The 60,948-nt window shown below is 47.1% G+C and overlaps 2 protein-coding genes and 1 long non-coding RNA gene across 3 annotated transcripts in view; all 3 read right to left on the reverse strand.

Annotated features, from left to right (window-relative positions):
* Positions 1-1,326, reverse strand: part of LOC129145559 (uncharacterized) — a 7,818-nt gene extending 6,492 nt beyond the window's left edge. The window contains exon 1 of the long non-coding RNA XR_008551303.1: positions 1,192-1,326. This is a non-coding gene — a long non-coding RNA (uncharacterized LOC129145559). The remainder of the gene's footprint in view (positions 1-1,191) is intronic.
* A 2,135-nt stretch (positions 1,327-3,461) lies between these two features.
* Positions 3,462-31,862, reverse strand: LOC119242318 (kinesin-like protein KIF19). Its single transcript, XM_054693918.1, has 16 exons — positions 31,827-31,862; positions 30,861-30,941; positions 25,710-25,820; positions 24,097-24,184; positions 22,220-22,356; positions 21,901-22,026; positions 19,514-19,708; positions 17,329-17,481; positions 16,695-16,817; positions 14,375-14,525; positions 12,950-13,127; positions 11,431-11,605; positions 9,687-9,957; positions 8,484-8,605; positions 3,677-3,801; positions 3,462-3,468 (listed from the first exon to the last, which is right to left on the reverse strand). The coding sequence occupies exons 1-16, from the start codon at positions 31,860-31,862 to the stop codon at positions 3,462-3,464; spliced, it is 2,079 nt and encodes a 692-aa protein (XP_054549893.1).
* A 1,719-nt stretch (positions 31,863-33,581) lies between these two features.
* Positions 33,582-60,095, reverse strand: EIF3B (eukaryotic translation initiation factor 3 subunit B). Its single transcript, XM_037506705.2, has 19 exons — positions 59,663-60,095; positions 55,424-55,616; positions 52,315-52,434; positions 51,932-51,989; positions 51,614-51,742; positions 50,927-51,084; positions 48,083-48,214; positions 47,923-47,989; positions 46,953-46,999; positions 45,654-45,864; positions 44,001-44,073; positions 42,800-42,922; positions 40,461-40,539; positions 39,518-39,656; positions 37,142-37,267; positions 36,335-36,412; positions 35,830-35,938; positions 35,450-35,568; positions 33,582-35,000 (listed from the first exon to the last, which is right to left on the reverse strand). Exons 1-18 carry the CDS (start codon positions 60,078-60,080, stop codon positions 35,465-35,467), a joined length of 2,364 nt encoding a protein of 787 aa, XP_037362602.1. The 5' UTR covers positions 60,081-60,095; the 3' UTR covers positions 33,582-35,000; positions 35,450-35,464.
* Between the last annotated feature and the right edge of the window lie 853 nt (positions 60,096-60,948).

Raw genomic sequence — 60,948 nt, forward strand, 5'->3', positions numbered from 1 at the left:
ATTTTTAAGTTGAAACTGGGGTGTAGGCCAGAGGTACAGTGGGTTAGAGGGTTCACCAGAGACATAGTGGGGAGCAGAATGGGCAGATGTCCTGAAATATACTGCTAAGTGCAGCAGTGGGTGAGACAGGAGCGGTCTGCTCCACCAGATGTGGTTTAGTTCCCTAGCCAGGGATTGAACTCAGGTCATAGTGGTGATAGCGCTGAGACTTAACCCCTAGGCCACCAGGAAGGCCCTGTCCTACCTTTATTTCTACTGAACAAGTCACTGGACTCAGCAACCTTCCACTATGTGTCCCCAGGGCAAGAATGCTGGACAGCAGAGGCAGATCCACCAGACACCCAGCCACTAGACAACCCACCCAGGGAGTGGCCTTCTCACCCTCACTCCAGTTTATTTAACCAAGTGTTCACGGGAAATAAATAAACCTGTGTAAGACCCGCCCCACCCACAAAGCAAACATAATCTCACAGAGTTGTAATCAGTTTAACACTGTTGTGTGCTCTGATTTTTGCTTGATCCTATTTCACTGAGACTTTTCCACAGATCAGCATTGTCCAATATCCCAAGAAAGTCATTCAAAATGAAAAATACTATTCATGTTGGGTCATGAAGCATTTTGTGTGTTAGTAAAAAAATGGAAGGCAACCTCAATGACCACTTAGCAGGAATAGAAAACCACAAAGTAGGCATGAGTGGAATTGTATGCGGCAGGTCATTGCCCTACAGATAATGATAGAGGGCCCGTGTGTACCAGGCCCCGTGCCAAACTCAACAGAAAAAACACCTGGTGGTGGCTGGTTCTTAACAACTCACCACTCCCATGATTATCATTCAATTACCGTGTTTTACAAGCAGATAACGTACTTTTTCAAGTTAAGATACAAGTACTTTAAAGACACATGAAAATGTATGAATAATGTTATTTTTCATATATTAATGATATTAATAATGTTATTTTTTTAGAAAAAAATAGATAACCACATACAATACGTCTGCATGTGGCTTCAGATTGGAAATGGCAACAGTGAAGGTGCAGTGTGGGGGCCCTGGTCTTCTCATGTCCTTTGCATCTAGGGACCCCAAGTTCTCATCATTACTTCACCGAGGCTGGTCCTCGGCACAACACGCTGCCCTTCTGGCTGGGCCCCTGAGATGGGGTGAGGCACACCCTGGCCAGTGTCTACCCACCTGTTGCACATTCCAGGGGAGGGAGGGTGACTGCTTCTTCCTGGCCTTCCTCTCCAGAGAGCGGTCCCGGCTGGGGCTACTGTGGGGCCACTTCCTGTCTGCTGGGATGGAATCTGGGGTGGCACAAGACTTGGGGTCCCTGGAGTCCTCCTCTGGAAGGTGGAAAGAGGAGCGGCGGCTGCTGCCCTCACGGTCCTGGGCCTTGGAGCGCCGGGTGGCCGCAATGAGAGAGATGCTCTTGGTGCTCACGGCCATCTCTTTGAGGGCCTGGGCACTCAGCACCGGGCTGCTGGCCTCCGTCGCCATCTTTGGGGCAGCCAGCTCCAGGCTGACTGGGGAGTACAGCTTGGTAACCAAATTCTTCACACTCAGGGAGCTCGACTTCTGTAGAAAACCAGCAACAGGATGTCACTGAGCCATACCCATGGTCCCAGGGTGGGTCCCCAAAGCAGACCTGGATATGGCTCAAGGCAAATAGCTTATTTGGGGAAAGAATAATGGGAACAAGAGCCAAGGAAGAGCATGTGAAGAAGTCAGTCCTTGGCCTGGGGCTAAATTGCACCCTGACATTGGGCCCTCAATCCAATGACAAGTGTCCTCATAACAGGAGAACAGAGACACACAGGGAGAGACCAGGTGACAACAGAGGCAGAGATGGAGCAAGGCAGCTACAAGGCAAGAAATGAAAGCCAAGGGGCCACCGGGAGCTGGGAGAGATGAAGGATTCTCCCCTGGCCTTCAAAAAGAGGGTAACCCTGCCTGCACCTTGATCTAGGACATCTAGCCTTGCTGGGAAAGAATACATGCCTGTGCTTTCAGCCACCTGGTGGTGCTTTGCCACTGTGGCCCAAGAAAATTAGCACCGGAAACTGAAACAATTAACTCCATGCTGGGCTCAGTAAGCTACCATTGTGATGGCTACTTAAGGGGAGTCCTCCTTCCCAAAGCTTCTCTCCCCCCACCCTTGGCCCAGAGCAGTTCTGATGGAGGCCCTAACAACCCCAGTGGAGAAGAGGAGGCCTCTCCCAAGAGCCCAGGGCCCCGGTCAGCACCACACACGCTAACCTCATGAACTGGAGATGTCAGCAGGATTCGGACAGATGACGGAGGTAGAAGAGAATCTTGCTTTCCCAGTTTTTTTGATGGTGTGACTTTCGATGACTTGTAACCATCACTGTGGATGAAACACAGAGCATCAGCAGAGTCACCTGCCGCAGTCCGTATGTCCTTAGCGTCGTCAGCCAAATGAAATCCAGAGGCTGAACCCCCACAGCCAGGCCAGGGCCTCTGCATGCTGCTGTGGTTTGGGGCCACCATGGCCTCATTCACTCATTGTCATTCATCCAGCAACGCATGCAGGCCCCCGCGATAGCCAGTCCTGTACCGAGACAAGGGTGGCCTTAGATCATTGCAGAAGTGGCCCTGCTCCACTCTCCCGATAATCTAAAGTGGGAGGATGCAGGGAACAGTGATACAGATGCAACAAGCACGCAGTTATGCGGTCTGCATGGTATAGGCCACGAAGAAACGGAGAGAGACTTCCTCAGACAGGACAGTCAGAACAGCCTTCTTGGAGAGGGGGCCAGGCCGAAAGAAAAATATGTCTGCTCTCTGTCCCCAGGTCTGGCACTGACCTTCAAAAACCATTGGAATTTCTGAGTGATGGGGTGTCTTTGTTATGCTAATGAGGTGGCTCCTGGTGACCCTTGAATAGCTCACAGGAAAGACCAACCAAGCAGAACTTTGTTAGGAGGGAGTGGGGATGGGGCTGAAGTTGAGGTCTTTCTTGTGGCCAAGGACCTCATCAATTGTACCTGAGTAATAAATCCTGAAGAAAAAAAAAAAAAAAAACCAGATATATGGGCCCTATGGCCCTGATTCTACCAGGAGAGGGCGTGGAAGCTTTGAATCCTTGTCCTACCAGACCTTCCCCAATGCACATCCTCTGTAGTAAAGGGAGACTGAAATAGAGCATTGTCAGTGAGTTCTGAGTCATTCTAGTAGATTACCAAACCTGAGAGGATCATGGGAATCCCCCAAAGTCACAACCGACTAGACAGACTTCACAAATGAACCAGGGACTTCATTTGCAGCTGGCATGGGATGTGGGGGCAGTCTTGTGGCAAATGGAGCCTTAACTGGAGGCATCTGAAGCCAGCTCTGGGTGGTTACTGCCAGAACTGAATAGCAGTACACTCAGTTGGTATTAGATCAGCGGGGGTGGAAATAGAACATTCAGGAACATCTATGCCAACACCCAAAAAATGAGGTCAAGTGCTAGAGGAAAAGCGCTGCAGTCAGAGGGAGAGCATAGACAAAGGAAGGGAGATAAAGTGCCTTTCACAAGAGGAAGCAGCCCCTGGTTCGACCAGGGTCAGATGGCAGTTATACCAGCAGACCCTGTCCAATGACACTGTCCACTGACCCCTCAGCCTCATCACCCCTCTGGGAAACAAGGGCTCAGTGGGATGTGGAAGCCATTTACCTGTCAGTCTCCAGGAGAATGGGTGGCAGCTCAAACTGGGCACCCCATGGGAGGTCCTTCCTGTCATCAGGCTGGTCTCGGTTGGTCTCCTCAGGAGGAGGAGAGATGTTCAGAACAGAGCCATCCTGGAACCAGATAGAGAGCCGAGTGAGGCGCCACAGACACCTGCAGTTGTGTCTTCAAGCCAAGGGCTGTGAGGGACCATGGAAGGTCCCTGTCCTCTGGCAGCCACATGGGAAGAAAAACACCCAGTGGGGAGGTCACAGGTCAGCTTGTTAGCTCTTCTGGCCATGCCTCCCTATCACAGAGACAGAAGGGAGGCACATGTGCGAGGGCACATGTGCAAAAGAAGATGCTCGTTAGATTACCCTGAAAAGGCTTCCTGTCCTCGGAAAGTTAGAGGATCTTTGTCATAGGCTCTAGAGAGACCACGGCTTAGTAGATGCCCAAAGAGTTGAAAGTATTAATCATAATAGTCAAGAGGTGGAAGCACCCCAAGTGTTCACTAGTGGCAAATGGAATGATAAAATAAGAAGTCAAGTCACACACCACACACAGATGACCTTAAGGACATATGCTGAGTGATCTAAGCCAGACACAAAAGGACAAATGCTGTGTGATTCCACTTATGTGAGGTCCCAGGAGGTCCTAGATGGTGGGGCCCAGAGGCTGGGGCAGGAGAATGAGGGGTTAGTGTTTAGTGGGGACAGAGTTTTCAGGTGAGAAGATGGACAAGTTCTGGAGATGGATGTTGATGGCTGTACATCAGTGTCAAAGTAATTAATCCCGCTCTCCAATATACTTTGAAATGGTTAAATGGTAAATTTTTTTTATTATTATTATTTTTAATACAAGCACTGGATACAGTCAGAAGCATGGGAGGGTGAGAGAATTCACCAGAGCCAGAGCAGAGAGCAGAACAGGCAGACTGATGAAGTACACTGCTGAGGGAAGCAGCGGGCGCGGCAGGAGAGGTCTGTGCACCATGTGGGACCCTCACCCGGTGGCTGGGGATTAAACCAGCGCTGCAGAGGCTGCAGGCAGCTTAGCAACCAGGCGCTCAACCACTGCACCACCGGGGAGGCCCTAAATGGTAAGTTATATGTCATGTATACTTTACAACAGTAAAAAAGAATGGGGAGGGGGGAGTCCTGCAGGGACACCTCCCAGTGCCGTGAGTGGTCACAACGAGGCCAGGCCAGGCCTTCTGGACCCATGGTCGGTGGAACAAGTTGTCATCCTTCAAGCCAATAGTCTCTAAATACTGATTTAAAACAGCTCAGCTCTTTGGAGGATCAGAGGAAAGAGGTAACCGGTGGGGTCACCCATCCCCCACAGACCCAAGCATTTCTCCTTGGACCCAAACCCGCACACCAGAGTTTCCTGGGTGGGCACCAACTCTGCCAGAGCTTTCCTGTGTGAGCAGGTCCAGTGATGAGGGACTTCACTCAGGCACTCAGGCTTGTATCTTAGGGCCTGTTGCCCATTTCAGGTGCTGATCTAGGTACAGTCGCAGAGAGGGGTTGTGGTAAATACAGGTTCTTCTCCCCCTCTCAATGTTAGGTGGGTCATCCTGCCTCAAATCTGAAGCAGGTCACCCAGCTGGCTGGACTATGACCCAGAAGCTGCTGGAGGTAAAGTAGGTGAAGGCCTTAGGTGGCTGGTAAAAGAATAATGACCTTTTTTTGAATACATCAACATGTCTGGATATCAACATTTCTCCAAGCCCTATGAAGTAGGTACTGAGTCATCCCAAAGCTCCAGGAGAAACAGAATCCTGATATTAGTGGGAAAAGCTCCTGGTGTCAGAATTGCACAAGGGTAATGAAAGTGTTGCCATTGGGGAAGTTGTGACTTTTCTATAATTCTAAGGTTATTTCAAAATAACAGTTTTTAATGACATGCACCTCAAAGACATCTTTACAGACACATCACCCAAAGCAGTGATAGTGAAGGCAAAGATCAACAGCTGGGACTACATCAAACTAAAGAGCTTCTGTACAGCAAAAGAGACAATAACCAAAACAAAGAGAAACCCCACCAACTGGGAGAACATTTTTGCACACAACACTAATGATAAAGGACTGATCACAAAAATCTACAAAGAGCTGATGAGACTCAACAAAAACAAAGAAAATAATCCAGTCAAAAAATGGGCAGAAGAGCTAAAAAACTTCTCCAAAGAGGAAATACAAATGGCCAACAGGCATATGAAAAAAGGTTCAATATCACTTGCAATCAGGGAAATGCAAATCAAAACTACCATGAGATACCATCTTACACCAGTGAGAATGGCACATATTAAAAAAACTAGCAACAACAAATGTTGGCAAGGATGTGGAGAAAAAGGAACTCTCCTGCACTGTTGGCGGGAATGCAAACTGGTCCAACCACTATGGAGAGCTGTGTGGAAATTCCTCAACCTACTAAAGATAGAGCTTCCATATGATCCAGCAATTCCACTCCTAGGTATTTACCCAAAGGACACAGAAACATCAATTCCAAAGAGCACCTTCACCCCTATGTTTATAGCAGCACAATTTACAATAGCTAAGCTTTGGAAACAACCCAAATGCCCAAAAATAGATGACTGGATCAAAATGTGGTACATATACACAACGGAATATTACTCAGCCTTCAAAAAAGACAAACACATGCAATTTGCAGCAACATGGATGGAGCTGGAAGGGATCATGCTCAGCGAAATAAGCCAGAAAGAAAAAGAAAATTACCGGATGGTCTCACTCATAGCAGGAATCTAGAAAACTTAAATAAGGGACCAGGAAAAAGAATAACTATAAGAAAGAAAAAAATCAAAATCAACAAACAACCATGAACCAGAGACACACTATGGGGTGGGGGGAAAGAAGGAATTTAGGTCAAAATAAGGGGGTTGCAATTGTATGGGGAATATAAAAATAAAATTTAAAAAACAAATAAATCAATAAAAAAAAAATAACAGTTTTTTAAAATATAGTGACTATTACATGGTTTGAAGCAGCAACAGGCTGGAAACCACCTAACTGTTCACAAACAGGGGACCAGGGCTTCCTGGTGAGATGATGAACTGTAGGCCACATTTCCTTTCCACCCCTTTGGAGCACTAATAAACCTCTTCTGCTCAGTGGAAGGGCTGACTCAGCAGGTCTGGGGTGTTCCAACCCTGCATACACCAAAAAAAGCTGTGGCCCTTGACCAGTCCCCGGGGGTGACTTCTGAACCCTTAAGATATCTTTCCTGATAAGAGTCTCTGTTTATGCTGATAGCGTGACTTATTGTGAGAGTCTTGGGCATGTGGTATCAGCTTGACTCCTAGAGATTGGGTGAGTGAGGCTGCCCCATAGACACTCCAAGCCCGTGTGACCCAAGCCCCCTCCCTAAAAACACCTCTGGATACCAAGCATGGTGAGCTTCCTGGTCAGCAATGCTCTGAGTTTGCTGTCACACCTTTGCCAGAATAAAATACCACTTGTGCAACTGCACTGAGCAGGGACAGCTGTAAGCTCACTCCTGGTGTCTTCTGGACACCACTCTTGTGGTGCCTTTCACTTTTGCTAGCTTTAATCTGCATGTTTTCTTTCTCTTTTTCTTTTTTTAAAGATTTATTTATTTATACAAGAACCAGGGTATAGGCCAGAGGTGCAGGAGGAGAGGATTCACCAGAGACAGAGCTGGGAACAGAACAGGCAGACCGACAAAACACACTGCTGAGGGGAGCAGAGGGCGAGACAGGAGAGAGGTCTGCTGTGCCACATGGGATTCTCACTGGCCGGCCGGGATCGAACCTGCACTGCAGAGGCTGCGGACAGCTTCACAGTGCGGTGCACAACCGCCTGTGCCACCAGGGAGGCCCAAATCTGCATATTTTCATGGTAGTAAACCATCACCGCAGAGTGACAGTTTTTCTTTGAGTCCTAGTGAGATGAACCTAAGGCTGGTCTTGGGGAGGCTGACACGTAACACAGAAAAGAGATGGGTATAAAACACTGTGTGAGAATGGGAGGAGTCACATAGCCACAATGTTCAGCAAGCCCGATTCCAGATGTGTGAATGGTCACTGAACCAGCAGGCCCAAAAAGCCAGTCCCTGCCAGGAGCAGCAGAAACCAAGAACTATCTCCACACAGAAGGCACCACCTCAAGGTACAATGTCCTCCACTACTAGGGACTAGGGAACAGCTTTAGAGGCAGTTAGATCCCTGGTCCTCCTCTCTTGTGCCCACTTCTGGGCAACTACTCCTCCCCTACTCTTGCTGAAGCCTGGAAGTTTCTCCTTTTTTACCCTGTGAAGGTAAAGCAGAGGACTGTGGACCAGGAACCAGGCAGAGCCAAGCGCACAAGTAGGACTGTGGTCTAACTAACAAATGCAGGCCCCTCGCCCCATCTTCTCCCCTAGGGAGTCCCTCGAATTCACACGAGACACCACTCTATGCAGGAGGCCCAAGGCTGCTCTTGCAAGCTGACAATCCCAGGGGAAAGGTCCATGTGCCTAAAAGAAGATACCTCTCCAGGGTCATGGAAGCCACAAGGCCCACCTCACACTTCCCAGGTTTCATTCTCATGGGCCTTCCCATCCACACAGGCCCACCCCAGGAACACTTCCTCCCCAGACCTCAGGGCCCAGGCAGGACTCGCCTCTCCTGAACCCGGCCCAGTCCAACAGCCCCATCCACACTACAGGTGTCTATCCCTTGACAACTCTGCTCATGGAGGTGTCTGAGTTTCCTTTCTGTTTTAGGACCAGTCCCCTCACCAGGTCTAGCAATCAGGAGGTCTGTTGATCACTGCCGAGCCTCAGGGCAACTCACCCGCAGGGAACTGGACATGACCGAGTGCAGCAGCAGCAGGCGGTTCAGTGTGCCCTCTCCCAGCTCCCGGGAGTACAGGCAGTACCGCTTGTCCAGGGCCTCTGGCAGTGGGATGCCAGCATCTGAGGACCAGGGAAAGCAGAGGTCAGGGAAACATCTGTTCCTTGTTAAAAAGACAGGAGGTGGATTTTGCAGGTACTGATACATACAGCAAGCTGACAGGAGAGGGTTCTTTCTAGAGAGTGGGCTGGGATTCCGTATGTCTTCTTTATGTTTTTCTCTATTGTAAAATGTTTCTACTGTGTTCATACATTGTCTTTTAATCATAAAATAGGGAAACTAACAATTCTAAAGTTCAAATAAAATTTAAGTTAAAAATTAAAGAGCCACTCCTAAGTGTATGCCCAAAAGAATGGAAAACAGGTGTACAAACAAAAACTGGCACACCAAGTTCACAGCAGTACTATCCTCAGCACTACAATGAAAGAGACAAGTGCCCATCGGCAGATGGACACACACACACAGAATGTGCTAGGTCAAGGACAGTAGCCAGTCTTAAGCAGGAACAGAGGTCTGCTGCATGCCGCAACAGGGCCAAAGAACCCAGACATGAAAGGTTACGGCTGCTAATTGCATTTACACAAAGTGTCCAGAGCAGGCCAGTCCATGGAAATAGAAAACAGAGACGCAGGGGCGTCTCATGGACTAGTGGACATGGGAGCTGAATAGAGGTGACGGCTGCACCACGCTGAACTGGGCTAAGCACTACTGAGTTGTATGTGCTACAAAGGTGGATTTTACATAAATTTTACATAAATTTCACATCAAAAAAAAATGTTCAAGTAAGAAATTTTAAAACAGCCAGAACCCTAAAGAAGAAGCCAGGAGGGTTGGTTGTAGAATCAGGCTACCAATATCCAAACACTCACCAACAGAGATGGCGAAGTAAAGCATGCTGCAGGGCACTCCTGTTTGTGTAAAAGTGTGTTTACATGAATATACATTGCACAGCTCCACTGGGGGGAATGCACAGGCCACAAAGACAGTGGACCGAGACAGGGTTGGCGTGGAAGGGAGACTGAGTTTCCTAGGACCCTATTTGGATAACAATGGGGTTTTTTAACCTGGGCGTGGTCTACTCTTTCCAGAAAATGACAATAATAAAAATCAGCTCCCCTGAGCTGGGTGCTGGGGCTGCCTCACCCTGGATCAGCTGCTGCTGGTCTTGGATGATCTGCTCACAGAGCAACCTGTGCTGGTGATAGCGCTGAATCACGAAGTCCTTCTGGCACAGCAGGTTCTTCCTGCGCAGGTTGTGGGCCTGAAGCTCCGTGCTCTCCACCTCCAGTTCATGGGCCCTGCACAGCAGCCGGAGCACCTCCCTCTGGTCCTCATTAATGGCCTGCTTGGGGAGCAGTTTCTCCATCTGCGACGCCTTCCTCTTGGCGTTGGCCAGGCGCTGCTCCAGCCCAGCCTGGAGAAAGACCAGGAGTTCAGGGCATGGGCCAGGGCCCAGTGGTCATGATGCTCGTTCTAATGGGCTCAGGGTTACAAGCCACACTCTGGAAAGCCCACCAGGGGTCGACTGAGGACTGTGGCTGCCCCCTCACATTAATCATGTCTTTTATCTGTCATGTTCTGATGTTTTGACGTTTGGGGCCTGCTGGCCCAGAAAGATTCTGCTCTTCACCTCCTCTCTGAAGTCCTCCTGATTCCCCAGCTGGGCCAACAGCTCCCTCTGCTGGCTCCCCAACATCCCATCTCTGGCTGTTACCCAGCCTCTATACTGGGCTAGAGAACTGCGTTTGTGCCTCTCCCTAGAAGATGGTGAGCTTCAGCCACAGAAAGCACCTGGCTCATCTTTATGTTCCTACAGTCTAGCATTGAGCTGGACACTTAAAACATTGATTTATTTTTTATTAAGTAATTGATTAATTACTTGTTTAATTAATGGAGTCATAATGTATGGGCTACTTTGCATCTCAGCATCTACATTTGTCCCCCCAAGGTCATGCTCGTTGCCAATATACATTATCAGTTCAAGACAAAGGCATTTATTTCTCTTACTTTTAAAGAGTGGAGGACTTTTAAAGTGAGATGGAGTAATCTGCAAATTGCTACAGGCAGATGTAGTAATATTAAGAGGCTCTTGGTTTGGCTGGAGAGCTTTTAAGTGAAATAAATGCCTTCTGCTTTCAGCAACATGACTTCACTAGTCGTTTTCTCTAGAGGCCTGAAAATATACCCGCAGACATTTGACTAATGGGTAGAATAGAGACCAACGTCACTGGCATTTTCCCCAAATCCTTCATCAAGCGCCAGTTCTGAAATTTTCCTGAAGTGAGGCTATTAGATGACTAGCTATGATAGAAAGAGTTCATATAAATACCTAGCTCTTCTCAGAAAGCAAAAAGGAGAGAAGACGTCATTCTCTAGGGAGGAACCTCAGATCCTGGCTTCCTCTGACCATGTCCCTGGACCTCCTGTGACGTGACCAGCCCATACTCAGGGGAAGGCTTGCGAGATATCAACGGAGAGAAAGCACTTCATAAAGTGTAAAGTGCTTGTCTGTGCCAAGGGACTTGTTAGAAGCTTGGCTACCCCAAGTGGCAGGGAGACCATCTGTGCCCCACTTCATGGCCACGGGCCTCTCTGTCCCCAGGGACCTCCTGCCCTGTGTGGCTCCCACACACACACACCCCGAGTGGCTATAACCTCTATACCAAGGGACACGAACTTTGGTGTCAGACCCGGGTCAGATCCCAGCTCTGCTGCTCCTGCTCTCTAAAATTTGGACCATTTATCTCATCCCTCTCCATTTTTTCCATCCACGAAAAGTCATGACTGGCCTGTCCATGGGAGGGTTGTAAGGACCCTGAGAGTCCTGACAGATGCTAGGGCCTCGTTGTGACTGCCTCAGCAGTGGGCATGTGGTTTTCTCTCCCACCTTGAGGGCCAGGGTCTTCCGCTGCTCAGCCAGAAGCATGTTGACCTCCTCTCTGGCCAGCACCACCTCGTGTGGCTCTGTGGACTCGCCCTCCTCCCCATCCACGTCAGCCTCTGCCGTCTCCTCATCCTTCTCGGGCATCCTGTGTACCTGGTGGGTCTTCTCCCGCTCCCAGCTGTAGCCACAATAGAGGGGTCAGGGGTCATACAAGCCTCTTACAGGGCTGCAGTCCTGGCACCTCTTGTCCTGGAGACTCAGCGGGTTCTGGCTGACCTATTGGCTTGCCTGGGCATGGAATATGGGGCAGACAACGGACTAGGGTGGGGGATTATGGGTGTTTTGGTGGTGCTATTGTGTGGTCACAACTTACACCTGAAGAGGTGTGATCCTATACCCCTAAATCATAGACAGTTTGTAAACCAACATTACCTCAATAAAAAGTAATGCAATTTTAAAAAAACGGGGCAGAATTGGGTCAGATGTGTGAGCTCTTCTATATTTATGAAAAAGAGCATGAGCAAAAGCTGAAAGGAAAGAAAGAAGCAATAAACATTTTGTGGTAGGATCGCTGAGGGATTAGGTGCAGGACTTTGCAACTAGCCCACCCCCCTCCAAGCACAGGACCTCCTAAGATCTTCCAGTGACCTTGGGCACCCTCCTATGTAAACGTGCCCACCCCAACTACTCTCCTGGACTGTGAAACCTGGATGGTAACAGTGCACACTCCAGGGACTCTGAGAGGATGAACCAAGACATCCCGGTTTCAGATTGGGCCAAAACCAGTCTGGGAGGTGAATGGTGGTAAGAGCACCTCCTCTTACTGGGAATTCCTCCAATGTAAGTATCGTGCTTTTTGTATAACTTTAAGAAATAAACAAAAAGGCAGAAAGAAAAAAAGGTAGAAGAAGAACGTGGCTAGGGTTGGAGAAAAACAAACTGGAATTATAGCACTAAGTTTAAGCTACCCATAGGAGGGAGTCCACCTGTCCTAATTTGTCCAGGGCCGTCCCAGGCAGCACTGTTGTCCCTGTGTGACTGCCAATGGCACCTCCTCTCACTTTCAAGTGCATTAGGTCCAAATGAGAACTTGCATGAGCAATGCCCACGTATATGGGCAGTCTACTCACAGCAGGCGCAGAGAGAGAGAATGCCCAGGGAATGCACAACCTTGAGCAAGCCTATGGCCCCTCTGAGCCTCAGTATCACCTTCTCTCAAGTAGCATTGATTCAGGCCTGGCTAAGGATACCCCCCTCTGAGAGAAAGCTCATTGGAGCCTGTAAGCCTTCTCCTCCCAGCCCAGTTTAGCTATAAGGGCAGGAGAACAAGAGAAAGATCAGATCACGAGTCCTGCTTATGAAGAGAGGGTGCCCCCTGGGAACCTGCAGGCAGTAGAGATAGCAAAGAAAAAAGAAAAAAGAGCTCTCATCAGTGGCCCTCTCTTATCCTTGCTGGCTTCTCTGCCCTGTTGGATGGAGAGTGCCGGGGCCTTTGGTGATGCCCAGAGGCAGAGACACTCACTCTGCAATGGTCAGCAGGTGGCGGGATGTGTCAATGTGCAGCTCAATGTTAGTGTTCTCCAGCTCCACCAGGCTGCGCCGCATCTCCAGCTGCTCCTTGAAGGCTCCAATGAGCTGTGCCCGGATCTTGTTCATCTGCAGGTGGCTATCCTCCTCTGCGTTGTGTGGGGGAATAGTAACTAGGAGCACAAAGAGAGCCAGCTGCATCAGGAGCAGTGCCACCTAAGCCATGGCTGAACTTCATATTGCCCATCAAAGAGAGTCTGGCCCAAGGGGGCATCTAATGAACATGTGTGGATGGATGGATGGATGGATGGATGGATGGATGGATGGATGGATGAAGGATGGATGGATGGATGATAGATGGATGGATGATGGATGAATGGTAGGTGATGGCTTGAGGCATGAATACATAGTAGGCGGATAGGTAGGTGGGTCAAGGTATGGATGAATGAATGTATGGGAAGGTGGGTATAAATTAGTGGTTAATTTTATGTAAAGTTACAATGTGGTCTAATCCCAAAAGGAGCCTGAATAAAACTGATAGGGGCCTCCCTGGTGGCGCAAGGGGTTAAGTCGCAGCCTGTGAAGATGTCTGCAGCCTTTGCAGTATGAGTTCAATCCCCAGCTGGCCAGGGAGCAACCCACATGGTGCAGCAGACCTCTCCTGTCTCGCCCACTGTTCCCCTCAGCAGTGTACTTCAGTCAGTCTGCCTGTTCTGTTCCCCACTCTGTCTCTGGTAAATCCTCTTAACCCCCACACCTCTGGCCTGAACCCCAGCTCTTGTATGCATAAATAAATAAATCTTTAAAAAAAAAAAACTGAGTCGGGGGAAGGGAGGAGTGGAGAGAAATTGCCTGATGGGTATAGGGCTTGACTTGGGAGTGATGAAATGTTTTGGTGCTGGGTAGAGGTGGCTACACATCACAATATGCAAGATGCCACTGAATTATTTGCTTCAAGGTGGTAAGTTTTATGCTATGTGAGTTTTACCTCAATCAAAAGTTTTTAAAGCACTAGATGCAAATGTTAGCAGAAAATGCAAAGTCTGCACTCTTTGTATCATTTTGTAGATCTAAAATTATTCTAAAATAAAGTTGGTTTTTTTTTTAATATATCTGGTTTGGGAGGAAGGAAAAACAAACCAAAAAAGTAGGATAGTAAGAAGAAAAGTAAAAAAGAAAGAAATTTAAAGAAAGTAGAGGACATAGTTCACACATACACACACACTGTACAGTGAGGAAATGAAAGCTGAGCTCAGGTGCTTACCCCACAGTAAGAAAGGGGCAGGGTCACCAAACTCCTGGAGGGCCCAGGAGTGAGGACAGGGCAGGTCTGGGGCTGGTCACGACGGAGAGCCTCCAAGCCCTGGTGGGGAGAGGGGGCAGCAAAGTGGAAAGAGGCCCCGGCCTGCCTCAGCTCTACCTTGTGTATTCTGGACACCGGGACTACTTTTCTTCTCCTTTTCCTGCTTCTCAATCTTGGATTTGAGGTGCTCGATCTCCCTGCGCAGGTCCGAGATGACGTCCGTGTACTGCGCGATGTGGTAGGACACGCTCAGCAGGTTGCGCTTGACCTGGTGGGGTAGGACCACAGGGGCCAAGGTCAGAGCTGGTCAGGGCACCCCAGGAAGTGGCAACGCACTTACCCCAAAACTACAAACACATTTCTGTCATAAAAATTCAAATCAGGGCCTCCCCGGTGCGCAGTGGTTGAGCGCTGGGCTGCGAAGCTGCCCGCAGTCTCTGCAGCGCCAGTTCAATCCCCGGCTGCTCCCCGGCTGCTTCCCGGCCACCGGAGGAGGGTCCCACATGGCGCGCAGACCTCGCCTGCCACCCGCTGCTCCCCTCAGCAGTGTACTTCGGTCCTTCTGCCTGCTCTGCTCCCCGCTCTGGCTCTGGTGAATTCTCTCACCCTCCCGCGCTTCTGACTGTACCCAGTGCTTGTATAAATAATAAATAAATAAATCTTAAAAAAAAAAAATTCAAATCAGTACAATTCAGTCTTAAAAGCAGGTCCTGTCCTGTCACATAAAACATGACTAAGGACACTGTGCTGAGCAAAGTAAGTCAGTTGGAAAGGGATTCCACCACATCCTTGCAGGGAGCAGAAGCCTATAACCGGGGCTGGAGAGGGCGATGAGAAGTCAGAGTTGAATGGGTCCAGAGTTTCAGGTTAGGAAGATGAGAAATTCCTGGAGGTGGAGGAAGGTAATGTTTGCACAGCAAAGTGAATGTTCTTAATGCCAGTGACCTGCATACTTAACAGAGCTGAGATGGTAACTTTCATCTTATGTACATCTCACCATAATAAAAAAAAATTCAAACAATCCATCAAGATTTAAAAATAAACCAACAGGCAACCATCCTGGTGTGTGCTTCCAGATCTTTCTCTGTACAGTTCTATATGTCTATATGTAGTATCTAGACAGATAGGGGCAGCACTTTGGGTGCAGGTTTTGAATTTATATAAATGATGTTGAATGTAAACTGTTATTCTCTAACTAGCTTTTCTCATCCACTGCATCTTAGAGGGCTGTTGTCTGCTGGACAGGGGAACCTGTTCAAACAGCTGCAAGGCAGCCCATGAGAGGGACAGCCGTCTGCTTGTCCCATCCTCTTTGATGGGCTCTTTGGAGCCTCCCACTGATACAACTTCCTTGGGTGTGTGGGCCCACACCCAAATCTGGTGGATTTGGAGGGTAAAATGGCTGGCTGCAGGGCACAAGCAGAGGTGACTTCAATTGCTCTTCATCTATACATCACATGTTCTTCATCATTCAGGGCTCCACCTGGACTAACCCGTGCCCCCTTAGGAAAGTCCCCTCTCAATTCAGCCTGCTCTGTCACTCTTTCTTGTAGCACCCTGTGGCTCTGAGAGCACTTTTTATGATTTCTTTTTTGTTTGCTTTTGTTTTTTAAATATTTATTTATTTATTCATATAAGAGCTGGGGTGCAGGCCAGAGGTGCAGGGGGGTGCGCCATGTGGGTTGCTCCCTGGCCGGCCGGGGATTGAACTCGTGCTGCAGACGCTTCGGATTGCTTCATAATGTGGTGCTTAACCCCTTGCACCACCAGGGAGGCCCACTTTTTATGATTTGAAAGGATATCTATGTGAGCGTAATATCTGCCTCTCTCCACCCATCGCTAAGGTCAGGGTCATTGAGAATAAAATCTCTCTGGTTTGCTCTTATCACAACATCTAGTTCACCTTGGCATTGGGGTGATCTCATCACATGCTTGTCGAAAAATGATGAGTATAATAAAAATAACACCCATCACAGGCTGACCTCCAGCCCTGCATGTACTAAGTGACCTCCATGCATTATCTCACTGAAGTCTCATGCATCCTTAAGAGATGGTTGCTTCAAACTGAGAACAGCCAAGTAGACAGAAGAGCACAGTGGTTTAAGGTATGGAATATGGAGCCAGGCTCTCTGGGCCCCAGTTGGTTCTGTTCTAGTTGTGGAAGATTTGAGAAGTTGCTTTGTATCTTTATGCTTCAGGACCTCAGGCTATCAAATTGAATAACAAAACCTCCCTATTGTCCCTATTGCCCTTAGAAGAGAAGAGAAGGGAGAAGCCCTGTGAAGACTGTGACAAAGAGAGATCCAGGCGGCCACGAGCCAAGGAATGGCAGGAGCCACCAGAGCTGGAAGACAGGAAGGCTCTTGCCCAAGTGCCCCAGCAGAGAGGGCTGTGTGAGAGTCCAAGGAGCAGGTGGAGGCAGAGAGCAAGGGCTTACCCTTGTCTTGATGTTCTTGGCCCTGTAGGCATATAGCAGAGTGGTCCGCGACTCCTCGAAGTACGTGCTGGCTGGGCTGATGTGGGCGATCATCACTGTCCGGCTGTTCCCTCCCAGAGCGTCCTGCTCAGTGGAAGACACAAGCTAGGGGTCATGGAAATGGGGCCCCTACCTGTCCAGTGGCTCTGACCCACCTGTCCCAGGCCCTTCTGAGTTTCCTGCTCCAAACCCCAATTGATGCTGAGACCAAGGTGCCAGTGATCAGATCCCTTCCAGGCCCACCAGATTAGACAATGGGGCTGAATTTACAGTGACATTTATTTATTGCTTTGCCTCTTATTTACTTATATCCTTGTTATGGAATAGAGGTAACCACATTCAGCTCATTATAAAGAGTAATTTATGTACAGTAAAACCATCTGTGATTGGACAGCATCAGTAAGGTGGTAAGCCCCCTGACCCTTAGAGTATGCAAGCACAAGTTAGAACAGAGGGGTGGAGGGGGGAGTCAGGCAGTGATTAGAGATGGTTTCTATGGTGTCCCCTGCCTTTAGGGGTTCCCGAAAGGGCCCTTAGCCATGAAAGATGCTGGCAGCTGCTGCAACCTACTTCCCCCAAGATCTGCAGCTCTTACCTTCAGCAGGCGAGTGAGTTTGCTGTCCCGGAAGTTCACATACTGCGCACGGCTGCCACCCTTCTCACTGAGAGCATTGATACAGTTGCCCAGCGCCAGCAGGGAGCGGTTGATGTGAGCACCCTCCTTCATCCTTTTGCCTCGGTTCTGGGTCTGAGCAGAGAGAGGTTAAGCTACTGGGAGATGATCCTTTTCCACCCACCATCTCCCCAACTCCAGAACCCAGGGGAGGGAACTGAGGGCTGGAGGGATGCAATAACCCCACACACATACGGCTAGGGCTTAGGAACTGAGGCTCTGCAAGCTCTGTTAGATTCTTGGAACCTCTGGACTCATGTCAGTGACATAGGACATAGTGCTACAGTGGAGCACTACACAGCCATGAAAAGGAATGAGGTAGCACTATCTATGGATGTTGAAAAGATGCTTATGATTACATGAGATAGACATAGGCTAGAGGAATGTCTGTTTGGACAACCTCTAAATAAATAAATTACATTTTTAGTAATAGGAAAGTGTGTGTTTTATCCAGAAAGTCCCTCCACATTGAAACTCTCTCACTTTCAGTCTCAACTCAGCACCCCTCCTCAGGGAGCAGGCCCCAATCTCACTCTCCAAAAGGCAGACTGCAGCGCCCCCTACCCCACCGCCTATTGCTCTTCTCACATTACCCTATTAAATTCCTTCCAATCATTTCACTCTCTTGGCAATTATCTTGCTCCTATATACATTCAATGTTTTTCCACCTGTTCCCCTCCCCCCAGAACATAACTCGATGTGGGACCCGTCACTCTGGTTGACAAAGGGCCCAGGACACTGGCAGGCACCTGACCCATATCAGGCTCAGTGGCTGTGTGCAGGTTGGATACACAGATGGACAAGGAGCTTGGGAGGACATGCTCCACACTGCCAGGGGGAAGGTGACTTTTAAGTGTAACCATCTTCCTGTGCTTCCACAGTCCCCTCTATTTCTGCAGTGCAGCTCTATTACATTTGAAACCAGAAACTAACATTTTCTCTTTAAAAGTGTGGGTTTTGGAGGCCTCCCTGGTGACACAGGCAGTTGAGTGCTGCGCTGTGAAGCTCTCTGCAACCTCTGCAGTGCAGGTTTGATCTTGGCCGGCCAGCAAGGGTCCCACATGGCGCGGCAGACCTCTCCTATCTCGCCCGCTGCTCCCCTCAGCAATGTATTTCATCAGTCTGCCTGTTCTGTTCCCTGCTCTGTCTCTGGTGAGTCCTCTCACCCCCTGCATCTCTGGCCTGTACCCCAGTTCTAGTATAAATAAATAAATCTTAAAAAAAAAAGTGTGGGTTTTGAAGGCAACAGGGAGCTTGGTTCAAGAATATTTTACTTATCTTGGACTTGTCTCCCAGCCTAAATCACCACTTCCAGTATCTTCCAAACTCACAGGGTTGTGGGGACCCCTGCCTGGTGTCCCCTCCAGAGCTGAGTCCTGGGGGAGGCCGGACTCCACCTACCTGTTGAGCCCACCCCAGTCCAGCTACCACAGGCCAGAATTCCAGGTCTTGCTCAGGGCCCCAGAGCTATTCCTTCCATCATACTCGCTTCATCACTATGAAGCGACCTGCCCAACTCTGTTGGTGTGTGTCAGCCATGACTTTTATTTTCTGAGTTCTGATACTTTGACATCTGCAGCCCTAATGACCTTGGAGAGACTATCTCTCCCAGTGTTAGTCAAGTCCTAAAAATAGCAAACAACTCACTTGTGAGCACACCTTTCAAATGGAAACCAGCCAGCTCAGAACCCACATCTCCATCTACTCGTTTCTCGGACTCTCACACACAGGGCCCCTGTCCCCTTGCCCTCAAGTCCCAGGGCTAAGTACCAGACCAGCTATCCTAAGCCTACTCTCCCATAGAAAACCAAAATAAAGACTTAGCCCCATATATCCCCACACGCCGCCTCCTACCAACCCTGGGGCTTTGTGTCTGCAATGCCCAGAAGAGCAGTTACCCAAGAGGCCGTCCAGGCTCAGTGGGCTTTGCCACTCAATGTCTATTGAGAATGATTCACTCAACACACATTGGGCCTGGCGCTGTTTTGGGTGCTGAAGACATTTGAGCAAGGGCGCACAGGGTCCTGCTCACAGACCAGAGGGCGGACGGGCTCAGGTGAGTAATTGTGATGCCCATGAGAGGGACAGGGAGGGTGCAAGGAGGAACCTGGGATGCCCGCTCTGAGCCTGCCAGGTCCACCATGAAGAGCCTCCCGACATGCACTTCCTCCGCCAAATCTGTGCCTCGGCTTCGCTGGCGCACGGTGACCTGCAGCACAGCATGCGAGCGTGATGATGTCTTGTTGGTGGCCGTCGGCTCCTGTGTGCGCTGCCGATTGCCTTTGGTAAGGAGCTGCATGATCTGCAGACAGATGTGAAAGCACAAACACAATGAAGGGCCCCCAAGTGGCCTTCTGCTCCCCTGCAGAATGACCTAGGCATGAAAGAATGAAGCTTGACCACTACCTCACACCATACACAAAAATCAACTCAAAATGGATTAGAATTAGACATAAGACCTGAAACCATAAATACATAGAAGGAAATATAGGCGAAACACTACGGGATTTGCACACCAAAGACATCTTTACAGACACATCACCAAAGCAGTGATAGTGAGAGAAAGATAACAGCTGGGACTACTCAAATAAGAGCTTCTGCACAGCAAAAGAGACAATACAAAACAAAGAGAAACCCCACCAACTGGGAGAACATTTTTGCACCCAACACTAATGATAAAGGACTGATCACAAAAATCTGCAAAGAGCTGATGAGACTCAGCAACAACAAAGAAAATAATCCAGTCAAAAAATGGGCAGAAGAGCTAAAAAGAAACTTCTCTGAAGAGGAAATGCAAATGGCCAACAGACATATGAAAAAATGTTCAACATCACTTGTAATCAGGGAAATGCAAATCAAAACTACCATGAGATACATCTCACCAGTGAGAATGGCACATATTAAAAAAACTAGCAACAACAAATGTTGGCGAGGATGTGGAGAAAAAGGAACTCTTGTGCACTGTTGGTGGGAGTGCAAACTGGTCCAACCACTATGGAGAGCTGTGTGGAGATTTCTGGACCTACTAAACATAGAGCTTCCATATGATCCAGCAATTCCACTCCTAGGTATTTACCCAAAGGACACAGAAACATCAATTCCAAAGAGCACCTGCACTCCTATGTTTATAGCAAGCACTGTTTACAATAGCTAGCTTTGGAAAAACCCATGCCCAAAAATAGATGACTGGATCAAGAAGATGTGGTACATATATACCATGGAATATTACTCAGCATTCAAAAAAGATAAACACATGCAATTTGCAGCAACATGGATGGCGCTGGAAGGGATCATGCTCAGCGAAATAAGCCAAAAAGAAAAAGAAAAATACCGGATGGTCTCACTCATAGCAGGAATAAAAACTTAATAAGGGACCAGGAAATGATATAAGAAAGTGAAAATCAAAATCAACAAAAAACTATGAACCAGAGACACTTTTTGGGGGGTGGGGGGCGGGAGGGGAGGATTGGGTCAGAATGGGGCGTTTGCAATTGTATTGGGGAATATAAAAATAAATTTAATATTTAAAAAAAAAAAAAAAAAAAAAATAAACTCCTTTGGGCAACTGTTCACTGGTTCCTATGGTTGGGGTGCAGCAGGCAGAGCCGCATCCAGTAGAAGTGATTTCTGGTTTGTGACATAAAGTGATGAATTGAGTCAACTAATCCAGCAGGAGGGGCAGGAGGCTGGCACTTGTACCACACTGCCCCTTCCCTACTGTGGCAGGCATTACCACTGAATTGCTCGTCTCTTCCCCACAGAGGTGGGAGCAGCCTCAGAAATGCTTTTCGATACAGAAGTCCAGGCAGTCATGTGGTTTGGCTAGGGTTGGCTGGTGGTCTGAAGCCCGTGCTCCTTCAAACAACTGTGGAACCAGGCCAACAAGCCTCTCCTGAGCATCTGCTGGGTGCTGGGCTCATATTAGGAGAAAATGGGGCTGGAGTATACAGTCATCATGGCCCTGGGGGCCAAAGAATCTGTGCTGATTCCGAGACAATAAGGAGCCATTGAAGGTTTCTGAGAGGTGAGAGGCTCACCCCCAGGGCAATGTGGAGGCTGGATTGGTGTAGAAAGAGACTCAGGTAGACTGAAAGATAGAGAGCTGTAAAAATGTTTACAACTTGCTTTCATTACAAAAACAATACTTCAATACTAAGAATCAGGAATGGCAATTGGATTTCAAGCTCAAAGTCGACTCTGGTTGGTTGCAACTGCAGGAGCATGTGTAGAAAGGATTTCCAGCCTGCATCTGTACTGAGAGGGAAGAGCCTGTGATCTATTAGTGATGTCTGCCCTGAACACAGGCGAGGAGTGTGAAGCTATGTTACCAAAGTCTGCAGTTCCCTTAGCTCAAGCCCAGCTGCTTAGAAACAACTTTGAAGCTGTGTGTCCAGCTCTACTCTGCAAACTTAAACAAGGCACACCTTATGCACTGGTGAGTGTGGCCAGCCTGGCTGAGCCCCATGTTCCTCCATAGGCCCCCATGACTCTCACCTCCTGGGCATTTGAGGTAGAGACTTCCGTGATGCCTGCAATCTGGATGCTGCCCTTAGAATCTTCCCTTAGTTCCAGGAACCCCGAGGACGGGTTCAGGAGATCCCGGATCACTTCGTTATAAATCTGGGATGAGACAGAGAAGCTGGAAACAGAGTGGCTTTGGTGCAAAAACAGCACAAGGACCTATACAACAGATGCCTGAGAACTGAGGATTTCCGCAAAGCCAGTGGGCATTTGATGGAAACACAGAGGGTTTCACACACACACTCATGCCCATTTTACAAACAAGGCAACTGAGGTGGGTGGGCAGGCTCACCTCGAGGTAGGACATGGACACGCTGTAGTCTATGTTGTCCCGGGTCTCCTCGATGGCCCGGAAGAGGTCAGTGAGTGTCTGAAGGTAGATGCCAGGCTCTGCATCCATGCCCAGCATGGTGTAGGTCTTCCCTGCACCTGCGAAGGGAGGACACCCACCCAGACAGGGACTCAGGGGGTCCAGACCCCACCTGGATGCATCACCACAGAGGGCTTATTCACACCTGCTGCCTTTATTGTGCAAACGAACCCTGGCCATTCGACATGCTCTCTTTCCATTTTGGAAATAAGGGAGAAAAGTGTCTAAACAGTGTGATGGTGGCTCTGGAAGAAAACCTGGACACAGAGGAAATGGAGGCAACAATGCAGATGCATATTAGAGTAGGGAGACAGAGAGGTGTCTGTTCTTTCCTCCAAATTCTCAAGATGTTTGTTGGGGAGGGGGCATTCCAGAGAATTAACATTTGAATTTCTTGAGGAGTGTCTCTTTGTCAGGGACATTCACTGTTCCCTACCTATTGGCCCCAGGTAGACAGAATCAGGTTGCTGCCTTCCTTCTCTGGAGCTTGGCACCAGCAGGTGGCTTGCTAGCACTTGTTGAATGGATGAATGATGGATGGAATAAACAAGCTGTAAGGTTGGGCAATGTGCATCCCAGGGCCTCAGATTCTCCCTTTATGTGGTGATAGTGTTATAGGACAGGGAGAGGGTCAGCCCAAGCCAGTTTTTCAACAGCAAATCGACATATGAAACAAACACACTAGAGAAACCAAAAATCACATTTGCGCTTATGGTAGCCAGTGCCATAGGGAAGCCCAATTTCCCCATGGGGCTGACTAACCACGGATGGCTGTCCTAAATCTTCGTGGTCGCCAAATCTGTTATAGGACAGGGAGAGGGTCAGCCCAAACCCTGCAAACCTGCCTATTCTAAATGGGTTCTGCCATCCGCCACATCAGCACAAAACATAGGAGACTTTAATGGGAAGGAACTTTAATAAAACTAGGAAACAATACAGGTAAGGCAAAGAGTCTAGTTTCTAGTTTCTAGTCTAGCTTCTAAATGAAGCATCCAGAGTTACCCATCCCTCGTGGGTAAAGTCCATCCAATGGGATTGGCCCAGAACAAGGCCCCAAAGCCTGCTACAAGTCTAAAGATCTTCCAGTGGGGACCACAGAAAGGGTCACAAAAACCAGACAAGCCCGGAGGAAAAGAGCAAAATCAACATCAAGATAAAAGCTGCCATTGTCACCTCCCCACGGGTCTCACCCACATCTGTGTCACCCAGTCCACGACCAAAAGACAAGCGCAGTTTCTTCACGTGTCTCTAGGCTCCATGTGCCTCCTCCAGGTCTCCTGGCTCCATCCTGCTTCCTTCCTCAGTCTCTTCTCCAGCTTCTCCTCTTCCTGCTCAGCTCCACCCTCCCTTGGGTGGGGCAGGGAACCTGGAACTTCCCCCTTTCCTGGGGACCACCCTGTTACAATAGGATGTGTGGGGGTTGTCTAGCTCTGACCCTCTGTGATTTTGGCCTTCGGGATGAGAGAGGGAGCTTAGCTTTGGGAATGTTTGTTGAGTCCAGCTAGTAATTGCAGAAGAAATCTATGAGTTCTCATAGGCAGCAAAGTGTAGTCTTGGATCGAATTCCAGATCCACTCCTACAAGCTGTGTAACCTAGGAGAAGTCACTGTACCTCTCTGGGGCAGGTCTGTGGAAAAGGGATCCCTCTGTCTCTCTTTCAGGGTTGCTACAAGAACAAAAGAAGCCCATGGATGCAGCGAGACCAGCACAAAGCCAGCAGAGTGTCGGTGTTTTGTGCTGTTAGCAAGAGTTAAGCTGCCACCAATCCCAGTTCACTTGGAACATCGCCCTTGGCCTACCTGAGGGGCCATAGGCAAACACCGTAGCATTATATCCAGAAACGACGCCTTCCACTAAGTGTTGGGTGGTAGCACAATACACTTCTTCCTATGAACAGACAGAAGGACAGAGAGTCAAGTGGACACCCAGTTGAGACGGGCACGTGGCTGTTTCGAGAGACAACTGTGTGGCTTCTGCAAATGACCTATTCCCTCTGGGCCAGAACAGGGGCATCAGGAGGCCTGGGTTCTAATTCTGCTTGCTGGACTCAGGAGTGAGCACCTCACACTATGTGTCATGTCACCCTGAGTCCTAGACTCCCCTGGGTAATGTGGGGTGATAAGGCTCCCTGTTAGGGGGGAAAAGGATGTCCTAAAGCTAGTTCCATAAAGGCTTTGTGGACTCCACCCCCACCCTAGGCCAAAGCCAAAGACACTGGGAACTCCAAATCCCATCACCACCAAAGGGAAGGTGGCTGGGACCTGAGGGTGGGGTTAAGCAGCCAGGTTGGTATAAAGCCAGACACGTGGGCTTTGGAGGGGTCCCCCATTTTGGCTCTCCGCCAGCTCGCAGCATCCATCCTGCCAGCTCTGAGAGTGCTTTTTGGGTTTCCAGGTCGCTGGATCGGGTAGGACGCATTAAAGACTTTATTTCCCTATTTTCTCCCTGAGTTGTACATTTTCCTTATTTCCTTTTCCCTTGTAAATAAACCTTTTATTAACCTTTTGTGTGTGCCTGTAGTGGAGTATTCATAAGTCCCTTTTAAGCGCGCAGGTGAGGACCCACAGCCAGGCAACCCATTCAATATCGGGGTTGCTCTATAACATCCCCTCACAGGTGAGGATCAGGTAACAGATTGGACAGCTTGAGAAAGGTCCTGGTGGGAATATGGCCTGATCCTGAATCCAGACACCTAGCTCTGGCCTCACCATGTGACCTCATGGACCTGAGGCTCTGTGTCTGTGAAATGGGCATGCTAAAGCTCCTCCAGGACCTTCTTCCTTGCTTTAATCCTTCAGGTCTCCTCAAAACAGCCTTCACTCACTCCTGTATATGCCTCCCTGGTCTCCACAACAAACTTACTACCCATCGTTTCTACTTGCTATTGCTGTCTCCCTCACTGGAACATGAACCCTGTGGGAAGGAGTGTGTTATAGTCACAAGGCAGACAGAACGTGGCAGATGGATAAATGGATATGTGCGTGGGTGGGCAGGTGGATGGATGAGTAGCTGCATGGATGAGTGAATTGATGGATGAGGGATAGATAAATAGTTGGATGGATGAGAGGATGGAATGATGTATGTTTGTATGTACGTATATATGTATGTATGTATGTGTGTTTGGATGGATGGATGGATGGACAAATGACTGGATGTATGGATGGATGGATGTATGTATGTATGGATGGATGGATGGATGGATGGATGGATGAATAAAAATATGTGTAAAGTCTGGACCCACCACAACCATGGAAGGGGCCCCCTGCTACTTGTTCCTGGCATGACCCAAGTATCAACCCCTATAAGAAGTCATGGATGAGACCAACCAACTACCAAGTCCTCCCAAGGGGCTCCAGAGTTTCATGAGGACACGACCAGCCTGACTCAGTGAGGCACTGGAGAGTGGGGGCACCTGTGACGCACGCTGGTCAAAAACAGTGTCAAAGATGAAGGTCTTTTCCCGGGACCGGTGTGTGCGCAGCGTGTCCTCAGGGTCCTCTTCAGGGTCCATGAGAACCACCATCTAGGATCAATGAGAAGCAGGGTGGGGGGAGATTCCGTCCACAGAATCAGGACAGGCCCTATGACCCCAGAAGAACCCCAGGACTGGCACCCACCCTTGACAAATTCCAGGAGCTTGCTCTGAGTCCAGGATGGGGAGCCAGAGGGAAACTTGAGGGACTCTGCCACAGGCACCCTCTCTGCTTTCTAAGGGAACAGAGTCTCCCAGCTACTACAGCCCCAAAACCACAACTCTAAGTCCCCCAGGACTTCTGGGCTCTACGTCCCAGCACTTACACACTAGTACCCAGTCAATGTAGAACAGATCAAGCCAGCCTGGTGCAGGCAGAGCCACTAAAGGGCACAGAGGCTCTGGGCACAGAGGGCTCTGAGAACAGCCCCTCCCATGTTCTACAGGGATGCCCGTGATGAACTAATGGAAGGAGGGAGGGAAGTCGTACAAACTGTAGAGTCCTGAGACTGCTCTCACTGTTGTGCTCATCACAACCTTGAGTACATCCATTCTCACCTCTTTTACCTCTTTTACCCAGAGGGCTGTACCACTCAGAGGCAAGGGGAGAAGGGATGGGGCACTGCAGGTGCTGGAGGAGGCAAAATCTGCCCAGGCTCTCCTCCCTGCTCTTTGTTTCTCTGAGCTTGGTCGCCCCCTCCCTGGAGGCCAGCTCCTATCTCACAGAAATACATAATTATGAAGCAAGGTATATTAGGGCCTCTGGGGACCAGAGGTTCAAAAAAGTCTTTCCCAGGGAATTAGAGGGGGTAGGGCAATTAGAGACCGATCAGGCTCTGTTTACTCTGGCGAGACACACTTGGGCTGGTGGGGACTTGGGGTGCTGGGCTGCGCCACCAGGCCTTCAGGGCCAGGTACTGGGCAAGAGCCACAGAGTCTTAGGGGGCAGGACTGGATGGATCCCAGATCTGTGCATCTGAGCCCACTCTTGGTCTACAGATTTGGAAACTGAGGTGCCAGAAAAGAGGGCTCCCCAGAGTTTCTTGGGGGATCAGGAGGACTGGAAGCAGCTCCAGCTGTCCTGGCTCTGAACAGCACTTTTTCCATGACATAAACTAACTCTCCTTTCCTTGATCCTTCCCTTCTCTTACTATGATGGAGAGGATCTCAAGAAAGGGGGACCCGGGATAGGGGAGGCAGCCCCTTCACGCAGTTTCCACAACGAGTGCTCCCAGTGGGCCAGGCCTGAGCTCAAGCCCAGCTGGGGGTGGGGATGGAAGGGCAGTGGGTCTGACAGGCAAGAACTCAGGCTCCAGAAGGCCACCACCTGGTTTCCAGTCCCGGGCATCAACCATCACTAGTTGGAGGAAGACTTCAAAACCAGCTCCCTCATCCCTGTGCACCTGAGTGTTCTCATCTGTCCAATGGACGTGGTGACGGAACCCGGGGTGGGGAGGGTAGATGGGTAGCATGCACAGCCTTGAACACACATTCAAAAAATATCAGCTGCTGATGAGACTCAACAACAAAGAAAATAATCCAGTCAAAAAATGGGCAGAAGAGCTAAAAAGAAACTTCTCTGAAGAGGAAATGCAAATGGCCAACAGGCATATGAAAAAATGTTCAACATCACTTGTAATCAGGGAAATGCAAATCAAAACTACCATGAGATACCATCTTACACCAGTGAGAATGGCACATATTAAAAAAACTAGCAACAACAAATGTTGGCGAGGGTGTGGAGAAAAAGGAACTCTCCTGCACTGTTGGCGGGAGTGCAAACTGGTCCAACCACTATGGAGAGCTGTGTGGAGATTTCTGGACCTACTAAACATAGAGCTTCCACAGGATCCAGCAATTCCACTCCTAGGTATTTACCCAAAGGACACAGAAACATCAATTCCAAAGAGCACCTGCACCCCTATGTTTATAGCAGCACTGTTTACAATAGCTAAGCTTTGGAAACAACCCAAATGCCCAAAAATAGATGACTGGATCAAGAAGATGTGGTACATATATACCATGGAATATTACTCAGCATTCAAAAAAGATAAACACATGCAATTTGCAGCAACATGGATGGCGCTGGAAGGGATCATGCTCAGCGAAATAAGCCAGGAAGAAAAAGAAAAATACCGGATGGTCTCACTCATAGCAGGAACCTAGAAAACTTAAATAAGGGACCAGGAAAATGAATAACTATAAGAAAGTGAAAATCAAAATCAACAAAAAACTCTGAACCAGAGACACTCTATGGAGGGTATGGGGCGGGAGGGGAGGGATTGGGGTCAAAATAAGGGGGTTGCAATTGTATGGGGAATATAAAAATAAAATTTATAAAAATTAAAAACAAAAATAAAGTAAAGCAAGGTTAAAAAAAAATATCAGCTGCTTTGGGTCTTGGACCAGAATAATATCTTTTTCTTTTTTTTTGCTACTGAGAAAAACATGAATACATCTTGTCGATTAAGTGATAGTTTATCAATATTTATCTATTGGCTTGGGTTACTATACTGTGGTCATAGAATGTTCTTGTTTTTAAGACATGCACACTGACATATTTGGGTGTGGAGGGGCACTATGTCCACCATTTACTCTCAAATGCTCCAGAGGAGAAAGGACGAGGTACAGAAAGAGAGAAGAATAAGACAAAGGTGGCAAAATGGTGACATTTGGGAACCTGCGTGCAGAGATTATGGGGACTGTTCAGAGCGTTCTTGTACGGTTTTGATTAGTTTGAAGTTCCATCAAGAGAAAAAGTTAAAAGAGTGAACAGGCTACAACATGGATGAACCTCAAAACCCCTTGCTGGGTGCAAGAAATCAGATGCAAAAGGCCATATCCTGTATGATTCCATTTATGAGGAATGTCCAGAATAGGTAACCCAGACACAGGATGCTGATTGGTGGGCGTAGGGAGAAGGGCGTGAGGGAAGGGGGAGGTACTTCCAGGGCATGGAGGGTTTCTTCTCCGGTTGCTGGAAGTGTTTAGGGACTAGGGAGAGGTGGTGAATGTGCTTAAATGCCATCAAATTCATTCTTTAAAATGGTTTGTTTTATGTTACGTGAATTTCATCTCAAATTTTAAAAAGTGGGCCAACTCGTTAAAGTTCTAAGTTGCTAAAATGTTTTCCATCCTCATGACACACTTGTTTCATTTTAGTGCCCCCCCTCCCCGCCAACCAATCCAAATCTTTGCCCCATGAAATCAGAAATGTCCTAGTTACGAATCTGGGAGAAATTCTCACTCTGAGAAAGGCATCCTGAATGTAAGGATGCTCTGCACAGCCTCAGAGGCCCACAAGCTGCCAAGGACTGGTGCCAGCGTATTACCCACTAAGGTGACTGTTTTCAGGGGTGAGTTGGCCACTTCCAGGTGTGTGGTCAGCAAATGGCAGGAGGTAAGACAAAGAGGGGAGTTCCAAGTCATACATGGGGGTGGCTGAAATCCAGAGGTCACCCAGGGTGGCTGAGGTGCTCCCTGGGGAAGGTCCGCTAGTCCCCACAATGGACAGAGCCAAGATCTGGGGACTCAAGATACTATTTTGAGAGCTGCAATTAACTCCACAAAATTACTATTATTGCCCTAAAAGTCATTAAAGGGCTTCTTCCTTCTCCCTCTGCTGTTATTTGGATCAGTAATTATGAAGCAGTTGTCACCGCCCTGCCTTGCCCACCCCAATCCCTTTAGCTTCACTCTATCTCTGAATACCACGGGCACTTAAGTGTCCTGAATCTTTGTCAGTTTTCTGCAATTTCTTGAGGATTTAGCTCCCAGGCCCCAGCCTGCCAGTGCAGTTACACCATAAATGTAATTAGATCAGTGCCTTGGAATCAAATGAAACAGGAGAAATAAAACCTTTCAGAAAAGAAGATACATATCTGAAAGACATCATTTTATAAAAATCTAATGTTTAAAAATATTACTGTAAGTCAGAAACTACGTTAACCCCATTTTGTACATTACCATAGCTTGTGATTTCATGATCACTCGGTTCTAAGAATTTCCAGATCACTATTATAATCATCTTATTTTTTTAAAGAGTTGGGGTTTTTGTTTTTGGGTTTTGTTTCGTTTTTTAACACCGTCTTGTCTTACTTGCTTGTAGTTACCTCTTAGCTCAGCATTAACGCTGCGGGCCTCTCTGCCAGCTCCCCTCCTGCAAAGCACACACCTCACTCTTTCTGCTCATTCATCTTCCTGAAGCTTCGACCCCAGCTCTTCCCCTGCCAGATCAGGACGGGGCCTCCCACCCCTCTCCCTACCACCACCACAGGGTAATCGGGGCTCCCTGCCAGCTTGGACCCTTTCCCTGGACGAGCAAACACTCTCCTTGAGCTGCCTGCCCCTCAGCTCCTCAGGAAAGTTGCCTTGCTATCGACAAGTGGGAAAACCCAACTCACTTGACAGTCTGGTTTCACCCCAAATTTGGCATTTGTTCTGTGACTACCATGGACACCCACATTTTTAAACTAAGTCTGTTTCTAAGGAGTAGTAATCCCTGGCAATGTGGCAGCGTGCCCATCCCCAGCCCTGCCCTGCCATGCCTACAATCCCCTGGAGCCCTTTACAAAACTACTGCTGTAGACCCAGACCTAAATCTGCTCTGGGTCCCTCCTGCCTTCACCTGCTCACTAGGCTCCCACTGGCTGGTCCATGAGGCACCAAGGCCACTCCTGCCTTAGATCTGGCTAACCCTCTGCCCAGATCACCTACCCCTGAGATCTCTGCCCTCCCCCATCCTCTAGGGCTACTCTGCTCTCTCCCCAGACTTTCCAGAGCACCTCTGCTCTGCTTTCTCTCTCATAACATTGAGAGATGATACATGATACATTTCTCCCCCGCATGATACATTTCTCTACTTATTGTCTGACACCCCACCCCCCTAATACCTGACTAGAAAGTTAGTTTGGTGAGATGGGTGCTTGTCTCACTCACAGCTGGAACAGTGCCTGGAACAGTGCCTGGTCACAGTACCAACTGACATTGACATTTGAATGAAAGAATGAGTGAAGGAATGAGCGAAGCAGGTGGAGTCTGGAAGGGTTAGCACTGCAACCCTGTGGACACACCCTCTGTGCTCAGTCTTACCTGGTCCCCCATTTTGTGGGCAATGACAGTGGCGCCTTCCTCCAGTTCTGTGTCATTGAGTGGGCGGATCCGAAGGGCTACCTGTAGGCAGGACACCTGGTAACTGCTCAGTTCCTCCAGTACATCAGGAATCCCCAAACTCTCCCTCCTTGCCCTCACTGGCCTGTGGGCATCATACTTCTCAGTGAAGTAGTTACGGTTACTGAGCCCCAGCCCCCCACCAGGAGCTGACATGCAGCATGAGCTTGCTCATGCCACACAGTAACCCTTGGAGAAGAGTGCTGCGATGACAGTGACCCCATTAGTCTCAGATGGAGAGACTGAGGCACAGAACAAGCTGTCCAAGGTCTCATAGTTGCTAAGAGGTCTTACCACCTCACCCGTTACTACTGCATTTTCTTCACATTCTCCGCAGCCCTGGCACCCCTTCCTAAGGGGGTTCTCCAGCTGGACCTCCGGAATCACATTGACCCCTAAGTCTTGAATTTACTTCAACCCCCCCAATAAGCCAGCATGAGCTTGCTAGGTCTCTACTTTCCATCTGTGATATGGGGAAGGTCCTCCTCGCGGCCATGATGCTCCCTGGGGGCAGTCTCAACCAGCCCCTGGATAACCTGCCTGCAGGCTTGAGGCCCCTGAACGCCACTAACCAATAGTTGAGGGGCTGAGGTTCCCAGTCACCCAGCAGATGGATTAGGCCAGGCAGAAAGGTGACTGCCTCACCCGATTTGGGGTTGTGGCCTGCTCCTGAGCCAGGGTTCAGAGCAGCGGTGAAGGGATGTGTGGGCAGGAGCCTGGTCCTTGGGAAAGCAGGTAGGAGGAACCCCTAGCTTAGGAGCACAGGCGCAGTCCTGGAAGTCAGAGCTGACTGAGCTGACAGGCGGGCTCTGAAGGAGCAAGGAAGAGGGAGGGGCAGACTCTGAGGAGCAGCCCTAGGCTGTCAGGGGACACAAGGAGGGTGCTCACCATGAGCTGTTGGTCCTTGGGCTCCACCTCCCTCATGGCCGGGCTGCCCCGGGCCGGGGAGGGGCCGATGGTGGGGCGGGAGGGCATGCGGCTGGCCAGAGGACACTCCCTGCTCTCCTGGCAGAAGTGAGACCTGTTCCTGCGTCAGTCCCGCCCCGCCCTACCCAGGTGACATCAGCAGGTTCCCAGGAGCCCAGCCAGTTGTCTCAGGACGCAGGGACTACCTGAGTGCTTTGTTGTTCGGTGGGCCCCAAGCAGCTGGGAGGCCAGGGCCTAGTGGGGACAGAAACCACCCACACGCTGACCCAGGCTTGCAAATCTACTGTCATGGCAATCCAGCGTTTCCACCCCACTACCTGGTCTCTGTGCAGATGCTGGAACAGATGAGCTACATCTTTTTTGCAGAATGGGGTCCTCTTTCAGGTTTTCTGGGAGTCACAGAAAGGCCTGAGATACCCCTGCGGCCCCTCCAAAGGTCCTCGGGGCAGGTCAGGGGTGGTCTTGGTGCTTTTCCAACATTGAAACTAGGTCAGCTGTGAATGCTTACTCAGAGTAATCTCAAAAGCAACCTTGAGGGGCCTCCCCCGTGGCGCAGCAGTTGAGCGCTGGGTTGCGAAGCTGCCCACAGCCTCTGCATCGCCGGTTCGATCCCCAGCTGCTCCCCGGCCACCGGAGGAGGGTCCCACATGGCGCGCAGACCTCTCCTGCTGCCCGCTGCTCCCCTCATTAGTGTACTCGGTCCTGCTGCCTGCTCTGCTCCCCGCTCTGGCTCTGGTGAATTCTCTCACCCTTCCACGCTTCTGACTGTACCCAGTGCTTGTATGTATGTATAGATAGATAAATCTTTAAAAAAAAAAAAAAAAAAAAAAGAAGCAACCTTGAAACCACCTTAGATTTTCTGCTAAAGGAAGCTGGATTTTAGTCCCTTTCCCACGCTGTCAGCCTGCACATGGCACTCAAGGCCACAGGATAAACCAGCCCTATTTACTGGTTAAATGCCACACCCACTTTTCCACTGTGGTCTCCAGGGAAGTCACTGCATCGTGAACCTCACAACTAAGGCAGGCTGAACCTCTAGGTCGCAGAGCGACCCAGATGGCGGCACCTTTCCTGTTGGGAGCCAGGGTTGGTGCCAACACAGCACACGGCTTGTTTTTATACAAACCAGAGATCAGACCTATGTTCAGGTCTGAAAACCCAACTAGAAAGACCAGAGCCCCATCCCCACCAGCGGGGTTGAAAGACCGGAGGTTAAATGACCTGTTCAGTTCCCCAAGTTTCCCCAACTTGGTGAGGCCTAAAAGCAGTGACCCCACTAGGTGAGTAAGTTTGGTCACATTTGACATGCCCGTGGTCTTTAGGAGTCAGTGCTGGGTTCCAGGATGCCCTCACGCATGAATCAAGAAAGGACAGGGAGAGTATCCCCTGCTACCTGTGTCCCCTTCTGGCTCAGCATGATCATTGGGAACCTTCTGGAGAGCCCAGGTCAAGTTCCTATGTACAGCAAGCCTTCTCACATCTCCACTGCCTCTGGAGACTCCATGAAGACCTGGCCCACATGGGCAGCCAGCACCATCCAATGGCCCCAAGCCAGAACATGAGGATCCTCTGCCCACCTCCTCCCTCAAGCCCCCTCACCCCACCCCTAGGACAGGTTAGAAAAGTTCCCTACAAAAGGCAGGCCTGGGAAATTTCATTTCTACAGCAGAAAAGCTAAAGCAAACACCAATGTTTCAGAAATTCTTTTATTTACAAATTGTGTAAAACAATTACAACTAGCAAGTTTAAAACAGTGAAAAGTTAATTTTCTGAAAGCTGTTAAATATTTAGAATGGTGCACCTTATTTCTTCTTACTGGCATGAAATGGAAAAAAAAAAATCCTAGATTGTGGCACGTTGAGGTTTAAAAAACAGAAACGAATTACTGTAAATACGTGCACAGAAGGCATGAAGACACTTACGTGACAAGATGCAACAATGATGGAACTGCAGAGAAAGCAGACAGGACGGGCCAAGGCTGAACACCGCCCTCTCACCCAGGGGACCACCTTGAGGCCAACTCCCAGGCTGGCCACGCGACCACACAGCCGAGGATCACACAGCACCGCTGCCTCGTAGCAAGGGCAGTCAGCCTCCGATTCTGAGATGTCTCTAGGTTTGTGGATGTCTGATTTCAAAGTGTGGTTGTTCTGCGCTTTGCTGTTTTTTTAAACTAAGCTTCAGGTCCCAGCAGGTAAAAGAGGAGAAAGAAACTCCAACTTCACAAGGCACCAACGGTCATCTAGACCTGGCAGACAAAATTGGATTGGTATCACATGGATTTCACTCCCTTCTCAGTGGGGGAAAAGTAGTAAATATGGAAAGAGGACCAACTGGCTAAAACAAATCTCAGTGTAAGTCTTCACACTTGCAGAACTCCAAGGAAAAGTCTAAAGGATTTTTTTCTCATCCAGAAAAATGACAAGCACAGAAAACAAACAGAAAGACTGCTCAGTTGTTTCCTGGGCCTCCTGGACGAACACGTCACTTTAGAAAGCTCAGCTGAAAACGCAGAAAACCAGGAGGCTGTATGTTCCCTCCTTGTCATGTGTGCCTAAGGCAGGTGAATGTTGGGTGCCCAGGAGTGCTGCCAGGGGAGGAGGCAAGAGGCACCAAATTCAAGGCCACTATCTATGTTTAAAGAGAGGAGAAAGACAGCTTTTTCATACAGGTTTGCTTTATTTCCACGTTCAGCCTGTTGAGAGAACCTGCCACAACCTGAATGGTGGGGCACACAGCCCTCTGAGTGGCGCCTGCTCCCCTCTGGTGTTTGGGACACTCCTACACTCGCCCCTGCCCAAGGAACAGTGAGTCCGCAAAGAGAAGCCACTCCCCCTGATGGTGCACCTCAGAATCCCACCAATAGCAGCAGGGAAAGGTGCCCACCGCAGCACTGCACAAAGAAGTCTAATACTGGTGGTGCTGAATTAAAAAACTCAAACAAGAAAAGTTTTAAAGCAGTGCCTTAACACCACCCCCACTGTAGATACCAGGGGTCAAAAGGCACAGCAGTGTGTGGAGATGGAGAATCTCAGGAGTGGTCACAGTCCAGAGCAAGAGCGCACAGGTAAATTCAGAGTCGTGCAGGCTTTCTGCAAAAGGATGACCTTGGTTCTGGCACACGATTCAGCAACGCTGCAACAAAAGAACAACTGTTCACGCTGTCATGTAACCTAGCAGATCTAGACTGGACCTGCTAGATCTGGGCACCGTTGATATTTAGCAATGCCCACCTTTCTGTGGGACATACCGAGGTCTTCTAGCAAGGACACCTGCAGATGCTGCAGTACAGCCTCACTCTCCCCCAGACATGTCAACCACCAGAATCTGCCCTGGCCTGTCCAGCCACAGCCAAACCCTGCTCTGAAGGAGCACTCCCTGCAAAGCCTTCAGATAAAGAGTTCGCCCCCAACACTCAAGAGAACAGCACCTGACCACAATTCAAGAGCAAAGCTTTTAACTGTGACTACATGAAACAGGATGTTCATTTGTTACCTTAAGACATTCTCTAACTTGCGAATGTAACAGAACAAAAAAGAAAAAATAACCAACAGACTACTAGCTATTCCTATCTGGGGTCTTACCACAGTGCTCTCGGATCACTCCTGATTCCCAAGAGGAATGATTTCTTCAGTGACAAAAAACTCAATGGTCTCCTCCTCCCAGTCATCGACGTTGCTGTCCAGCTCATCCGTGTCCACACCTGAGAAGATAGAGGGGAAGGGCTATGCAGGGTGCAGATGAGGGAGCTTCAGGAGATCACACACCAAACCAGCCAAGAGGCTGTGTGCAAACACAAGGAATGTGGACTTGAACCTGCAGGCAGGGGGAGACTCAGTTCTTTGTAAGAATCTTTAAACAAACACCTGTTGTTTACTAAGAAACCTAGGAAATTAACACAGATGCAAAAAGAGAAATATTTCAGCAAATATTAAAATAATCTATCTGCAGCTGATCAAGTTACCTCCTCGCAACTCCAGACGTTCGTTTTTCTGCTCCATATAGAGTTCTTGGGCCATTTTCCGGTATTTTCGGAAATCTTCCATCATGGTTCGTCTTCTCTCAACCAATTCCTATGCAGAGAGTTGGGGGAAGTTGCAGAGTCATTACTTAACTTTCCATGATGTTTTTGCTTAACCAAAGGAACTCCAATCACTAGGCGAGGTGAGAACTACTATTTAGAGAATGAAAACAGGAATGGTGGAATATGTTGGTTTTCACTTTTCTTCCAATATCACACATAGCCCTACTCCACCCACCAACCTTTCTGGATTACTGTACTATCCCACGCCCACCCGGATATCTAAAAAGCCAGCCACCAAGTTTACAGCCAGGTCTGGCATAATGCAGCCCCAAGCAGTTGTCCCTAAGGGACAGTTCCCGCTCGGCCCTGCCTTCCCACAGCCAGCACTGGCTCCTCTCTGTCCATCAAGGGATGGGGGCCATCTTGGGCTATCTCAGAGGCTGACCTTTGAGGCTTTGGATTGGCTCAAACGATCCTTCTGCTCAAAGATCTTGGAGTATTTCTTCAGATCTTTTTTAATTTGCTGAAACAAAGACAAGTCACTCAGGATTTAAACATCCAAAGCAAGAACCACAAACACAATCTTCAAAGTTGCTAATGTGAGACGACGGCCTCCAGGAGCTCTCTAGCACCAGTGCTGCCTGCACTTCACTGAGTAAGACCGGCTTGCCTTCCTCAGATTTACTCTCCTCTCAGCTTTGACTTAATACCACCTGCGTATTTCACCACAGTTATATAAATCCCACGCTATCTCTTCTAATGCCACCAGGACTTTTTCATAGCACCTCCAGTTCACACAAACTTCCTAAAATGGTACAGATGTGGTGCAAAATAACCTGAAAATCTAAGCATACTACCTTGAAATTGTCATTTTTTTTTAATTTGGTTCTTACTGTTCTCTTTTTTAATCCTACTGTCACTCTTACAGAGTTATACTTGAATTTCCCTGTCTGCCTACGTGAGGGAAAATTGTACCTACTAGCTAGCACTGAGTCTAACAATGAGTCAGATACTACAACCAAAAGGTAATACTGTCAAATAACACTTGACTATAAATAAGGATTTGAAATGAGTCAAGGCACTGACAGATGTTCTTATAATTTTTGCATCTCTCTTCACAGGGTTCTCTGTACATGCAATGTTTTGATTATTCACTTATTACTACCTTAAAAATAACAGGGAAAAAGAACAACTTTCCTCTAAGTTCCTCAATCACTCCACACCCTTACTTAACCTGGTTGGGTCACCAGACCTTTATCTGATCCTGGCTCAGGAGTGTTGGGGGCCGAGGTCTCCACAGCAGCTGGCAAAAGCGATCCTTGTTATTCTTTTGCAGAAGGCGTCCTTGGAAAGTCCACAACCAGTAAGCATTGTCCACCTAAAAGAGCCAGGTCACACTGAGCTGCTCACCCCAGCAAGTTTCACAAGAGATGCAGAGAATCTAAGAGTCTCTAATGTCAACAGAATCAACAGAACTACTTGATTTATTAACAAATGCTTGAGAGTCAGACAAAGTCATGGGCATTTGGAAGAAATGGGTGAGCAAAAACAAGTTTCTGCCTTTGTTAAACTCCCACTCAGCAGAGAAGACAGCAAATAGGAGATTGTGGAGAGTTACATAGTAAAGCGCAGCACACAGAAATTGCAAACAAAACACAGGCCTTTCACTACTGGTCTGTGATAAAGAATTACATCAGCACACACTGTCACTCAACTGTTTGAGACTTTCTCAATAAAGAAAGAGAGGCCTGGTTTCACTCTCCAGTGAAGGCTGTGCAGAGCAGCAATTTAACAGAGTGGTCAGTCCAAAAGAGAGATCCAAGGTGGGTTTCACTGAGGCAATATTTGAACAAATTAGGATACAGTCACAATCAAGATTAAATACTGACATTTCCAGTGCTATTTTTAAGACCGTGTTTCTGCAAGTTCTTTTTTTTTTTTTTTAAAGATTTATTTATTTATGCATACAAGAACTGGGGTGTAAGCCAGAGGTGGGGGGGTGAGAGGATTCACCACAGACAGAGTGGGAAACAGAACAGGCAGACTGACTGAAATACACTGCTGAGGGGAGTAGTGGGCGAGACAGGAGAGGTCTGCTGCACCATGTGGGTAGCTCCCTGGCCGGGGATCGAATTCGTGTGCAGACAGCTTCATAGGCTGTGTCTTCACCTGTTGCACCACCAGGGAGGCCCAAGTTCATTATTTTGTAAAAGAGAATTACCTTAATTTGACCTCACTGGCGCTTTACATGCATGAGCAGGTTCACCTGTCAATACCTCAATCAATTAATGTAATTCAATATAGAAAGAAATCCCCAGAGCAAACTTCTCCATCACTCTGGGAGTAGTAATGTTTACAAATAATGCTGGAAAAAAACAGTGGCCTGCAGACACTACGTACATCCCCACAGAGGACAGAATTTCTGAATTTTTTCAAGTTCTTTTTTGAGATGCTAAAGAGAAAAATGGATTCTGGCCTGAGAAAAAAACTTGCACAAATACATTTTTCGTGCACTTCCAGTGAGTTCACAGGTCACAGAAAAAGAAGCTCCCTCACTACTGGGTACCAGACATGTGCCTGCCCAAACCTTCCTCTGCAATTCCAGAATCCTCTGTGGTCCACTGACACACTCTGAAGTCAACTGCGCAAGAGAGCGGTGATGATCATTTCAAAGTAAATACATGAATAGCAAACAGAGTCTTGCATGCCAATTCATTCAATCAGCAAAACCTGACTGTACCATGACAATGCCAGGCAGTGCGCTCAAATCAGAGCAAGAAAAAAGGTGTTCGCCCTCACAGTGTTCTATTCCAGCAGGAAAAGGAGACAATGCACTCAATTACCTAAAATGAATTCATATCATCCTGAGCTCCATGAAAAATTAGAGATGATACAGCGGCTGCCCTGGTGGGGAGCCGCTACAGATATGAGCTTAGGGACACCTGAGACAGGAGACCCCAAACACATGGGAACTATATTTCAGGTGGTGGAAGAACACAGAAGCCAAGAGGCAGGGGCAAGCATGGGAACTCAAGGTCAGTGTGGCCTCCACTCAGGGAACAGACAAGCAGGAGATACAATCAGAGCCAGCAAAGGCTGTACCACAAAGAGCTATACAGGCTGGCAACCAGGTAATTATTATCCACACCGTGAAGCTTTTAAAAGGAAAATGATGACACTGGAAAAACATTTAGAAACCAGGATGTATCCTCATTCTATTTCCAGGCCACAGTAAGCAATTCGGTTCATTTTAAACCGCAGTAGCACTTTGCAGACTGGGAACGCAGATTGATTTTCACTTTAAAAATTTTTCTGGCTACTGCACCAGAGGATGGCAGGCTGGTCTAACTAGAACAGGTGGCAGGTGAGGCAGCTGACAAATGATGAGAGAGAAATCAAGGAATGCAACCTATTTATAGAAAAGGCTGGCAGTCTCAGGTGATCGGTTGGCTGGGCAGAAAATATCAACCAACTAACAAGTTAACAGCAATGCCCACTCCTTAAGGATTGGGAGGGAAGAGGTTAATACCATGCTTGGCACTCTTCCTGAAGTAAAACGTCATCTGCCTGCCTGGTACGGCCTGGTTTCACACTGCACAGAGGTTTTAGTTTACACGGGTCTGCATACCTTATGGCTCCACCAGGACACAGAGGTGACAACATAGCGCCCAGTAGGATCCCATTCAACATCAGAGGCCATGTAGTGTTCTGCAATGTTCATGACTGTACAGTCTGACGTGTCCACAAATGCCAAGGCACCGTTCATGCTGAGGAGAAACAGGCAGAGTCAATCTAAGTAAGAAACTCAATTTCTGCAGAAGCTTTTCTGGCATTCCCACTCATTAAGGGGTAGGGCTCAGCACATGGATCAGGAGCCTCAAGTGTCCCCTAACCACAGCCTTGTTACTGTGGTTATAACACATAAGTATCACCCATCTCCCAAGGATGTTGTGAATTAAAATCCATGAAGTGCACGTGGCGAGCATAGCTGTCTGCTATTGCTATGTTCAGAGGAAAGATTATCTGAGGCTAAGCCCCCAAAATTTCTATAAGTGGGGCCTTCGTGAAGGAGAAATAAGCAACTGAGGGTGCTCTAATGCAGAACCAAGATACTGCAGCAAATTCTTCAAGATTTCTATACATTTTGTTGGAACAGCAACTAAGCAGGGAATATGTGAAAGGTGAGTTTGTATGTTCTCTGGATTATACCAGCCACCTGAGGACGGACAGCGCAGGCCTATTAGTCTTCCCACATTAGGATAATTGATGGCCAGCAAGAGCACTTGCTTAGAAAGGAATTACAACACATAGTTGTGTCTTCAAGACAGCACTGAAAGCTGTCTGTTGCCTGTTTTAACCTGCTTGGCCTTGGTCAAGTCCGGGGAGCAGGATGGAGACACCACAGGTTGATATGTGCCATATCTGGAAACTGGTTAAGACCCTTCCACAGAAAAGGCCCTCTCCCAAGTACTCAAGGACTGGAGCACTACAGTCACCATTCAGAACCCAGGCAGGAGACACAAGGCTCAAAGGTTAGGGCCTCTCACACTGAGTAGAAGGCAGGCACCTACCTCCTTAGACCAGCCAACACCACAAACTGCCCCTGGGGACTCCAAAAGATGGTGTTTGCCTGCTGTTTATCAAACATTTCTGAAAGGAAAGAAAGGACCTATTAAAAATCTTTGTAAAGCTTCAACAGTCAAGGTGCAGACCAGACTGAAGGACATGGCTATGGGCTCACCCTGCCCTCATTGTGTATCTCTGGTAACAATAAACCTACAGCCGGAACTCTATATTCCAGACCTATCTGTACCTGTGACCACTGTTTCAGGACATCTATCATTTAAATACACCTTCAATAATAGCCTACACTTAAAAATGAGGGGGCCAAGAAGTCTAAAGCTACAATACTGATTTTAATGTTTCATATATGAAACCATCTACACATCACGAATTAATTGGATAAAAGAATCTACTTACAGGGGCCTCCCTGGTGGTCCAAGGGGTTAAGTTTCAGCACTATGAAGCAATCCAGCATGAGTTTGATCCCTGGCCTGGAGTTGACCCACATGGCGCAGCAGACCTCTCCTGTCTTGCTGGCTGCTCCCCTCAGCAGTGTATTTCAGTAGATCTGCCTGTTCTGCCGCCCATTCTGTCTCTGATGAATCCGCTCACCCCACCCCCACACCTGTCCTACACCCCAGTTCTTCTTTGCATAAATAAACAAAAATAAATCTTAAAAAAAAAAAAAAGAAAAAAGATCCACTTAAAATAAACATGCAGTTTCAACCAGGGAAGAAACCCAGCCTCCATAAGATTCTCAAAGGTATGACAAAAAACAAACCCTAAAATCCATTCTTTTAGTTGAGCTAAGCATCTCCCTAAACTGTATGTCCATAGAAACTTAAACCCATCATCTCTGCAAATACTCTTAATTGCTTACTCCCTGACAGGCCCCTGTGCAGTGACTCAGGGTCTCTTCACTCAAGAGAATGCACCGAAGTAACATCTGGGGCACATTCCTTCTATCCATAATTGATTTAAAGAAATGTGAGTGGCGCAGAAAGAAAGAGGACATGATAAAGGCCTTACCACCTTGTGGGAGTAGGATTCTTAGAGCAAACAAAAGAAAACTTATTTGACCAAGTTTCCTGAAACACTAACCGCTGCGACATGGGCACAAGGGAATTACACTGACTCCTCAAGAAAGGTGTCCAATGCAGACCACTCAGGAGGTGAAAGGCATTTTTACTTGCTGTTTCAAAATCTATTTTATAACAAGATGTGACTTAAAGTCTTCTGAGAGTCTACAGATGTCTCTGTCACTTTCATATCAAAAACATGATACAATCAGGGCCTCCCCGGTGGCGCAGCGGTTGAGCGCTGGGTTGCGAAGCTGCCCGCAGCCTCTGCGGTGCCGGTTCGATCCCCAGCTGCTCCCCAGCCACCGGAGGAGGGTCCCACATGGCGCGCAGACCTCTCCTGCTGCGCCCGCTGCTCCCCTCAGCGGTGTACTTCGGTCCTTCTGCCTGCTCTGCTCCCCACTCTGGCTCTGGTGAATTCTCTCGCCCTCCCGCGCCTCTGACTATACCCAGTGCTTGTATAAATAAATAAATAAATAAATCTTTTAAAAAAAAAAAAATGATACAATCAGTTCTGTGACAGTCAACTGATTCTATCACTAAATTACTACACATGTCAAGAAGTGGCAACTTACGCCTTTTACAGAACTATTTCTGTACAAGCCATTCCTGGGGCACAAGCTGCTCTAAGACACAGGGATTAGCACACTATCTTCACGGTAAAAAGGCAATGCAAAGCAGCCAGGATACGTCTGGCTAGAGTGCAGCCACGTCTCTGGGGGACACAAGCGGTCCCTACCACTTCCCACCACATGGAAGAGATGCTATGAAGCAATCAACAACGGCATCCAGCACCATGTTCACTGGGGACATCCATGTGCTGATAAGCACTGACCACACAGGATGAGTAAGCACAGTATACACTGGGGAAAGGAGCAGGCCCATCTGGACTAGGAGCAGTTTAGTGCTGCCAACACTGCAAAGGGCAGGGCCCTTGCAAGCAGAGCAGAACGAGGGTGGGAACCAAAGAATCCGGACCAAGAGACAGGCACGTGGCCCCCCGAGACCAGAGAGAAAGAACAGCAATAGTCGTAAGAAGAAGAGACAAGACTTCATCATCCCAAAGGAGGGGTAGAGAGCACAGGTCCACAAATGTGAATGTTCCTGTGGCTATAAAGCGCGCCTTCCAGCGTTATCATCACTGTCATTCACTGGAAACATACCATTCACATGGACATAGCCAGATGCATGCTCAGGCCCAAGCAGCTGCCCATGGCTAGATTCTATCACGTGCGTCCATCTACCCAAGGTGGGGTGCAGTTACTTACTGATGAGCTCAATCTTCCCGTTGTTTTTCACGTGGTAGAAAGAAACTGATATCCGAGGGGCCTCCCCGTGCAGAACAGCAAACTTACTCCCATTTGGTTCCCAAGCAAAAGCTATGATGGTTTCTACGATCAAGAAAAAAAGGATGAGCCTCTCTCTTTTGTCACTTAGAGAAACAACATCCCTGACTAGGTATAACTGTCATTATTCTACCGGAGAAATGTCCCAAATTCTGAAATTCATTTAAATGTCATAAAGCAGGTACAGGAACAAAGATGCACACTACACAGAGTACCAAAGTGGCGCAGTTAAGTCATGCCTGAGAGATGAAATGAGTTATGTGCCTTAGTGGTCATGAGGTGATACTAATGAGGCATGGCCCCAGATAACCCTTTCTAACATTCACCACTGTACCTACAATAGAATTTTATTGCCACTAGGAAGGTGGCCATGTTTGCATTTTCCCATCTCTGTACCTGCCCCCTCCCAGAAAAATAAAGTCACACTAAAATAAAAGATAAGGGCCTCCCTGGTGGCGCAAGGAGTTAAGTGTCAGCACTATGAAGCTATCGTCAGCCACTGCAACCTGCATTCGATCCCCGGCCAGGGAATAGTGCAGCAGACCTCTCCTGTCTCGCCCACTACTCCCCCCAGCAGTGTATTTCAGTAAATCTGCCTGTTCTGTTCCCCACTCTGCCTCTGGTGAATCCTCTCACCACCACCCCCCACGTCTGGCCTACACCCTGTTTTTGTATGCATAAATCTTTAAAAAAAATAAATAAAAGTGAAATTTCCCATCTAAAAACAGAAACACAGCATCTGAAGAGTTTAATGATCCAAAACAAAAAAGGATCTATGAAATTGAAGCTTTAGTACATAAAAATGAAAAGCTCTTCTGCTGCCTGACATTGACTGCCTAATGAAAACCTGTTCTTTGCACCTTTTCCCCTCTGCTATACAAGTTGGTCACAGTGGTGTGAAAAAGAATGGGGTGTCTTCACTTAGTTATTGGCAAGCTTAAGACAAGTTGTAGAGGACAGAAGAAAATTCTGAACTGAGTCACATTTGCAATGTGAAGCAGCTAACTATTCAGCGGGAGAGTTCAGTCTCTAAGCAATCAATTCACACTAAAGTTCTAAAGCTCAAACATAGCACTCGGCACATAACAAGCATCTGCACTCCCAAGACTACAACAGAACTTGCCTTTCATTTCGACAACATCGACAGGTACCTGTTTTTCCCTCATTCGGAAAATTTCAAAATTTGTGACAACACCCTGTTAAAAAAAAAAAGGGGGAAGAGTGACATTCTGGAAACTGAAAACACAAAGTCATAAAGGACATCCAAGGATTTGATAAAAGATTACATTTATAGACTTGGTAAAGACTTAGGAGTATTTACTGTGATTAAAATAAACCCATCATGATAAAACAAGAATCCCTTATGCTGACAAAGGTAGAAATCTGCAGGCTCTGTGGGAAGGAACTGGATACTCTCTCTGGTCCAGAATCTTTTTCAAAGAACAGCCCTACAGTTAATACTCATAAGTACAAATAGTTTCAAGGATCCACACTACAGCTTTTCTGCAAAACTTCTGCAGTGTGCTCTAAAGGTCCAGCACCAGGGACTGATTATCAAGGAAAAGTATGAACATGTAGATACACTCTGTGTAAAAGCAGGACTCAGTACTGGATGAAAACATTAAGATGAATGGATCAGCACGGTCATACTATCACACAATGGAATTTACTCAGCCATAGAGAATGAGGCACTGACACTAGCCACATCCTAGATACACCTTAAAAACATGATCCTCAGTGAAGGAAGCAGGTACGAAGTCGCATACTATATGACTCCATTCATACAACATATCCAGAATACGAAATGCAGAGACAAAACGCATTAGTGGATGTTGGGAACAAGGGTTTTAGGGGACTGTGGAGCATGGGGAATAATGGGTATGGGACCCTTTATGGAGCGGTAAAATGTTCTGGAATTAAGATAGTGATGATGGGGCCTCCCTGGTGGTGCAAGGGGTTAAGCACTGCACTATGAAGCAGTCCACAGCCTCTGCAGCACAAGTTCGATCCCCAGCCGGCCAGAGAGAAACCCACATGGCGAAGCAGACCTCTCCTGTCTCAGCCACTGCTCCCCTCAGCAGTGTGTTTCAGTCTGTCTGCCTGTTCTGTTCCCCACTCTGTCTCTGGTGAATCCTCTCACCCCCCCACCCATCTCAGGACTGTATCCCAGCTCTTGTATGCATAAATAAATAAATCTTTAAAAAAAAAAAAAGATAATGATGATGGTTGCCCAAACTTGTAAATGTGCTAAAAAGTCACTGAACTGTAAATTGTAAAGGGGTGAATTTTATGGCACATAAATTATGTCTCTAGAATGTCCTTTTGTAAAGGGAAAAGGAATATTTATTTTTATTAGAAGGAAAAATCGGGCATTTTTGGGAGGGAGCAATAAATATTAATGATAACAAAAAATATGAGTACAGAGCTGTTAAACATGTTATTTATTGTGTTTAGAAAAAAGATTAAAAAGAAAACATTCATTTTAACTGCCAAAAGAAAAGCTAGTGTCTGGAGGAGATTCTACTATATCCCTTGTTAACTCCAACTATGCCAAAGTATTACTCACTCCAAAAATTTCATTCAAAAACTATACTCCTCAGTCAGAACGTGACAAGAGCTCTCAGTTATGACATGCCAGCTAACTACTTTTGGTATCAGGTGAATCTGAAAATAACCCATAAATTGGAACCACAAAACTCATTACACCAGGTTCCAAATGCAGACTGAGTAGGAACAACGTAGAAAGAATGGCCTGTGCCCACTGGCATCCACTCACCTGGGTACCTTTTGGCGTCCTATCTACTTTAACACACAAGTAATCTCCATTTTTTTGCCAATGTAGTTTGCAATCCACAACATTAAAAAGATTCCTAACTCTGATCTCTTGTCTCGTGGGAAGCTGCATCAGGGTTACCCTGGCTGGAATATCTTTGTCTTCAGGCACCCAAAAGGCTATTATGTTTCCACCAGGAGACCAAGAGAAGTCTCTGTAGAACAAAGAAAATCAAATGTTATACAGGAATGGCAAAGTGATGATAAAAGGATTGTAGTTAGGCCCAAGAGCTAAATCAGAGGTCCACTCTGGTGTATTTATACCAAAAACAGCAGTAGCAGAGTACTGAGCTCTCGCCACAGGGGCCCTCCCTTTCCTAGACCTGAAACGCAGTGCTGGTAAAGACATAGGAGTATTTGATATGATTAAAATTACACCCATCATGATAAAATATTTACTCTGTGAGAGGGGCTCACAATGCCACCCAGTCACCCGGCAGACCAGTCAGGACTCACACCAGGTTCTGATACTCCACATCCTGACCACCACATCCTGATGCTATAAGCCAAATAAAGTATTTTTTAGGCTGATAACCCAGTTATATGATTGATGAACTCATTAAGATACAAGAAGGGTAAAAGCCCCAAACAAAAAGATTAAGAAGGAAGAGAATTAATAAGAGTTAGGGCAATTTCCTCTACTGTAAATTACCCTAAAAGGTCGAAGCTGAGTGAAAAATTCACCTGCTCAGATATATAAACACCATCTTTACCTGGGTTTATAAAGAATCAATTCCTGACCTTAATTTTAATTATAAGCCAATTTTCTCCAAGAATATAAAACTAAACAAGAATAAGAAACGTGAATGTCCCTGCTCTACTGACACTTTCCTGGGAAAAGATTAACTAACTCTGAGATGTCAAACAAAATGTCTACTCCTTGCCAGTGAAGATGAGCTTCAATTCACTAATGGCGATCTGCACCCTATCTCACAGATGACCTCTCAACCAAGTAGAGCCCCCTCTTCCTCAAAGACTGCACCCCAAGTCTCTGGTTCCAAGACAGAGATTATGAGAGGAAAGAAGCCCAACACTCCACAGCCATCAAGATGTCTTATGTGCAAGAAGGGGAAACGTGAGGGTGAGGGCTGGGAGTGGAAACCTGCTAACAAACTGCCAAGTGAGAGGTGGACGCAGGTCTATGCACAGTCCTGTGTTTCTAGAAGGACAAGTTCTATAAGGACAAGTGTTTCCTGACTTTAACAACTGCTTACTCACTGACTTGATGGGAATGGTCACTTACTTTATGCCAGATATCTTCAAGCTCTTCTTGTCCAAAAGACCCATAGACTGTAGGGTAGGAAAAAAGTCAAGTTAAATCAGGGCAAAGTCTCCATAATGCATACACTTTTGACAAAAAAAAAAAAAAGGAGAGAGATTCTGATGTGAGCTTGCCAGAGAGCAGCATAAGCAAAGCTGCTGAGATGAACAATGTAACAATCCACCTATAGCAGTTAAGAATACACTACTGGACCTCCCAGGTGGCGCAGCCCCTGCAGTGCCAGTTCCATCCCCGGCTGCTCCCCGGCCACCGGAGGAGGGTCCCACATGGCCCGCAGACCTCTCCTGCTGCCCACTGCTCCCCTCAGCAGCGTACTTCAGTCCTTCTGCCTGCTCTGCTTCCCGCTCTGGCTCTGGTAAATTCTCTCACCCTCCCGCGCTTCTGACTGTACCCAGTGCTTGTATAAATAAATAAATAAATCTTTAAAAAAAAAAAAAAAAATACACTACTGAGATCATTTCATTTTCTCCCATCCTTGATTCTCTGCAGCAGCAGCGAAGGGGACTGAAAAAGATCAAAATCCAATATCCTATGCCTTCACTTGGCATGTATAAAGCCCTTCTTCCTTAAAAATACTACAAATTAAGGAAAGCACTCCATCTTCAAGTAGTTCAAATCAGAAAATATTCAAGAAAGGGCCTCCCTGGTGGTGCAGGGGTTAAAAGATAGCACTATCAAGCTATCGCCAGCCACTGCAATATGAGTTGAGTTTGATCCCCAGCTGGTCAGGGAGCAACTCACAAGGCACAGCAGATCTCTCCTGCCTCACCCACTGCTCCCCTCAGCAGTGTATTTCACTAGATCTACCTGTTCTGCTCCCCACTCTCTCTGGTGAATCCTCTCAGCCCCCACACCTCTGGCTTACCCCAGTTCTTGCATGCATAAATAAATGAATCTTAAATAAAAAAGTTCAGGTAATTAAATGACTTACCGGAGTTTCATAGATACTGAGTGTGTCCATTGTCATTCTGGCGAAGAATTTGCCATCATGACTCCACCTAGGACAGAAAAAAAGAAGTGCAAGGCTATGGGGGGGGGGGGAGGGCAGCAACTACAAAGAGGTCATCACTAGCTATCACCTGTCCACTTACTTAAAAATAGGCCAATGGGCTGAGCTTTCACAGTGAAAACCTCTCTTCTTCTGTCCGGTCAGAATGTCCCAGATGATGATGGCCTGCGGGTCATCCTGTGTGTCCATCAGAGGGCTAAAAGTCACCAGATATCTGTAACAATAGAAACAATAGTTAGGATTTCCTTCCCACCTCCATCTATCTACTATGTGGCTATAACGAGTACTTGAACCCATGTTGTACAAAGGTTCCTGCAATCACAGGTGAGGCCAGAACAAGCAGTGAAGACTCATACAACCAAATTCCCAGGCTTCCCTGGCACACTCTCCCATCAGCACAGTTCCATTCCAGAGATCCCACCAAAATGGAAAGGAACCACTTCCATAGTACCAGGGCACTCCAAAGCCTCACCACTAAAATCAGGACAGGAACAAATCCAACAGATTCCAAACAAGTCTGCTCATGGGCTCTAGTGGAAGCAGCGGTGAGGAATTCTCTTACATCAGCTCTATGATGTTTAATTCAGATGGCAGATAAACAGAACCGATGGCCACATGCAATTCAAAAACAACGCTGACTGACAAGGCACTTCTATGCCAGTTTCCCCCAGCAACCACTCTAACTGTTAGCTTGTCTACACTTGGGTATATAAAGGACAACTATCCAAACCAGACTGCTCTCTTGTAACAGTGGATCTAGAAAATGCAGAAGCAAGCACAACACAAGCAGCTTCTTGACAGGGCTTCCACGAGTACATCTTTTTCTCATGAGGTTACCATACTGATTTGCTAGATTAAAAATGAGGCATCATCTCCCCCCACAACATAAAATTCCCTATTTGGACCTATGCTATACACCTGGAAAGGACACAATAAAACTACCCTTGAACTACAGCACTTAATTGAAAAAGTTTTTTCAGGTCTCCCTGTGGCACAGGGGTTAAAGTCTCAGGGCTATCAAGCTATTGCCAGCCATTGCTCCATGAGTTCGATCCCCAGCCAGGGAGCTAACCCATATGGTGCAGCAGACCTCTCCTGTCTCACCCACTGCTCCCCTCAGCAGTGTATTTCAGTAGAGTCACCTGTACTGCTCCCCATTCTGTCTCTGATGAATCCTCCTCCTCACCCCTCCTCTGGCCTAAACTGCAGTTCTTGTGTGCATACATAAAAATAAATCATGTGTGTGTGTGTGTATGGAAAAAAAGTTTTTTCACACTGTTATACAAAGTGTTCATTCACTCATACATTCATTCAAGCATGTCACACATTAGGTGCTTTGCAACATGCCAGGGATACAACAGTAAGAGACAGTCCAGTCTCTGCTCCTGAGTGAGCAATGTGTAAGCTGATACACTACAACTTAACATAGTCATGTTTTACAACATAAACAATATCTGTGAGCATGCATGTGGAACTAACTTCCTGAAGGACTGAGAAAGGCTCCCAGGAGATGAAGAAGCAACCTCTGAAGCCTGCAAGTCACTGGCACAGAGATCAGGAATCTAGTGCAGATACTGCTGGAATGAGCAGTATCAATTATTTTGCACCAAGCACAAAAAGTGGTTGTGCATTAAAGAAAACTTAAGAGTCACTTTATCAAAATTAAATACTCATCAGCTAGAGTACAAGATCATAGAAATGTGTTATATTTTTAAGTAAGCAGACCAACCATGAAGTTTAAGTAAGCAGACCAATCCTGAAGCAGACCAAGCCACCCAGTCTGGTATTCTGAACAAGTCAACATCGAAATAAATGAACAGGGAAGGATGTGTTCACTAAGATAAAAAAAGATTTAACAGGCACCAGGATCAAACACAACATGAACACCCTACTGGATCCAGATCAGAACTGCCTATAAATAAAGGCTATTCAGGGATGAAAGGGGGACATACCTATCGGTATTAGATAGTATTAAACTGCTATCCCTGTTACATGTGGGAATATGACTGCCAAGGCACGGCTTTTCTGTAGCCATGCATACTTTACTTTTGTACCACTGACTTCAACTTACTCAAAAACTTCTGAAGCCACTATAGCAAGTTAAACAGTGACTGGCATATGGATGTTACTACCTACAATTCTCTTTAGTTTTTCATGTGCTAGAAAAATTTTATACTACAAATTTGAAAGAAAAGGTGCAGTACCAAGAGCCCTGTGGCACAAGGGCTTCATCGAGTCTCACAAGGAACCCAGGTCACAAGGCAAGATGCTGAGCTGCTGCAGACCGCATCCACAGAAAGTCAGAAAGCACTAGCAATGCGGAAAGCAGGAGCGTCAAGTCCTACGCTGACATGGGCACTGACAGGAGACAGGAAGGACCCCGTGTGGCCAGAGCAGTGCTCCCCCAGGCTCCTCAGGTCCGACTCCTCACATAAAACCTTTGCTCCATGGAAATCTAACAAATGAGAAAAATTCACTCACAGGAAAATTACATCTGCAAAATACATGATTTGAGGCCAGACCCTTGAACTGAAGGGAAAAAGTTTTTAAAATAACATTACAGAAGCAAATAACTAACTGGAATGTGGAAATACATTAAATAAGTAAACATTAAATGCTCAGAAATTAATAACTACACTATGGTTATAGAAGACAATTTCCTGTTTCTCAGAAATACACATGTGAGCTGAAGGGTCATCATATTTCACTTACTACTTAATGGCTCAGGAGGAAAATCAAGTTTGTGTATCTGGAGAAAGACTCTGATAAAGCAACAAAATGTTAACTAGAAGTGTTTTGTACTCTTCCTGTAACTATTCCATTAAATTTGCAATGACTTCAAAATAAAAAGGTTTTAAAATTATCTGTAGAAGGTTAGCAGGAGGTAGAAAGAACAGAGTTCATGTGCATTTTTCTAACAGCTTACCTTTCACAAGGTGAGAAGTCAATAAGCTGAACCCCTTGGTGGCTGAATCTCTGAATTTGTTTGAATTTCTCTCCTCCCCAAAGAGCAATGCCTCGTTGATGAAAAGTAGCCAGGTAGGTACCCTTAGGCGACCAACGCACATATGTCTCTGTCCATCTCTGAGGGGGAAAAAAGTCAGTGCCAACACTAACACACCACAAGAAAACCAAGGCAAAGAGTCCTTTAAAAGCAAGTAAGAAATTTGCTTCTTATGCTTTTTTTTTAATTTACGTATTTCTTTTTTAAATATATATTTTATTTTATACATTTTTACATCATTTTTCATTTTTGCACAATGTATGCATTTTCATCTTGGTTATAGTTCCCATACAATTCCCACCTATTCCCTCGTCCCGCAGTGTGTCTCTGGTTTATAACTGCTTGTTGATTTTGATTTTCACTTTACTAGAACTAGGTTTTTTCCTGGTCCCTTATTTAGGTTTTCTAAATTCCTGCTACGAGTGAGATCATCTTTATGCTCTTAATTGAGAAACACAAAAAATCTACTCATATAACTAATTTCAAAACTGGAAGAATAAAAGAAGTTCTCAGATGTAATCAAGAACATGTCACTTCACCTGCTCCTGCACCCCAAATCCCTTTGGTCAAGGACAGAGAAGTGAACCTCCACAAGCAGTAGACACCCACCGCTCTCTCTTCAATTGAAACAGGGTCTTTCACATCATTCCAGAATATGGACGTGCGGTCCCCGCTCTCAAAGATCACACTGTACTGATCTCTGCATTCTGCCTCTTCAAGCCAGTAACGCAAGTTTCCCTGGAAAAAGAACCAAAGGCAAGAGAGAAGACATTTCATTAATTTTAACTAGAGAAAACTGACTCCTAATTTACTGCTTACAGTTGTAACGAATTCAATTGGCACCTCTAACTCCTGGAGGATTGTTCACCTCCAGCCAAGAGATTACCCAGCGTTTCTAATTATTTGTATAGACTTCACACAACATACCAAATCTTTGAAAGGCTGTTTCTCAGGAATATCCCACTCATCACTGATAGTCATATACCTGGAAGAGAGAACAAATGGGTTTAGTGGCACACTGTTGTAATGGTTAGTGAACAGGTGCTTACTATCCTGCAGTCCTCAACTACAGGCAGTGCTGTGCCCTCCCCCAGAGGGGGCAAAAGACACAGGATAAATGGGAGGGGACGTTGTTAAGAGAGGTGTGCCACAGCTGGGAATATAAGGGGACAGGGACATAGAATGGTCCTACAGTGGTCTGACCAAAAAAAGACTACCTGGAAAGCCACTCATCACATCTTACCCCACAAATACTGAGCCTTTCCAATCATAGGAGTCTCCAGGTTATCAAAGCACAAGTCTGAACTCACTTGTCAAAGTCAGTGAAAAGGTTGACCCGGAATGTGTGCTGCTTGTCAAGCTTGTAACCATCAGCATTCTTCACTGCATCCAAGGCATGCGCGGGAGACGCATATTCCAGGAAGATGTACCTGAAATGGGAGAATGATTTGCACAAATGCAGACTTTAGGATTAAGCTGGTCATGCTCAAAACACCCAGTCCTCTCTACACAAGCTGTAAACACTGGAAGCTTCTGAAACCCACCATACTGCCATGTATATCTCAATTACTCAATTACCAGCAAAGTAGTTCCCTACACAAAAATGAAATCCTAATGAAAGAGCCAAAATCTCTGAACTTCAGAATCATAAACTACAGAAAAGCTGATCATTCAAAAATGCTCATCTTCACTGTTTAACAGTTTTAAGGACATATCTATCAAAATTTACAAAATTGTATTTTTTTAAATTATACAAGTCTATTATATGTCAGTTGCTGCAGGGGGCCTTGCTGCCCCAGCCAGGTAAGACACTTGCAAGCAGCTAAGAAAAGGGCTTCACACCGTGGGTCTGAAGATATCCAAACAGCCTCACACCGTGGGGCTGAAGATTCCTTGTGCCTCACACCGTGGGGCTGAAGATTCAACATCCCTTTGTTTTTTGTTCTTGGCCATATAAGAAAAAACTTCTCAGAAAACACATTGGGCAATAAAGTATAAGGATATTATAAGCACATGGCACGGAGAATTACCTGCTTAAAAATTAAACACTGTAAATTTGGCCTGCCTGACAATGGGAAAGAGTTTGTTAAACATGAACATGCCTGACAAGCAATCCAGGACGATTATCGTTAAGTCCTTCTTTTGCTTTTTTTTTTTTTGACATTTCTTAAGAACGTTTTTAAATGAAGTTAATTGTGTTAAGGAGTTTCTAGGTAGAAAAAGTTCTGATAGCTGAGAAGCAGCTGGTCTCTGGCTGAAGGCCATATGAATAGAAGAGTCTTTGGATGCTTAGGCTTTAGCTGATAGGGGTGTACTGGCGGCTATCAACTGTCTTAGGTAATTGTCTAGCTGAAATAATGAGTTTTAGCGTAAGGCTTAGTTTTTTATCTATTAACCTTGAAGGTTGCCTTCTTGCTGAGAGCACGTAGTAGCCAAAAGTCTATGGGAAAAGAATACACTGATTGTTTCTGCTTTGCGTCTATGCATATGATGATGTCATCTCACTGCTTGCAAAAAATGAATAGACAGACCTGCTGAGACCCTCAGTAGAAGATACTAGCACCTCATCGAGTGTCGGTGTCTCCTCACTACCTCATCCCCTTCCCCTCAGCCCTTAATGTTTCTCCTAGTCCATCTCATCCTTTCAGGGACTCCTGACACGACATTTTGCCGAAAGCTGGTCTGCGGCAGTCAGTAATCTCAACAGAACTGTTCTAAAACGTGTAGTCTAACATTACCCATTACAGGCAAAACTGCAAAGATTCTCAGAGGATGTTTCATTATAATAAAAAACACAACATAAGCAATTGCTGGTCAAAGGAGGCCATCTTTCCACTTAGTTCTAGAAACAGAATGTATCAGAAACATTACATGGATTTCATAATCGTTTCAGAAACTGAACTATTATAGGTAGTTCCCAAAATCTGCTTTAAAAAATCATCCTATTCCTGTCTATAAAAAGACAATTTTGCTTGTACTTTTTTTTTTAAAGATTTATTTTTATTTATTTATGCACACAAATGCTGGGGTATAGGCCAGAGATGCAGGGGGTAAGAGGATTCACCAGAAACAGAGTGGGGAGAACAGGCAGATCTACTGAAATACACTGTTGAGGGGAGCAGTGGGTGAGACAGGAGAGGTCTGCTGCGCCATGTGGGTTAGCTCCCTGGCCGGATATCGATCTAATACCACAGTGGCTGGCATTAGCTTGATAGTGCTGAGACTTTAACCCCTGCGCCACCTGGGAGGGAGGCCCTTGCTTATACTCTTAATGGATGCTACATACGAGAAACTTCAATAGATGAAGTTTGACAAGACGTGGAGCAACAACAGGCTCCCAAACTTCCAGCTAGAGTATAAACCCACAAGCACCCTGGAGAGCACAACCTGACATTGCTGAGTGGCAATACAATGACAGGCATTTCACAGAGCTCCAGAATTCCATTCCCAGGTATGTACAATAACGAATCTCTCCCACTAGCTTGGAAGTGAGTAGGTACTATATTGTTTTTAATTCCAAAATACTGAATGTTAATAGATGAAAAACAGATAAACTGCTGTATGTAATAGACTACCACAGCATTTAAAATAAAGGAATTAGAATTTTATCAATCAACAAAGAATACTGAATTGAAAAAGCAGATTTCAGGACACATACTTTTTGCCACTATTTTAAAAAGACGCATTAAGTTAGGTAATACTAAAAAAGTTGCTTTCACCTAAACCATTTCACATGTTAAAGCATAAAAAAGTAAATGTAGGGCCTCCCCAGTGACACAGCACTGTGAAGCTGTCCGCAGCATCTGTAGAGTGGGTTTGATTCCCAGCTGGCCAGGGAGATTCCCACATGGCATGGCAGACCTCTCGGTTGGGCTAGCTGCTCCCCTCAACAGTGTATTACGGTCATCTGCCTGTTCTACTCCCGGCTCTGTCTCTGGTGAATCCTCTCACCCTCCCGTGCCTCTGGAATGTACCCCAGCTCTTGTATAAAAAATAAATCTAAAAAAAAGGTAAATGTATCTTAGAATCAATAAAAAGCCGTATGTAAAATTTTCCTAAATTCTGCCAGTTTTCAAATAAGTAGGTCCCTCTACTCAGGATGTATCTTGTGTCAATTACTGTTCTGATAGCAAAAGACTTAAATATCTAACTCTGATTTCTTAACAATTTAGTAGCCAACTGGTAGTATCTTAATATAACAAGCAAACTTAGATTTCCTTCTCTCAATATGATAACCCCAAGACCGTATCATTGCTCCACAGGGCTGGTAGCTAAGGGTGGCCCGCATAATGCCTGAGGCGAGTGGCTACATCAAGGCATGTGCTGTGTCACTGTGAACTCTGACAACCAGATCACCAGGGGTGTCACATACACCAAGGAAAAAGGCCAACAGCACTTCAATGAGAGGGCATTACTTACCCTTTTGTCTTCCCGTCTTCCTCTGGATAAAAATCATTAATGATTTTCCCAAACTTGGAAAATATTTTATGAATGACATTTTTTAGTTTCTCCAATCGATCAGGTCCCACTTGAGGAACATTGTCCACCACGATCACTGAATCGATTCCATCTGCTTCCTGTGGCCGATCTTTCAGTACATCTCCCAATAATTCTGTATGAATGAAAGATGTGTCAAATGACTTCTGACCAAGCAAAACATTAAGACATTACCTTAACACACTGAACGAATTTCCAAGAAACAAAAAGAATAATCTAAATGCTTTCACTGTGAACAAATCAGTCCTAGCTTGACTCAAAATGTAAACATGATAGAATAAAAGAAGATTTTATCTCTTCATGCTGCTTTTGACAGTCAAGATATGTGAACTGATATCTAAAAATGAAAGATCTTAAGTGAATTTTTTAAAAAGACTTTAATAATGATGAAAAGAAAAAAGATTGCCTATCACCAGGAATCAGGAAAAAAACAACTTGGGTTGGGGGTATGCCTCCCCACCCCACCACCAGACACCTCCTTCTTCTGAAACAAAACAAGCCCATTATTCAAATATCCACCTCGAAAAACAAATATCCACCACGTGAAGAGAACCTGGGGCTAAGACTGGCATTTAAATGAGTTCAGAGAATATACAAGTTCATGAACATGCAAATATAACGTCTCTTATAACTGATGGCGCCAAGTCAATGAAACGCCTCACAGAGTTGTTGGAGACATCATTTAGATGTTAAATTCGTAAATGCTTAGGACAGTGCTTGAAACAGCAGTATGGGTTAACTTTTACTTTCAAACTACAAAATTCAAAATGTGATGTCACCTGCTTTTAAATCAAGACCATAGACCCGGGCCTCCCCAGTGGCGCAGCGGTTGAGCGCTGGGTTGCGAAGCTGCCTGCAGCCTCTGCACCGTTGGTTCGATCCCCGGCTGCTCCCCGGCCACCGGAGGAGGGTCCCACATGGCGCGCAGACCTCTCCTGCCGCCCGCTGCTCCCCTCAGCAGTGTACTTCAGTCCTTCTGCCTGCTCTGCTCCCCGCTCTGGCTCTGGTGAATTCTCTCACCCTCCCGCGCTTCTGACTGTACCCAGTGCATGTATAAAACAAACAAACAAACAAATAATAAATAAATAAATAAATAAGACATGCCTCTAGAAAATTAAAAAAAAAAAAAAAAGACCATAGACCCTAAATTTTAAGTACTTAAATTTCTTAGAATTCCTTCATGTCCAGCAAATGGTCAGCTAAAATAAGAAAAAATCACCAAGAGAAATGCCTGATCAGCTGCGGGAGATAAGCACTTGGGGGTCAAATGGCATACCAAATGAAAGGTCTTACCTTTTCAATCTAAACTCTGTACAAACCCAATTAGTTAGGTTTGTACAGATTCTATAAATTACAGGCACTGGATTACAAGCTATAACAAACAGATCTTTAAAACTGTCATCAAAGCACACTGGTTATATGAAACTGAACCCATACAGACAAAATGAGAACACAAAGTTATTTCCAAACAGGTAACTAAAGAATGGCATGTTACTCTTCTACTTGTTCAAAAATCTAATTATCACTCCTTGTATTGTATTCGTAAGAATATCAATATGCAAAGCAGGAACACATCAGAAAATATTCTTAGCTATGGTTCATTCTCAAAAGTTAAGGTGGGGCCTCCCTGGTGGTGAAGCGGTTGAGCACTGGGTTGCAAAGCTGCCGGTAGCCTCTGCAATGCTGGTTCGATTCCCAGCTGCTCCCCGGCCACCGGAGGAGGGTCCCATGTGGCACGCAGACCTCTCCTGCCGCCCGCTGCTCCCTTCAGCAGTGTACTTCGGTCCTTCTGCCTGCTCTGCTCCCCGCTCTGGCTCTGGTGAATTCCCTCACCCTCCCGTGCTTCTGACTGTACCCAGTGCTTGTATAAATAAATAAATAAATAAATCTTAAAAAAAAAAAAAAAAGTTAAGGTGAATTCTCCACTTCAGTGTTTGAAATTTTCCATAATAGGAAGTTTGGAAGGCAAAAAGGTCTTTGAAAAAAGCAAACTCCTTTAATTTCAAGAGACAGTTGTGTCACGAACTGCTATCAACGCATTTATGAATATTAAAGATGCTTCCTTGAAAAGAGAATGATCACTTAAGTGTTAAAGAAGCTTAAATTGAGACCATACAAAGAGAAAAAAAGGGACAGATGAGAGCAAGCAAATGTGAGATGCTTTCCCTATAAAGACTGGAGGCATAAATGCCTGAGTTCTTTTTAAAGATCACTAACCATACAATTAGATGGCCTGTTAAGCCAGCTCTGAATTTACAAGATTTATAATAAAAAGTTCAGCCTCTTCCCACAATCTTGTAAGTGTCTACTTTGTAAAAATCTGCCCATATGCAATGAAGGAGTAACTATAGTAAACACACAACACATTTCATTCACCACTACCACAGCATGCGTGCCACTCCCAGACTCCCCATCTGGCTCCAGAAGAAAAGGCAATTCTCAAAACTAGACAGCAAATTAAAAGATAAATATTTAATGACCAAAAAAAGAGTCATTTAGAGTTATAACTTTTATCACTGATTGTTTAGCTAAGCACCGTAGGCAGAGAAAGGATAAAGATTAAGACACATTAATAATTTGCATCCAAGAATTGGCCCCTAGAAGAGGGTTCTTCCTGAGCCTCAGTCCATTTTCAAAAGAACCGGTACCATCTGCATCTTCTCTGATTTACTACAAACAGTTCTTTTCATGAACAGAACACGCTTGAGGTACTGACCACAACCAAGTGACCTGATCCACGAACACTGACAGCCTGTTTGGTGGCAGTTCCTTAAGACCAGGAGCCTAACTGGTTACTCTGGAAATATATCAGGACCACAAGGCTCCCCAAGGCACCCAACCTGGCTGCCCTGTGCTCGCTTTAGCACCCTCTGACACACACACACTCAATTCTGCATATAATCCACAATCTGGAAATATGGTGTGAATTAGGTGGGCTCAAATGCTTTAAAAAAAAAAAATTCGATAGCAGAGTTAAAATTCAAGGGCTCAAAAGAGGCTTTATTGGTTTATGTGATAAAAAGAACAGTGTCTGGTGGGTCCAGTCAACACTGCCTCCCTGTGAAGGAGTCTACCTACACCAGAAGGAACACATTTTGTCACAGAAAGAGGTTTTGACTAATGAGCAACTTCCAAGTCTTCACTAGCTTGTAGACTCTTTCCACCCTTACACACTAAAATGTCTTTTATTTAATAAAAATGACACAATAATGACAATAAGTACTTTAAAATTGCACTCAAATTATAAGTTGACAACCCTATTGGTTCTCTAAACCTTTTCACCTGAAGAATCATCTTCATGCTAACTCAATCTCAATGAAATCACACATCTAAAAACAACCTTACTTAACATGACAATTTCTTATTTTTTGATGTAGCCCTTGCTATTTTAATAACATTCTATTTTCCCATCTTACTGTAACAGTCAACACACAGAGAAAGCCGCTCGTGTGCTCCCAGCTGGCAGACTCAGAACAGATAAACACGAAACAGAAACAAACGGAAACACTTCAGACAGCCCTCACGGGAGGTCACTTTTGGAGATAGAATTTCTCAGACATGCCTGTTAATACAGAAGGAAAAGAAGGCAAGTCAAGGTAGAATCAACAATACTAAAACCTGAGCAACTTGCCAACAGAACGAAGGTCTGGTCGGCTGAAGAGAGAACCAAACACGGATTTGGGGGCCGGCTTGACACTGTCCTACTGAAGAATTCTGCAGGCAGAAGCTTCGGTGGGGCCCAAGCACCCAGCTCTGCACGACAAGCCCTTCCCACTCTAAAAAGCCAGCGTCCTCACCGCCCCTACCGAGCGGGCACCGACTCCTTCCCTGGCCTGGGGGCTGACCCAAGCCTGAGGACGGCAGCCTGTCCCCCGGCACGTGCGGTGCCCGCGGGGCTCTGCCCCGGCAGCCTCGCCGCCGCGCACACCACCGCGGCCCCCAGCGCGCCGGCTGCGTCACCAGCCTGCAAGGCACAGGTTCGGGAGCTGACAGCCGGCTCCCCAAGTTAGTTCCTCCCAGCCCCCACTTTTGCAAACAGCAAAGAAAAGCGGGGGCGCCACGCTCCCACGAAGCCCTCCCCTGCGCGCGGGAGCCCCGACGGGGCAGGGGGCCGCTGACTGGCAGAGCCCGGGGCCCTCGCGCCGACGGCCCGCGCCTCACCTTCCTCGCTCACGTCGTCCACGAAGTCCTCGGGGTCGCTGAAGGAAGGCTCCTCCGCGTCGCCGTCTTCCCCGCCCGCCCCCTCGGAACGGGCCTCGGCCGCCGCGTCCCGGGCCTGCTCCCCCGGGGCGTCCTCCGCGGCCGAGGCGACGGCGGTGGGTTCCTCAGACGGAGGGGACGCGGGACGGTCGTCCGCACCCGCCGCGCTCTCCTCGCCCTCGGCCGTCGGCCCGTCCACCGGGACGTCGGGCCGGGGATCGGCCTCCGCCGCGTCCTCGCCGCCCACCGCCTCCTCCGCGCCGGGCCCCGGCGGCCGCAGGGGCTCCTCCCCTAGCGGCGGCTCGGCAGCCGGCTGCTGCTCGGGCTCGGCCGGATCCTCGGCCGCCTCGGGCCCCGCCACGTTCTCCGCGTCCTGCATGGGCCCGCCGCTGCCGCCTCGCCGCACTACCGCGCTTCCGACTCTCCCAGGCCGCACCGCGCGGCGCCAGCCGCCGGGCCACGTGCGCGCAGACCCGGCGCCGCTAGGGCTGGGGGAGGGGGGGACGCCCACGCCCTGACGCCTCCCAGCGCGGGCCCGCGAGCTCGGAGGACGGAAAGGGTCTACCCGGATTACCGCGATCGCCCCCAAACAAGCACGTGCTCCACTGCAGTCACCACGGCGGCCTGGGTCAAGCTATAAACTGATTGGGGGTTCCGGGCCCCCTACTTGTGCTGGCGAGTGGTCTCGCCCAACATGGCAGCCACTCCCTTCCTTCTCCCGTCGGGCGCTGCGGGAAAGGACCAAACTATTAGTGACGCGACAGGGGGGGAGCAGACATCATTCCTGGCTGCCGCATTGCATGAAAACCTAATTTAACTGAAAATTTCATATTGGGGGAAAAATTGGATTCCAACAAACTGGTGTGGTTGTGATAGCTTAGCCTTTTTCTAACGTTTATCTGGCATGACTAAACTCCCCCTTTCACTTCTCGGTTTTTAGACTCGTCTACTGACTGGGCAAAAGAATGGACGATTCCAAAATAGAAAAGGAATTCCTGGAGAGCCAGAGATGACCGCCACTACTAGACACGCAACTGCCTGCGTCATACAAAACTTAGTGTGTTGCTTAAAGCACTTACGCCCTAGCCCACCGCAGCGGACGTCATTCCACCTCCCCCCATTCTGATGGTTATCGTGGTTCGGCCCGTAGAAGCCACCGCCCTCCGAGCGGGAGCCAGCGCGGGTCACGTGGGCTGGAGGCGGGCTCGTGTGGGTCACGTGGAAGGGGCGGGGCGGGGCCGGAGCCG

Source organism: Talpa occidentalis, unplaced genomic scaffold, assembly GCF_014898055.3.
Source record: "Talpa occidentalis isolate TD23 unplaced genomic scaffold, MPIMG_talOcc4v2.1 talOcc4.12, whole genome shotgun sequence".
Classification (NCBI taxonomy): Eukaryota; Metazoa; Chordata; class Mammalia; order Eulipotyphla; family Talpidae; genus Talpa; species Talpa occidentalis.

Coding starts and splice junctions, on each gene's coding strand:
- LOC119242318 (XM_054693918.1), bottom strand. CDS start 31,862: ATGAGGGAGGTGGAGCCCAAGGACCAACAGCTCATG. Junction 14,526..16,694: donor CCAAGAACATCAAGACAAGG/GTAAGCCCTTGC, acceptor CTACCCCACCAG/GTCAAGCGCAACCTGCTGAG. Junction 3,802..8,483: donor TCATGTCCAGTTCCCTGCGG/GTGAGTTGCCCT, acceptor ATCTGGTTCCAG/GATGGCTCTGTTCTGAACAT.
- EIF3B (XM_037506705.2), bottom strand. CDS start 60,080: ATGCAGGACGCGGAGAACGTGGCGGGGCCCGAGGCGGCCGAGGATCCG. Junction 40,540..42,799: donor CGGGAAGATTGAGCTCATCA/GTAAGTAACTGC, acceptor CTTTCCTTTCAG/AAATGTTTGATAAACAGCAG. Junction 35,569..35,829: donor ACGTCTGGAGTTGCGAGGAG/GTAACTTGATCA, acceptor CTATCTTCTCAG/GTGTGGACACGGATGAGCTG.